General features: G+C 46.1%; 3 protein-coding genes and 1 long non-coding RNA gene across 4 annotated transcripts; 1 reads left to right on the forward strand and 3 right to left on the reverse strand.

Moving 5' to 3' along the window:
• The first annotated feature begins 13,609 nt into the window (after positions 1–13,609).
• LOC123161214 (CASP-like protein 1C1) lies at positions 13,610–14,512 on the forward strand. Its single transcript, XM_044579062.1, has 2 exons — positions 13,610–13,844; positions 13,926–14,512. Exons 1-2 carry the CDS (start codon positions 13,690–13,692, stop codon positions 14,257–14,259), a joined length of 489 nt encoding a protein of 162 aa, XP_044434997.1. The 5' UTR covers positions 13,610–13,689; the 3' UTR covers positions 14,260–14,512.
• A 2,189-nt stretch (positions 14,513–16,701) lies between these two features.
• LOC123156091 (uncharacterized) lies at positions 16,702–17,728 on the reverse strand. Its single transcript, XR_006477829.1, has 3 exons — positions 17,543–17,728; positions 17,091–17,465; positions 16,702–16,964 (listed from the first exon to the last, which is right to left on the reverse strand). It is a non-coding gene; the product is annotated as an uncharacterized lncRNA (long non-coding RNA).
• Positions 17,729–21,333: 3,605 nt separating this feature from the next.
• Positions 21,334–27,266, reverse strand: LOC123160573 (putative disease resistance protein RGA3). Its single transcript, XM_044578377.1, has one exon. The coding sequence runs from the start codon at positions 26,164–26,166 to the stop codon at positions 21,766–21,768; it is 4,401 nt and encodes a 1,466-aa protein (XP_044434312.1). The 5' UTR covers positions 26,167–27,266; the 3' UTR covers positions 21,334–21,765.
• Positions 27,267–35,499: 8,233 nt separating this feature from the next.
• LOC123156757 (ribonucleoside-diphosphate reductase large subunit) lies at positions 35,500–40,282 on the reverse strand. The gene is made up of 17 exons (XM_044574934.1): positions 39,914–40,282; positions 39,750–39,811; positions 39,575–39,662; positions 39,060–39,323; positions 38,739–38,979; positions 38,573–38,649; positions 38,055–38,225; positions 37,888–37,980; positions 37,640–37,789; positions 37,473–37,559; positions 37,235–37,399; positions 37,034–37,153; positions 36,619–36,821; positions 36,391–36,540; positions 36,158–36,305; positions 35,959–36,051; positions 35,500–35,860 (listed from the first exon to the last, which is right to left on the reverse strand). Exons 1-17 carry the CDS (start codon positions 40,139–40,141, stop codon positions 35,750–35,752), a joined length of 2,451 nt encoding a protein of 816 aa, XP_044430869.1. The 5' UTR covers positions 40,142–40,282; the 3' UTR covers positions 35,500–35,749.
• Positions 40,283–72,089: the final 31,807 nt, after the last annotated feature.

Genomic DNA, 72,089 nt, shown 5'->3' on the forward strand with positions numbered 1-72,089 from the left:
TCAATGTGAGTGAGTAGGGATTGCCATGCAACGGATGCACTAGAGCTATAAGTGTATGAAAGCTCAAAAAGAAACTAATTGGGTGTGCATCCAACTTGCTTGCTCACGAAGACCTAGGGAATTTTGGGGAAACCCGTCATTGGAATATACAAGCCAAGTTCTATAATGAAAAATTCCCACTAGTATATGAAAGTGACAACATAGGAGACTCTCTATCATGAAGATCATGGTGCTACTTTGAAGCACAAGCGTGGTAAAAGGATAGTAACATTGCCCGTTCTCTCTTTTTCTCTCATTTTTTAATTTGGGCCTTTCTCATTTTTTGGCCTCTTTTTTTCTCCTGGAGCCTCATCCTGACTTGTGGAGGAATCATAGTCTCCATCATCCTTTCCTCACTGGGACAATGCTCTAATAATGATGATCATCACACTTTTATTTACTTACAACTCGATACTTAGAACAAAATATGACTCTATATGAATGCCTCCGGCGGTGTACCGGGATGTGCAATGAATCAAGAGTAACATGTATGAAGTAATTATTAAAGGTGGCTTTGCCACAAATACGATGTCAACTACATGACCATGCAAAGCAATATGACAATGATGGAGTGTGTCATAATAAATGGAATGGTGGAAAGTTGCATGGCAATATATCTCAGAATGGCTATGGAAATGCCATAATAGGTAGGTATGGTGGCTATTTTGAGGAAGGTAATGGTGGGTGTATGGTACCGGCGAGAGTTGCGCGGTACAAGAGAGGCTAGCAATGGTGGAAGGGTGAGAATGCGTATAATCCATGGACTCAACATTAGTCATAAAGAACTCACGTACTTATTGCAAAAATCTACAAGTCATCAAAACAAAGTACTACACGCATGCTCCTAGGGGAAGGGTTGGTAGGAGTTAACCATCGCGCGATCCCGTCCTCCACTCATAAGGAAGACAATCAATAAATAAGTCATGCTCAACTTCATCACATAATGGTTCACCATATGTGCATGCTACGGGAATCACAAACTTTAACACAAGTATTTCTCAAATTCGCAACTACTCCACTAGCATGACTCTAATATCACCATCCTCATATCTCAAAACAATCATAAGGAATCAAACTTCTCATAGTATTCAATGCACTTTATATGAAAGTTTTTATTATATCCCTCTTGGATGCCTATCATATTGGAACTAAATTCATAACCAAAGCAAATTACCATGTTGTTTAAGACTCTCAAAATAATATAAGTCTAGCATGAGAGTTCATCTATTTCTTCAAAATAAAACCACCGTCGTGCTCTAAAAGATATAAGTGAATCACTCGAGCAAACGACAAACTACTCCAAAAGATATAAGTGAAGATCAATGAGTAGTCTAATAATTATGTAACTAAGTGAAGACTCTCTAACATTGAATACTTTCAGATCTTATTATTTTATTCAAACAGCAAGCAAAACCTAATAAAATAAAATGACGCTCCAAGCAAAACACATATCATGTGGTGAGTAAAAATATAGCTCCAAGTAAAGTTACCGATGAACGAGGACGAAAGAGGGGATGCCATCCGGGGCATACCCAAGCTTAGGCTCTTGGTTGTCCTTTAATATTACCTTGGGGTGCCTTGGTCATCCCCAAGCTTAGGATCTTGCCACTCCTTATTCCATAGTCCATCGAATCTTTACCCAAAACTTGAAAACTTCACAACACAAAACTCAACAGAAAACTCATAAGCTCCGATAGTATAAAAACATAAATCACCACTTTTGGTACTGTTGTGAACTCATTATAAATTCATATTGGTGTAATATCTCATGTATTCCAACTTCTCTATGGTGCATACCCTCTGATACTACTCATAGATTCATCAAAGTAAGCAAACAACACATAGAAAACAGAATCTGTCAAAAATTGAACAGTCTGTAGTAATCTGGAACTCTCGAATACTTCTGTAACTCCAAAAATTCTTAAATAAACTGGTGGACGTGAGTAATTTGTCTATTAATCTTCTACAAAAAGAATCAACTTAAAAGAACTCTTTTGTTAAAAACTACAATTATTCTCGTGAGCGCAAGGTTTCTGTTTTTTACAGCAAGATCGCATTAACTTTCACCCAAGTCTTCCCAAAGGTTCTACTTGGCACAAACACTAATTAAAGCTCAAAACCACATATAACTAGAGGTTAAATGAATTATTTATTACTAAACAGGAGAAAAAAGTAAAGAACAAAAATAAAATTGGGTTGCCTCCCAACAAGCGCTATCGTTTAACGCCCCTAGCTAGGCATGATGATTTCAATGATGCTCACGTAAAAAATAAGAATTGAAACATAATAGGAGCATCATGAAGCATATTACTAGCACATTTAAGTCTAACCCACTTCCTATGCCTAGGGATTTTGTGAGCAAACAACTTATGGGAATAAGAATCAACTAGCATAGGAAGGCAAAGCAAGCATAACTTCAAGATTTTCAACACATAGAGAGGAAACTTGATATTATTGCAACTCCTACAAGCATATATTCCTCCCTCATAATAATTTTCAGTAGCATCATGAATGAACTCAACAATATAACTATCACATAAAGCATTATTTTCATGATCCCCAAGCATATAAGTTTTATTACTCTCCACATAAGCAAAATTCTTCTCATTCGGAATAGTGGGAGTATCATAAGAAACTTGAATACTATAAATTGTTTCCACATTAAAAGATTAATGTTCAGAAAAAGGGTAATATAATCATGACAAGTTTTATAAATATAATCATCACTACTTCTTATAGCATAAGTATCATCACAATAATTATCATAAGTAGCAACTTTGTTCTCATTATAATCAATCGAAACCTCTCCCAAGATAGTGGAATCATTACTAAATAAAGTCATGACCTCTCCAAATCCACTTTAATCAATATAATCATCATAAATAGGAGGCATGCTATCATCATAATAAATTTGCATATCAAAACATGGGAGGTTAAAAATATCATCTTCAATAAGCATAGCATCCCCAAGCTTGGGACAAAAATTAATTGCAGCAAATAAATTCTCAAACATGTCATTCTCATCAAACATAGCATCCCCAAGCTTGGGCCTTTTCATATCATAAGCATAATCACTCTCATCATTAATAGTATGGATAGCACCAATAGTATAGCAACTATTATCATCACAATGAGTAGTAGGAGCAACATCATTTGGGAGGGATGCCTTTTTACCTTTGCTTCTCCGTCTTTTCTTTTTCTTTTTCGCATCATGTGTGGGTTTAATCCTCTTTTTGGAGCTCCTTATTAATGATATTGGTTGAATAGAAGGCTCCTCCTCGTTACCTGATTCATCATAAGAAATAATAGTAGGATATTGGGAAGTCTCTTCCCTTTTATTAGTATTCTCTTCATCTTCTGTTTGTTTTCTTGTCTTTATGTAATTGGCAATATAAGGATTTTCAATGCAATTCACCACACAATACATATAAATTTCCTCTATATCAAAATCAAGAACTATCTCAAGGGAAAATTCTAGAATATTCTTAGTTATACGTTTCATTTCTTCATAACCTAGAAGCAAACTAAGTTCATTATGATGCGCAAGGGAAATAAAGTCCTCACAATTTTTGGACACGATTCGATCATGAAACAATTTGCATTCAATATTTAAATGACCATGTTCATTGCAAAGTTCACAAGGATGTCTAAGAAAATTTAAATTCTCAGCACAAACATCTAGCCTTTCTTGCAACCATTTAGTTTCTAAATACTTATGCCTCTTGCAAAATATATCTTCCCTATTTGGTATGTACTTGCAAACTCTATGCACTCCACAAAAGTTGACATGCTTATAAGAGACATTTTCATCATGACTAGTGCAATCATCATTAGTACTATGGATATTCAAAGAGTTCATACTAACAACATTGCAATCATGCTCATCATTCAAAGATTTAGTGCCAAACATTTTAATGCATTCTTCTTCTAACACTTTGGCACAATTATCGGAATTCTTATTTTCGTGGAAGACATTAAAAAGATGAAGGATATGTGGCAACCTCAATTCCATTTTTTTGTAGTTTTCTTTTATAGACTAAACTAGTGATAAAACAAGAAACTAAAAGATTCAATTGCAAGATCTAAAGATATACCTCTAATCACTAACCTCCCCGGCAATGGCGCCAAAAAAGAGCTTGATGTCTACTACACAACCTTCTTCTTGTAGACGTTGTTGGGCCTCCAAGTGCAAAGGTTTATAGGACAGTAGCAAATTTCCCTCAAGTGGATGACCTAAGGTTTATCAATCCATGGGAGGCGTAGGATGAAGATGGTCTCTGTCAAACAACCCTGCAACCAAATAACAAAGAGTCTCTTGTGTCCCCAACACACCCAATACAATGGTAAATTGTATAGGTGCACTAGTTCGGCGAAGAGATGGCGATACAAGTGCAATATGGATGGTAGATATAGGTTTTTGTAATCTTAAAATATAAAAACAGCAAGGTAGCAAGTGATAAAAGTGAGCGTAAACGGTATTGAAATGCTTCGAAACAAGGCCTAGGGTTCATACTTTCACTAGTGCAAGTTCTCTCAACAATAATAACATAATTGGATCATATAACTATCCCTCAACATGCAACAAAGAGTCACTCCAAAGTCAATAATAGTGTAGAACAAATGAAGAGATTACTGTAGGTTACGAAACCACCTCAAAGTTATTCTTTCCGATCAATCCATTGGGCTATTCCTATAAGTGTCACAAACAGCCCTAGAGTTCGTAGTAAAATAACACCTTAAGACACAAATCAACCAAAACCCTAATGTCACCTAGATACTCCAATGTCACCTCAAGTATCCACGGGCATGATTATACGATATGCATCACACAATCTCAGATTCACTATTCAAACCAACACAAAGAACTTCATAGAGTGCCCCAAAGTTTCTATCGGAGAGTCAAGACGAAAACGTATTCCAACCCCTATGCATAGATTCCCAAGGTCATGGAACCCGCAAGTTGATCCCCAAAGCATACATCAAGTGGATCAATAGAATACCCCATTGTCACCAATGGTATCCCACACAAGACATACATCAAGTGTTCTCAAATCCTTAAAGACTCAATCCGATAAGGTAATTTCAAAGGGAAAACTCAATCCTTTGCAAGAAAATAGAGGGGAGAAACATCATAAGATTCAACTATAATAGCAAAGCTCGCGATACATCAAGATCGTGCCACATCAAGAACACGAGAGAGAGAGAGAGAGAGAGAGAGATCAAACACATAGCTACTGGTACATACCCTCAGCCCCGAGGGTGAACTACTCCCTCCTCGTCATGGACAGCGCCGGGATGATGAAGATGGCCATCGGTGATGGATCCCCCCTCCGGTAAGGTACCGGAACAGGGTCCCGATTGGTTTTTGGTGGCTATAGAGGCTTGCGGCGGCGGAACTCCCGATCTAGGTTATTTTCTGGAGGTTTGGGAATTTATAGGAGAGGTTGGCATCGAGAACAAGTCAGGAGGCCCCACAGGAAGTCCACGATGCACAGGGGTGCGCCCCAGGGGGGTGGGGGTGCCCTCCACCCTCGTGGGCCCCACAGGACTCCCCTTCGATAACTTTTCGTTCCAGTATTTTTTATATTTTCCAAAAAATATCTCCGTTAATTTTCAACGCATTCCGAGAACTTTTATTTCTGCACAAAAACAACACCATGGTAGTTCTGCTGAAAACAGCGTCAATTTGGGTTAGTTCTAACCAAATCATACCAAAATCATGTAGAATATTATAAACATGGCATGAATACATCAAAAATTATAGATACGTTGGAGACGTATCACCCCGTGGCTCACAAAATACTACAAACACAGTTGCATGTACCATTGAGTCTAATGCAGGAGATGCCACAGAGCTCCAGTGGGAGTTTGATGAGGATCTTGGGCGTTTCTACGTTACTTATCCGGACGATTAGTAGTGGTGCCCAGTAGGGTTGATCGGGGTCGGACTCTGTGTTCATCATGAATGATTGTATTACTTGATGATATTTGAGTGACATTGTGGCGATTGTAAGCCAAAGCTCGTATTCTACTTATTCAGTACATGAGATGCACAAAGATACAACCACTCTTGTGACCATACCAATATGCGCTCATACCCCAAGTCGTGTCTCGACACGTATGGAGTATAGTCGCATATTGGGTGTTACAGCACCCCAAGTCCTTGAGTCGGAGGAAGAGGTGTTGGTAACCCGTGAGGCCAACACCGAACAGCCTGAAGAGCCTCACAACCAACAAGATGATCCTCCTCCATAGACTGATGCAACGGCTTTCGAAGCCATGGGTATAGAAGCTAACGCGGCAAATAATCATGACCCGCCAAGTCCTATTCTTTCTTCAACTCCTGTCAAGCCGACTGAAGAAATTCCTTAGAAGAAGAATGATGACATTTCAATCATTGGGGCAGGTCACACAACCCCCAAGGCCTCCATTGTGCTAGCTAAGCACTCAGCCAAAGAAGAGCCGCCCTTGCTGGAAAAGGGCAACACAAAGCTTGATCTGCCGAACTGTGAGGCACTTAGTGCTAAAGAAGTGTATGCAGGCTATTTGAGCCGCTTAAATACAAGGCAGGACATGGAGTCCATCTTGGTACATATAATGAAGAAGAAGTGTGAGGTATGCTTAATTTTTCTCCCATTATGTCCATGTATGTAGCCCCCAGGTCTTAACTATAGGAAAAAAATTGAGTGTGGTGAAGACTTGAGAAAAACATTGTAGACGCCAAATCGTAGCCCCCAAGGGCCGGGTTATCATGCAAATGATAAGTCGGTTCTTTAAACTTGCTAGAATAGAAAAAGCATCATATAGCCCCCAAGGGCCGGCTTATCATCATGTGACGAGTCGGTTCAGTATAAAGAGAAAAGAGTGACTTACATTAGCTCCCGAGTGCCAAGCATATTGCTTGCAATGTGCTTGGGACTTGAATAACCTTGCCCTAACATCTGTGTCAAAGGTTGTATTAACCAAACCAACAAAGTCATAGTGTTTTCTTTGGATGATAACCCTCTGTTTAATTTTTTGCAGGAAGCATTAAGCTTGGGCGAGTCAGATCTCGCCGGCATAAAAAAGAATTTAGAGTTGGAACAAGCAGAATGCGCCAGAGCTGAGTGAAGCTTGAAGTCTTCCTTAGAGGACTTAGAAAAAGTGAAGGACAATTTTGACGCTGAAAAATCTACCTTGGAAACTGAAAAGACCGCCTTATTGAAGTGCGCAGAAGACACTAAGAACCAACTTAAGCCGGTGGCTGTAGAATTGGCCAGCTTAAAACATCATATCTCTCAAATGACTGCAGCCATCTTTGGTAAGTAAAATTTGCAATTAAAAATATTCACATGACTTAAGAAATATGATACTAACTCGCCCGGCGACTCTTGCTTTGAATGCATAATAGGTGCCAGAAGTGCTAGCCATGGGCAAAGTGTGGTGACGAAGTTGAAAGCCATCTATTCCTTAACAGAAAAGTTATACGTGGAAGCCTTCGTACACTTGTAGTTGTATCCAATGGCAAGAAACCACCAACACTTATAAAAGATGTGTTGGATCAACTGTCCACAATGCCGCAGAAGATTGAAGAATTGAAGTTGTCAGCCGCCCGCTCAGGAGCAATCACCACACTAAGCCAGGCTAAGGCTTATCAATCAGAGCTCAGAATAGAGCATCAAGAGAATACAAACATAATGAGCACACATCCGGCCTCTGCATAACTAAGATGCACACAGCCAACATCAACGCGCACACACACACAAAAAAAACACGCCGATAAATAGCAAAGTCAAATAAGACCAAAGCTATACACAGGCGATAAAAAAACACAAAAACGATCAGATCGGTGATCAGCAAACTAAATCGGTGACCGTGTCCGCACCAACCATCCCATGACATCCCACGATCGACGAGATTCTTCAACAGCAACGCCTTCAGGAAGGGATTGGCGCTCAAGCGCTGTCGTCACCGGATCCAACCATCCAAGGTCAGAATCTAGGTTTTCACCCTGAAGAACATGAACGAGCATATCCGAGCAATGCCTTCAAGAAGGTAACGATGTAAAAGCATCGCCATTGCTAGGTATAACCAACTCGGGTCAGACCTAGGCTTTCACCCCGGAGCTCGAGACCAAGTGCTCAAGCAGCACCACCATCGACATCATATGTGTTGTCACCACCACTTTTCCATGATCCCACCAGCTGCATGCGATGTGTTCAGGTGCTGCACAACCATCCCTTTGCGTCAAGGCGCCGTCCATAGTCTTTATCTCCCCGCCGAAGTAAACCACCGGATCTTGAGAGAGCGCCCTCAGAAAGACCTTTCGGTGATCACCATGCTTCACAACAAGTCTGCCGCCGCATGTCGGGGTGGTCGCCACAATGATCGACACCACCACCGTCCCACCTAGCTGAAGAGAGCCCTGCCCATGCCCGTCGGGGTGTCATGGCCTGAACTGAAGCATGAAAGGCATATCACCGTCGCCGCAGGCCTGCGAAGAACCTATGATGGTCACCAAAATCCACAGTTCGACGACGGATCGGCCGACGCCGGCACGGTCAGGCCGGATCCAAGCGAAGGGTTGGCGCGTCCTGGTGCTTGACTCTGCGGCTCTGTGCGTCCTTGTGCGAGGCGCCGGCAGACGTAATAGCCGAGAGCAGGTTGCTGGATCACGTCCACGTACAGCACAAGGAAGCGGTGACCAGTAACCTTATTTGCATCCATCTGAGCACGTTTTGGACATGCAAACATCACGGCTTGGATCCATCCATCTGAGCACGTTTTGGACATGCAAACCGCCCAGGTTGGATCCGTCTGCTATGGCTGCTGTCACCGGGTCTTTTGACCGAGCAAGAGCATGCCACAACCGCCAAAAATGGCTGGTGGGTGTCCTGAATATAATGATCACGGGTCTATTTTCAGTGAAGCATACTTCACCACATGTGTCAAGGAAATTCGGCCATTGGCGTGTCAACTTGCACAAGAGCTGGATCTGAAGAAGTACCAGCCGGCTTATAACAGAAGCAATACTTGAATCAAGGCACCTTCTTTTGACGTTGTCAATTTGACTGCTCAAAGGCGTAAGCATATCTTTGCCCTTGATATTGACCCTTCTCCTGTCATGCATGAGGAAGCAATCTTCGAAGCCTTATAACCGGTATCGACTGGACATCGGACAATTTTCAGATTGCAAGCGACGAAGAGCCGGCACAGGATAACTCGGAAGCTTCTACTGCAAGATGCCAGGATGATCTTAACTCGGCTGGGCATAAACAGCACAACTCCGAGAACGGCTCAAAGGAGTAAATCTAACTCCTTGGAGACTTGTGAAAAAACTTTTGGGCTCAACTTGTAGCCTTGTAATAATCTTAGCTTAAAACAGTTATCTGCCTTGTCATGCCTTCGTGCATGTTTGTGAACTGATGATCAAATAGCTATATGATCAAGCTTCTTTTGTATGCCTAATCGAATTATATATGCAGATTTGCTTAACTTTGCACCGTCTTTAAACTCAGGTGCCTTCTTGATATTTGTCATATAATCTGTAATGGATCTGTCAATTCCTGTGCTGGCGATTATAATCAAATCCAGGGCGGGTTAATAACCCAATGACCCATATGGTCATGAAAAATATTGAATGGATCGCCTTACGGCTCATGGCCATAACAAGCTCAAATTTGAGCAATGCTAATCCGGACCGTCTTTGATCCAGGGACTTGTCTTGCAGCTCATGGCCATAATAAGCTCAATTTTGAGCAATGTTAACCCGGACAGTCTTTGATCCAGATTCTTGTTGTCTACATATGAATAAAAACATGAAAATATCTATAAAAACAAAAAATAGACATTTATATCTCAATATTGATAAGTCGGCTTTTAAGGCTCGACCCAAAAATATTGACCCTTTTAAGGCTCAAATCTTGCTTTCATGAAGCATGGATTAATAGCCTTTCTTCCCGTGAGCCGGCTCTCGCGTGACATAATCTGCCGTTTTAACCTTAACTAGTTCAGGGTCATAGAGATTGACTGTTAAGAGTATGGCGGGTCACATATTGGAGTAGCAACAAGCAGACATGTGAGTTTATCCTCGCTTTTTGTAAGTCGGCTCTCTCGTGACATAAGCCTTTGTTTTAACCTTGACTAGTTCAGGGTCATAAAAGATTGACTGTCAAGAGTACGGCGGGTCACTTGTTGTCGTAGCATCAGGCATACAGGCAGGTTTAACCCATAATATGGTGTTTATTTGCCGATCAAGAGGGTAAAAAATCTAAACTCGGTGAGTTGGAAGCCCCCAAGTGACCTTATGATCAATTATTAAAGACTCATGCACAGAAAATATGAGATGAAACGATAGAAGCCCCGTGGGGATGTCGGCTTTATTACGTTGATCATAAAAAGATATATACATTAATAAATTTATGTACAATGAAAAAAGCAAGTGGCTTAAGTGTAGTAAGGCTGAAGATGAGCAATGTTCCATGGTCTGTTAGTCTCCTCCTCTGCTCACGTACGTCGATGAGATAATAAGACCCATTGTTGAGGTTCTTGCTGACCATAAAAGGTCCTTTCCAAGGGGTGATAACTTATGCATGCTTGTCTGATCTTGAATCAAATGGAGCACTAAGTCGCCCTCTTGAAACATCCAGCTTCGAACTCTGCGGCTATGGTAGCAACACATGTCTTGTTGGTAAATCGATGATCGTGCTGCTGTGAGATCACGTTCTTCATCCAAGGCACCGAGAGCATTCTGACGCGTTGTCTCATTATCTGCTTCCAGTAAGCCGCTACCCTAGGCGAGTCATGGCGAATATCACTTGGGAGATCTGCCTCAGCACCATAAACCACGAAGAAGGGCGTATAGCCTGTTGATCTGTTAGGGGTGGTTCTGATACTCCAAATAACTGAAGGAAGCTCCTCAATCCAACAACCCGGTGTTCGTGCTAGAGGAACCATAAGCCGGGGCTTGATCCCTCGTAATATCTCCTGGTTAGCACATTCTGCCTGGCCATTGGACTGTGGATGAGCCACCGATGACACATCAAGACGAATCTGCTCTCTTTGACAGAAGCCCTTCATAGCACCTTTGGACAAATTTGTCCCATTATCAGTGATGATACTGTGAGGATAACCGAAGCGGAAGATCGGTTTTTTGACAAACTGAATTGCAGTCGCTACTTCACAATTGCTAACTGGCTCTACTTCAACCCACTTGGTAAACTTATCAACTGCCACCAAAAGGTGGGTCTTCTTATCCTTAGGTCGCTTAAATAGCCCGACCGTATCGAGTCCCCAGACCACGAACGGCCAAGTGATAGGTATCATCCGAAACTCCTGAGCTGATACTGTGAGGATAACCGAAGCGGAAGATCAGTTTTTTGACAAACTGAACTGCAGTCGCTACTTCACAATTGCTAACTGGCTCTACTTCAACCCACTTGGTAAACTTATCAACCACCACCAAAAGGTGGGTCTTCTTATCCTTAGATTGCTTAAATAGCCCGACCGTATCGAGTCCCAGACCACGAACGTCCAAGTGATAGGTATCATCCGAAACTCCTGAGCCGGCACATGAGCTTGTCTTGCAAATTTCTGACACCCGGCGACTCCCTCATGATCATAATGAGACCTAGCCACAAACAGCATGTAGGATTATTACCGGATGATATTTCCCAGGGCCCAAAGTTGTCTAAATCCTTGTCTTATGTTGTGTCTCTCGGTTCCGCCCAATCCCTCTCAAGCTACCACATAGATGTGTTGGCCTCGCGACTAAGTCCTCACACTAAGGACATCTGCCGTGACAATTCCACGACAGTGGGCGCCAACTGTCGTTGTTTTGTCACGGCAGATGCCCTAGTGAAAGGACTTAGATGCGAGGCCATCTCTACGGTGATTAGCTTGTCGGGGTTGAGCGGGAGGAGAGACATGGGTTTACCCAGGTTCGGCCCCTCACGGTGGAGGTAAAAGCCTACTCCTTCTCTTGTTGCTTATTGCTTGAGTATCGATTACAAGGGAGCGGATTCGCTTAACCTAGCTCTCGATTGATTGTAACCTGTCTATTCTATGTCGGGGACTCGCCTTTATATACAGGTTGAGGCCTCTGTCTTACAAGAGTCCGGGTTGGGTTACGACCCATGGCCGAGTCATACTCTAGATCACCTTGCCTGGTAAGGCAAATCATCATATGGCGGCTTACACCTTTGGGCCACACGCTGTCTCCTCGTCTTGGGCTTTAAGTCAGCCTATCTTGTGAGTCGCCCCTTCAGTACTTGGGCGTGTCCGAAGCCTTAACTCCGTCAGTCGCCAACGGTCTAACCCGGCCCTTCCTGGGCGGGTTATATCGCGGGGTCATATCCCCAACACCACGAGAGATAGGCCAGCTGCCCGAGGACCCCCTAATCCAGGACTCCCTCACCTACGACATGAATGTTTGGTTCAATGAGCACAAGCACTATGCTCCCTACGACATGAAAGTGATCCATGATCGCGGACTGAGGTCGCTACTCCATCAATTGTACATCATTCAAATGTCGTCAACAAGTATTGTAGTGTGTATGTACAAGTGCGAGCAAGATGGCCAAGGGGGGCATCACTCAAAGAGCTCGTAAGTGTTGCTTCTTGGTGCTCTACGTGTTGGTCATTATGTTCATTTGCTCAATTTGCAACTTGTTGATCAGGTCATTGTCTAGTCTGGACACACACTGCCATAGGACGAAGTGGAAGCTACAATGATGCATTATTGGGTGAAGCTCAATGCCCATGGCAAACTGGATCAATTGCCTGTGAAGTTCAAGCTCTAGAAGAGGAAGCTTGAGACAAGGTCTGCTTTGGGCATCGATGAAATTTAAAAACTTCTTGAACTTTGAATTTAAATGGATGGTTGAGTTGCTGTTGATCTAGATACATTTGTCAAAGTGACGCATCTGTTAAAGTGACCAGAGGCAGTCATTTGTTTGTTTGTTTTTTTAAGGAAGGTGGCAGACATTTGGTGACTCCCGTTAAATGGCCTTCGCCACTATTCCTGACCGCAGACACGTCTAAACATGTCCGCAAGCATTTGGTGATGTTCGTTTTGGTGAACCGTTTTGGAGTTGCCCTAAGTCTGCCAACCAACCTTCAGCGTAGGATTCACAAAACAGACACCATTCATAATCTAAATAAAACTAAATAAAAAAAGGCAACAACCGAATACAAATCTGAAAGGTAAAAGCGACACCTAACTGCGTTTGTTGGCCAAAAGCAAGCCTTCCTCTTGTTGGGATGTTAGCATCTTGGTACCATGATAGTCGGGCAACGTGAGAAAATTGTGCGACATTTCTGCTGTTGTCACTACACTTGAATTCGTTTCATGAGAAGAAAATCTTGGCACTGGGAAATGATCTGACTACTGAATAGTGATCATAGAGACACAGGGCAACATGGAGAGACAAGTTACGCTGAAGTTGCTTACCAACAAACCTGCCCACCTGTGCACATATAGTTATTCCTACTCTTCCAACGTAGCTGAACAACCAAAACTACCCCACGAAACCGGACTACGTGTATCTATTTAAGCGGCATCATCCCCCAGAGTGTCTGGGATCTTGTTCTCCCCTTGATCAGCACTGACACTGGCTAGGCAAGGTAGCGACCATATACACAACACCCGCGTAGTATCAACGACGCACCGCCATGGCCAAGCTGCACCGGCTCATCTCGGTCGTGCTCAGGCTCGTCGCGGCCGTCACCGCGGCCGCAGCGGCGATAATCATGGTGACCAGCCGCGAGACCACCAGCTTGTTCGGCCTGGAAATCGAGGCCAAATTCTCCCACATTCCCTCATTTATGTAAGTAATGTTTTTCAAAAAAAAAAACTTACATGTGGAGGTCGTTGCGCATTTTCATTGTTTAATATGGCATACATGCAGCTTCTTCGTGGTGGCCTACGCCGTGGCATGCGTCTACAGCCTGCTCGTCATCCTCGTGCCGCCCGGGGGCGCCGCCTCGAGATTGGTCGTCATGACCGATGTGGTAATGGGGATGGTGCTCACCGGCGCCGTGGCGGCCACGGGCGCGATAGCGGAGGTCGGGAGGAACGGCAACGAGCACGCCGGGTGGCTGGCGATCTGCGAGCAGGTGCACGGCTACTGCAACCAGGTCATGGGGGCCCTCATCGCCGGCTTCGTCGCGCTCGTCGTCTACTTCCTCATCATCATGCACTCCCTCCACGCGGTCACCGATACCATGTGCCCGTGCCATTAGCTAGCATTCTAGTGCTATATATACCGTTGATGATCTATGTACCGGGTGGTCTCGCAAATTTCAGTAGTAGTATAATTTTTTGTGTTGTTCGGTGATTTCTTTTGGTCATGATCGATCATCTTCTTCATTTAGTCTCACGGACGGACCGAGGGCGAAATGTGGCGAGTTGTTCGAGAAGAAAATATTTTGTTCGTTATGCCGATCATGTCCTTATTGGTGTTGAAGATTTGAAATGATAGTAGTCTTGAACTCATATTTTTGAGCAAGGTCAAGAGGTGTCAGTCCATGGAATTTCGCATTTAGCTCTTGTATGGAACTTGTCTTGCGTACTGGTTTTCAAAGACGTCACCCTCAAAAGAAAAAGGAAAATCAACGATGTTGTCCGACAGAATCTCTTTCTCGAAGAAACTAACCTGTGAGAGAAAAAAATTAAGGTCAGTTGGACAGATAAAAGGGACTTCACGCCATTGTGCATAAGACAAGGCAGTTTGGTGACCTATTCGCACCTACTAGGTTATGGGCTTTAAGGGCATCTCCAATTTGGTTATATTTCTTTCTTTAAAGTACTTCCTCTGTTTCTAAATATAAATTTTTTTTAGAGATTTTAAATGGACTACAACATGCGGATGTATATAGACATATTTTAGAGTGTAGATTCACTCTTTTTCTTTTTGTGAACATAGATTCACTCATTTTGCTTCGTTGTGGTCCTTTGTTGGAATCTCTAAAAAGACCTATATTTGGAAACAGAGAGAGTAGATTGTAATTATTTTCTTAAAAAAATACTAACATGTTATGTACTCCCTCCGTTCAGAAATACTTGTCCTAGAAATGGTTGAAAATGGATGTATCCATAACTAAAATAAGTCTAGATATAGTCATTTCTAGGACAAGCATTTCCGGACGGAGGGAGTACATTTTGAAAACAGAAGGTGACCCGTGAAGGTTATGCGAACATTGGTAGTAAAGAACCAACACCGATAAATCAGAATGGAGGCAACGTCTGACATGGACAAGCTAGTGTGCACTTGCGAAGCGGATCCAATGGCACAGTGGCGGAGCTAGCTTGGGGTGATTGGGGGAGCCGATGGAAAAATATGAACTCTTGGAGGGGTAAAAGTCTGATTTTTCTTCGATCCATGCAGCTACAGAAAAAAACTCTTCAAAGAATATCCGAAGGCTGGGGGGCAGTGCCCCCCCCCCCCCCCCCCCCCCCCCGCCTCAACATAGCTCAGCTGCTGCAATTGCAATAACAAATGAGTGGGTACTGTACTGTTGGGTGGTAACGCCGACTATAGAGGCACCAATTATGCAAATGATTCATGTGCTGGTTAGAGTTGGGGATGATCTGACTAACATAGCCTCCGGACAGGATGAAAGAGGGTGTCCACTTAGGAGGCACTGACATTGCTCGATATAAAAAAGACACAACATGCTCAACTATGACGTTGAGCATTAAAACGACGGAGATTGAATTTCTAACCAAAAAATCTAGCTAATCATGAATTAAATGGTTCAAATTCCAAAATAATATTTGTGATGACTAGTGAATGTAAGACAAGATAGAAACAGCAACAGCTATTCATCACAGATCGGGACTAAAGTATGGTGTCAAATGTATCACCAAAATAGACCGTGCTTGTAAGTGGGAGAAAATCTTGCCGTTCTGAAAACATAGGAAAAGGAAGAAAGAAAAAACACATACTAATAGGAACCACAACATGTAACAAAAGATTCTGAAAACAAAGTTTTTTTATGTAAAAATAAAGGATTCTGAAAACACCAGAATGTTTGCTTTGCGGGAAAAGAAAAGAAAATGGACTCTGTTTTTGCGGCTGAACAAAAAAGAACTTTGAAAAGGCATAGTAGTCAAGTTAAGGTTAAATAGAGCTACAAATGACTTGAAAACACAAATTCACAACTCATTTGTGTACTGTGGAAAAATAAAAAGCAGAAACACTTCTTACATGTGAGGTGATGATATTTTAGTTCTATACTTATATTTTCTTCACCCAGATCATATAGATTTTCTTTTTCACAAGATTTCAGTGTCACATGACTCCCTACAGTAGTACACATCAGAATGTTTCTGGAATTTTCAAAGTTTCCGGCTCAATATTTAAAAATTCTGAAATAAAGGAACCATCTGCTCCTGAGAACAGAAAATCCACTCTCCACATTAGACTTAATAAGTATCTCTTAGATTCATAGAAAAAGCAAGGGAAAACATACTAACATAAATAAAATAAATTGTCACACTATTCATCCATTTGGAAGAATAGAGGAATTTATTTACAAATGAAACAACTAAGTCACATTATTAGTGCATATCTCTCCCAGCATACAAGGGCTAATACTCATTTATTAACAAGCAGCGCCAGTTCTAGTTTGAACCCAAAGACAAATTGACAGGAAAAATCAAAAACATAAAAAACAATTGCAGATTGATGCATATACAACTATAACAGCAACGACAGAACAAATCGATAACACGAACAATGATACATATATATACAGCTGCAGCAACCCATGTTTTTAGATAGTACAAATACAACACAAGCCAACGTTGGCAACTCAGCCATCAAGGGCTGCCCACCAAAGGAACTCCTCTGATCTTAAACCCAACAACACCTACATAAAGTCATAAACTTGATTGCATCAGCGGCTGCCCTAGTTCTTAAATAGTACATCCCAGTTTTCAGGCCCTAACAACAACCAAGGATTAAGCAGACCATTGCTTGTCAGTTTAAAGATTTGTTTGACCAGGAATGGATATGAAATGCTGAAGGTTAAATTAAAATGATTCAGAACTCCAATGATGGGTTGGTTACCTTGGACCAAGCATGGAAATGCAACGAAGTTAGCTCTGCAAAGTTTGGTTGATCCATGTGGACATTAAGGCTCTGGCTCTGATCGATGTAGCATCCACGATCAACAGCCATGTCAACCAGAGTTTTCTAGTTGATCTCCCAAACAGTGTTGATACAATAATTGGGTATGCTTTCAGATCAACTGCATCGAGTAGAATGTAACGAGAGGAAGGTGAACCACATACTTGTAAATTGCTTTAAGATCATCAGGGTTTTCTCCCATCTTCTGAACAGAACCATCTTCATAAATTATCTTATTTTTCAGAGCAGGTGTCCAGATACCCATCTCAGTCAAATCATGGAGAAGATGCTTGTTAACCACTTGCAGACTCCCCACTGGAAAAAATGATAAAGAAAATCCATGATATGCATATAGAATTGAGAATGTGAACACTAAGACTGTTTTTACAAACCTTAGAACCCACCGACTGTATATGTTAGACGTGTATGGTTCAAAGTACTCATTGTTGCCAAGAATCTGACTAGTGGAAGCAGTGGGCATTGGAGCCACCAGACGAGAGTTTCGTACTCCAACTTTAGGAATAGTTTCCCTTAAAGTTGGCCAGTTCCATCTGCTTGATGGCACTACATTCCACATGTCCGGTTGGATAATGCCCTACAAGGATGTTAGTAGCGAACAAAAATCAGGAACAACATAACTTGTTACTATCCAACCAGTGATTTGGTCACTAAGGTCTGTGCATACAAATTTGTGCAAAAAAAATTGGATAGAAAACTACACTGAGAAAGCCAACATTAGATTGTATTCTGTTTTGAAATTGGACTCCATCACTAATTAAAAAGAGATATTTGTAGATGGAGAGGAAATACTTGTGCCAAAGAATGATAAAACCCCAAATTTAAAGAAAAATATGCAAAGTTTTGATCCTGACAAACATGAACGAAGACCTGCACAGAGATCCAAATAAATGGTGATGACATCACAGATTTTTCCTGATTTTCGTCAAGAAAGTAAAAACTACAAACTCACAGGGCATTAGCTGATAATTGTGTCGGTTTTCTCGAATTATGAGAAGAAAAGGGGCATTGAGAAATAAATGTTAAATAACGCTTCAGTAGCTATGCTATTTAGAGAAAATAAATATCTGATATGGTAGGAATAAAAATGGAAGTTCTTTTTCGTGATAGTCGATATTATGATATAATTGATATGGTATGGCTAGAGTAAAATTCCAGTCTACTTACCAGATTTATGTACATGGAAGATCTTTCCAGTAATTATCCATGATGATCTTTTGACCCTCAAACCTGAACTTTCTAGGTACACCACCAAGTCTTATATTAGAGAAAAGTCTGTGTCCCAGCTTTTCCATTCAAAGCTTATAACCATTTGGTACAAAAAAAGAAAAGAGCACCAGAGAATATCCGGGTATCCATCCATACAGCCCAACACACGAGCAACAAAGCTTCATGAGTGGCAAACCAAAATGTACACACAATGAATATCCAACCCTACCAGAAAAAACATGAACACCTGCACAACAAGCCGAGAGAAATGGTGAATGCAAGAACACCTGGTATTGATAGTGATGTAGCATGTGGAAACAAATCATTAGTAATTGTTGTAGAACTATTTTCACAAAAAAGAGAGGGTGTTCTCGTACAGCAAGAGCATAAGTTGTAGAACTATTTTCACAAACGTTTAGGGGGGGGGGGGGGGGGGGGTATTCTGACATAGCAGGAGGATAAGTAGATGTTATATAATTGATAAGGTACATGAGTAAGGTTCCAATTTATATGTACTTACCAGATGTATGTGTAGTAAGGAAGATGGTGACCCCGAGACCCCATGTCATGCATGTGGCAAGCAAGTGGTGGTAGGGCTAGGGTTCCTACCGGCTCTACTCCGTAGGTTATACGGGCAGAATAGCGAGGGTTGGGGGCGAGGGCGGCGGCTCCGGCGTGTTGGCACCGTCGCGAGGAAGAAGAAGGGCGGCGGCGGCTAGGGTTTGGTGCGGCTAGGGTTTCCGGCTCCTCTGGAGCCGGGCAATATGATAGAACTATCTTTATTGCTTAATCTCAAAAGGTATCTTACAACTAATATTTATAACCTCAAAACGACTAGCCTAAGATAACTTGCGTAAGAATTAACCTAAGATAACTTGTGGGCTAAGATTGCCCGGTGGGCCTCTACGGCCGTAACACTTCTCCCCGCCTGCACAAACAGCTCGTCCTCGAGCTGTAAGGTGGGGAAGCGCTGGCGGAACTCCTCGAGGCGATCAACCAGCGTCAAACACCTTCTCGACAGCTGGGGCGGCCAGGTCGGCGGCGACGGCATCCTCCGGAATATAGTCTGCAACCTCCAGGTAGAAGAGTCGCGGGCAGGCATGGCCGGGCGTGTAGGGCTCGTCGCAGTTGAAGCACAATCCTTGGCGGCGACGCTCGAGGAGCTCGGCTGAGGTGAGCCGGCGGAACGGGCGTCCCGCGGTCGCGGCGAGGGGTGCCGCAGAAGCCTGCGTAGGCCGACCCTGCGAGGAATCCAGCCCTGGTAGCGACCCAACGGTTCGGGACGGTGATTCCTGCTGGATGGCCACCGCGCGGCGCTCGAATGCGCGGGCGTAGTACATGGCCGACTGGAGATCCTGGGGTCCGCGAAGCTGCACGTCGACGCGAATGTGATCCGGAAGGCCGCCGACGAAGAGCTCAGCCCGCTGCAGGGCCGTCACACCTGGCGCGTGACACGCCAGGGCCTGGAAGCGGTCGGCGAAATCCTGCACCGTGGAGGTGAAAGGTAGGCGGCCCAACTCGGCCAATCGGCTCCCGCGTAATTGCGGTCCAAAGCGAAGAAGGCACAGCTCGCGGAAGCGCTCCCACGGGGGCATGCCGCCCTCGTCCTACTCGAGGGCGTAGTACCATGTCTGGGCGGCCCCGCGGAGATGGTAGGAAGCCAGCCAAGTGTGCTCCGACGTGGGTGTGCGCTGCCCGCGGAAGAACTGGTCACACTGGTTGAGCCAGTTAAGTGGGTCATCTGAGCCGTCATAAGTGGCGAAGTCGAGCTTGGCGAACCAGGGCGGCTGCTGGTTTGGCGCGCCATGGCCCACTGCCTCGGCGGGGCGGAGAGCTGATGACGGTGCTTGGTCCATGGTGGGAAGGCCGGCGTAGGCCCCCGTGGCCCCCGACGCCCCGGGCTACAACTGGGACCCCGACGGCTCCCGGGTCTCCGTGTAAACCGGCGGAGGCGATGTCCCGTGGAGCCAGCCCAGAAGCGGAGATGGTGACGATGGGAACCGGACCTCCTGGATCGAAAGACCGCCTGGCGCGGACCAGCCCAGACTAGGGCGGGGCGGTGGCGGCGGCGGAACCTGCACTGTGGCCGCCGGGAGGGACGGCGAGGCGGTGGGTGGCGCGGCCCAGGCTGGCCACTGCAGGCCCTGGGCGGCTGCTGGTGGCGCGGGTGGCGCCGCGAGCGCTGGCGTCGGCCATTGGGGCCAGGGCGGCGTGGAAGCGGCCGGCGATGGTAGAGCCGGGTAGCCCCCGACGATGGCCGCGGGGACGGAGTAGGCCGGCCACTGCAGGCCCTGGGCGGCTGCTGGCGGTGTGGGTGGCGTCGCGAGCGCTGGCGTCGGCCACTGTGGCCAAGGCGGCGTCGGAGCCGCCGGTGAGGGCAGCGTCGGATAACCCCCGGTGATGACCGTGGGGATGGAGTACCATGGCAGCGCCGGCTGTCCCGCGGTCACGGCCGGATGAAGCTGCGGGGGCGGCCCGTACGGGCTAGCCAAGTAGAGGCGGATGCCCTGGACCTCGGCGACGAGGTCGGTGAGGACGCCGGCCATTGCCTCCGGTGTGAACTGCTGCGTCTGCGCGGGAGGTGATGGCGGCGGCGTAGGTTGGACGGGAGCTGGTGGCCGCCCGTGGCCCGGCGCGGTGCCGGGTGCCTGGAGGGGCGGCGCCGAGAGCGACGCCGTGACGTCCGCCAGGAGCGAGGCCGTGGCGCCCGGCGCGGAGGCGGCGGCAGTGGAGGAGTTGGCGGCAGCGGCGGTGGTGGAGTTGACGGGCAGCGGCGGTGGTGGCGGCGGTGGATTTGGAGGTAGAGAAGACATGGTCGAAACCCGGGTACCTGATACCAAATTGGTAGGGCTAGGGTTCCTACCGGCTCTACTCCGTAGGTTATACGGGCAGAATAGCGAGGGTTGGGGGCGAGGGCGGCGGCTCCGGCGTGTTGGCGCCGTCGCGAGGAAGAAGAAGGGCGGCGGCGGCTAGGGTTTGGTGCGGCTAGGGTTTCCGGCTCCTCTGGAGCCGGGCAATATGATAGAACTATCTTTATTGCTTAATCTCAAAAGGTATCTTACAACTAATATTTATAACCTCAAAACGACTAGCCTAAGATAACTTGCGTAAGAATTAACCTAAGATAACTTATGGGCTAAGATTGCCCGGTGGGCCTCTACGGCCGTAACAAGTGGCATGTATGGAAAGAAAAATAGTTGTATAGGGGGACTCGGTAGAGGCCTGCATGGTTGAAAGAAACACACGTTGGTCAGATTATTATGCAGGAAAAAAAGAAAGGGTAATTGTGGGACCTGGGAAGTAATGTGGGGAAACTAGTTGCCATTACCTTGGATCAGTCCAAAGGTTGTAGTTTGATTTTTGAGATGGTTCCCACTAACCCGCTGCACTATTGTTTTAGCTCTTCGTTGCCGCAGTAGCTGACATCCAATTCTTGAAGTGATTTGGGGAGGCCATCCTTGGGTAGTGACCGGACGACCGGACATGACCAGACCACTAACTTATTGAGGTTGGTAAGCTTGTGCAGCCCTTCAGGGAGTTGCTGAAGCTTGCCGAATGCATCAAACATGAGTTGCTGTAGGGAGGCAAGGAGGTGAAGGGTATCCTCTTGCCCCTTGGTGAAGCGCTCAGTCTTTTCGTCCCCTCGAAGGCACATGTGGGTGAGGGACAGGAAACTGTGGATGGGCGCAGCAAGGAGTCCCACAGGGTCATCTGTCCAAAGCTTATGCAGTTTGGATGAACTCGGGGTGGAAACAAGTTGTTGCAGCTCCTGCTCTTCTCCTCCTTCATCCTGCAGCACCCGCCTGGGATTGTGATCCCATCCAGCAAAGAATCTAGCACTGCCAAGGACGGTCAATTCTCTGAGTTGTCCCCCAGCGGTAAGGAGAGGCCCCAGGCCCTTGCATCTTAGATCCTCTCCGCAATACCACAATTCTAACTGGATGAGAGAGGTGAGGTTTGAGAGCTGCTCCAGCGTCTCCATGCCTTCCGCACCGGAAATCTCAAGGACTTGCAAGGAAGGAGATGAAAACAAGCCAACGGATAAGAGGAACTTGGGGCTGAACCGAATTTGTAACCTCTGGAGGGATCGCAGGGCTTGGAGCCCACCTCCACCTCGGGCAGGAACAGAAGTTGAAGGGGTGTCCACCAGGACCAGCTCTGGGCATTCCTCGATAACCAACTGCCGTAGTGAGTCAGAGAGATGGGCTGGGAAGAGCAGCAGCCCATCGTCTTCTTTCTCCTGCTCCACCTCTGATGTTGTTACTGACGTTGTGTGTTGCAGATCCACCCCCACTGCCAGTTGTGTTATTTCACACTTTATGATCCTCAATTGGGAGAGCCTTGGGAGGTGGGAGAGGAGCTCTGTCAAGTCCTTCCCACTAGCACTGCGTGATTCCTGGACAACAAGATGCTCAACAGGATGCTGCCATTCCACATCACCCTCACCTCCTAGCCCAACCACACCATTCAAACCCTCTGCAACCAATGTCTTCAGTGAGGTTAGCATCAGAAGGTGCTTCGACTCCAGAGGTGGGCACTTTTTGAGAGTTAGCTCCTCGAGCCCTGTCAGTTTACTGAATGATATCACCTGATCTAAGCTCTGTAGATCATCCTTCCCAGTAATAGACAAATAGGATGATTCTGAATTGTACCCAAGCATCACTAGTAGCTTTACATCATTTATATTGACACGACATAGAGTTTCAGTCCAGGGGATGTGAGCCACTAACATCAATTCTGGACAATTTTGTATCTTCAGGTCTTGCAATTTGGGAAACCAATCAATGTTCCAGTCTTCATCTGGTGGGTAACCAATGTGGTTTGAAAATGGCAAATCCAAGAGTTTAGGGCAGTGTCTGATAATCAGTACTTGCAGAAGAGGAAACATATGAGAGTCATGTGATGGTACCCATTTTTCAAAACATCCCAAGCCAACAAGTTCAAGCCTTATGAGCCTACAAAAGCTTTGTTCCGTAACAAACTCCTTCATTGTGTCAATATGCTTCAATATTAATTTACCAAGATCCCACATCTTCCCCAAATGAGGAAGATGTTCCCAAGAAACACCAGAGAGATTAAGTGATTGAAGAGCTTCAAATACGAGCTTATCACCCAACCATGTTGGACAACAAGGGCCTCTGTGCCCTCTAATGCACAACTCTTGAAGATATCTGTGTGGTTGAAGGCTCTCAATGACAGCTGCTTCCACACCAGGCTCGGTATGAGACCGCTTACTGTCCCAATCCAATGTTAACCTTTCCAAGTATTTTTTCTCTATCAGTTTTGCTTTGGCTGCTTCTTCTTTCATGTGTATAGTCTCAAGGTTATACATGCCAAGCTCTCTTAGTTCTGTCAAATGCTCTAGTTGCTTTGGTTCGAATCCTTCACTTTCTTTATTGACTTTAAATACCTTCAACTCTTCTAAGAGTACAAGTCTTCCAACATTAAAAATACCAGAATGCAACTCATCACTTGGGGTATAAAAATGGTGCAATTTTGCAAGGTTGCTCAAGTCTTTGGGCAAATCACGACAGCAGTACCATGATTCTAGATCCAAAATCCTTAAATGATAAAATCTAGAAATTGTAAGTGGTAAATGCATCTCCCTCTTATACTTTGTCCCCAAACACAGGTATCTTAGGTGGAGAAGTGCTGAAAAGTTATGTACCATGGACTCCACTGAAGACGGCATGTTAACCAAATGGAGAACGCGAAGAGCATTTGCTTCACTAAACAAATCACCCAAAATGTTTGTAAAGCTTTCATCCATTTCTCCAAATAACATCAAAGTGTGCAATTGTTTAACCTTCAATTTTTTCTTCAGCTTTTTGAGTTCACTCTTAAAGTTTTCATGAGACATTGTATCATCATCATCTATGATTAGAGACAAGTGACGGATGGATGGCTGAATTCCCAATGACCCTATGTTGGAGCAATGTAAACTAATGCAATCATGAGATGCAACTTGCAATGCTAAATCATGTAGCAGATCATGCATTACATATTGCGGACGCCCATTAGATTTCTCTTCTCTGAAAAACCCATGTGTTACCAAATCATTTAAATTGCTCAAACCTATGTATTCAAATGTTTGGTTTAGAACATCGGGTTGTAATATATCTAGTCCTATCCACAAGTTGATCAGTTGGCTGCTGTTGAAATGGAAATCTTCAGGAAACAGTGCAGAATAGCAAAAACATTGTTGCAAATGGAAAGGGAGATAGTCATAGCTGAGCTTCAAGGCAGGCATAATATCATTGACACCGGTCTGCCTCTCCCATTCTTTACTTTCTAGGACCCTTTTCCAGTGACGCAAACTAAGGTCTTTCCTCAGTAATCTACCAACAGTTTTTGCTGCAAGTGGGGATCCCTTCAGTTTTATCATTATCTTATCTCCGGTCTCAAGCAAAAAACTATGATCCCTTCTAGACTGGTCATCACCAAAGATAAATGCATGGACCAACTCCCTAAAGTATTTAGGTTCCAAACCTTCTAATTCTATTGAATGGTCAGTTGTTCCAACCATCTTTGCTATTGATGGAAACCGAGTTGTGACTAGAATCATGCTACCATTTTCTTGTGATATTTTAAGTGGCAACAATAACCTTTCCCAGTCATCCTCATTACTACACTCCCATATATCATCCAATACAAGCAAAAACTTTCTAGATTTTAATCTTTGTGCAATCAGCTCTTCTGGTCTATCCCCCCTTTCCCCTTCAACCGGAGGGATATCTTTTTTAATATCTTCAAGCAGCTTATTCAAATTGAAATTGAGGGATACACATACCCAAATCATTACTTGAAAATGATTTTGCACTTCTTTATTGTGATATATGTGTTGTATGAGAGTTGTCTTCCCTATCCCCCCTGGACCAACAATTGGAAGCACAATTAGATCCTTGCTATGGCATTTACCCTTGGTCATATCATGTATGATGTTAATCATGATGTCATCCCTCCCATACAATTTTGGCTCTATACTTTGACTGGTGGTGATGGGATGACTCTGGCCAATATTTGGGACAGTAATGGGGTCACAACTTTGCATAATCTTGGTAACCTCTCTGCGCACAGGTTGCAGTTGCTCTACAATGTGCTTCATTCTTTCAGAGACAACAACCCTATTAAACCCCACCGTTGGTGTTTCTCTCTCTGGTGCACCACACAGAGCTAGCTGGCTGGAATGATCACCATGAACATGTGGAAGAGATGAGCAAGGGATGAGTTTACCGAGCTTGGGCATGCATCCGCTGACCTCCTGATTGGCATTTGGCATTGTCGAGGAGTTTCCATTTGACTTCTGCCTGGCACGTGGCCAAGCACAACAGCCGGCCTGGTGTCTTGCATCTTGTACTTCTTCAGGATCACCTACAGGGCTGGCAGCAAACGAGCTTGCGGATATACCAACCAGTTTGCCAATGGCTTTGGCAGCATGACGAGCATTGAGGGCAAGGTTGTGGACGCCGCCCTTGGGATGATGTGCAGCAGCGTCATACATGCCATGGAGGTCATCATGGATGCGGAAGTAGTCCAGCTCGTCCAACAAGTCCTCGGCACAGTGCGCTGAGTGCCTCAGCTTTCCCAGCAGCTCCTCCATCGCCTGGCCGTCAATATTCTTGCAGCCAGCGGTTTCAAGCGTGGCCTTCACGAGCAACAGTTCCATCCTTAGGGCCTCAATGTTGAGACCGAAGTTGTTGCTGGCATCCCAAGCCTCCAGGACGCCATCAGCTACGGGGGCCAGCGCCTTGCGCACTACCCATTGCGCTGCATTGAGGGCCACAAGCATCCTCTCCTTGGGAGTGCCAATGTATTATGTATCTGCGATGTGAGGACCTACATCCATCCAAGAATCAAGAGAAATTTGTTTGTTAATGCACAACAATTACGTAGTGGTCAGAGGTCGAGTTTGAGTGTACGGAGCTCCAGAGAAAGAACTAATAAAAAATTAAGTCCAGAAAATAGCAAATATCATCCATGCCAAAATAGTTTATTCGTTCATGCAAAAGACAATATCTCGCAACTCATTATTCCTTCAGAAACCATGTTCAAGTAGTAGTTTAGGAAGTCAGCCTTTAAACATAATTTAGATCTTTCTTACTTCTAAAGATTTGAGTTGGTGGTGCCCATCCATCCTCCTCCTCCCCATGGGACCACTGAATTGAAATAAAAAGCGAAGCGTGGAACTTAAACTCGGGATGTTTCATGTCTCCACCTAGCCACCGCTGCTCTTCCCCAATAAAACACCATCCTCCGGCCTACTCTTCTGTTCAATCGCCGTTCTCTGACGTTTCAAATTTGAAACTCGCATGGCCCCCTCAGTTTCTCTAGCATCGTCTCGTGGATGGGTTGTTGCTACACCGTATCACGACAGCAGCGACGGCTGCTCCCCGACAACAATTTCACAGGTCAGGTTGGACACGAACCAGACCGAGCCAGCCAAAAGCTCGCCGGCGACGCCAAGCCGGGTGTCAGCTCGGTGCCCGGCGAGCCCCACTACGAGGCTCGGACCGACCAGCCCTCTGGCCCAGGCCAGCTCGCCGGCCCCGCCGACGATGGTCACTGCCAGGTGAGACCATGATGCGATGGCGTCGGTGTTGGGGGCGTGGTCGTGGAGGCGGAGCACCGGAGCGTCGTGGGAGGCGTGCTCGTGGTGTGGTCAAGGTCGTGGAAGAGGAGAAGCACCACCGCGGCGTCCCCAGCCGCCGGCACGGACACGCTGAGCACGAGCAACTCTGACCCTGGCGACCGTGCGTGCGTGGCCTCGGAGACAACGGCGTGGCGGGATGGCCGGGTGTACAGTGGCGGCGCAGGGCGACGACGGGACGACGACGGCATGGCGGAGTGGCAGAGTCCAGCGGCGCGGCGGATGGATCCGTGCGTGCGCTAGCGGCGGCGGCACGGTGGAGGGCGTGTACGCTTTTGGGCTGCTTTTATATTTTTTAGGTCAAGCTTCGTACGCAATTGGGCTGCTTTTCCTTGGGCAACGTAATTGGTCTTCTCATTTAGATGGGCTGGGCACAGACGAGCATGATGCTTCCTTTGGTTTGCAGGGTAGAATTAATCATAGGAATGGTAAATCCTAAAAAAAATATAGAAATAGGAATCTCTATAAAGACTTATATTTAGGAATGGAGGGAGTAGGAAATAAAATACATGTATCTCAAATTCTATGAATAGGAATAAAAAAAAGATATCATTTGGTTTTACGGGGTGAAGAGGCCTCATCCATCTGAAAATCAGGGGTGGACAGAATTAAAGAATGGCCCGTAATACTTCGTAATGAGCCTATTAGTTTAGTATTTTCGCTCGGTGGAGGGCAAGCACTTTTCTAGCGCTCCCGCCGCCATGTGAGCGGCGTCAAGCATGTTGAGCGCTTCTCCATTGAAAAGTTTTCCTTCAGGTTTTTTGATTGGTTTTTGTTTCATTCCTGAATTTTGTTTTTTGTTTTTTGGGTTATAGTTTTTTATCCCTGGTTTTTCGGATTTTTGTTTCCCTTTTTCCCTTGGTTTCTAGTTTTTTTTTGTTTTACACCTGGCAAGTATGTACACTTTTGTATGCTTCAACAAAAATGAAACATAAATGGAGCAGATCTAGGTTCCCAACTCCCAAACTTTTCCCAACCCTCCCTGCACGCCACTGCCTCGGTCTCCCTCCTCCTCCCCATCCGATGGCCTTGTCGGTGGCAAGAGTAGTGGTTTTTTGTCCTAGTATTTTTTTTTCTCAGGCTACATCGATGAGGTGGTGGCGGCGATGACGTGTTGGAATAAGGTCTCTTCCTACCTCGAAGACGTTTGATTCGGCGGCGGCGAAGGGCATGTGAGAGTTTATGTTAGAGGGTGTTTGTTTCCAGGGACTTATTGGCTTAGGGACTTAAAAAAGTCCCTATAAGTCCCATCTAAACCAAACAGGAGGGACTTATAGGGACTTAAAGTGGGCATTTGGGACTTATGACATAAGACTCTCAAGGAGGGACTTATAGGGACTTATAGTTGTAATATGGTCTTATAGGGACTTATAAGTCCCAGGAACCAAACAGGTAGGGACTTTTTAGGGACTTGGGAATTATAAGTTAGGACTAAAAAAAGTCCTAGGACTTATGAACCAAACAGGGCCTTAGTTTCCTTCGAATCTTGGCAGCTCATGTGTTTTTAAAGCAGAGCTATTGGATGGCTATTGGCATGGCAAGTTCGACATCTTCTGTTGTTTTGTGACTTGACCTAGTTTCTCTAACCCTCTTAACTGGTGGTGATGGATTGCAAACCTATTCTGCGCGGGTTGATGCTCCAGCCGTTGTTGCTTCAATGATTTATAGATCTCATCTTGAGGAGCGAGTGGTTATTGCGGTCTTTAAAGCCTGGTATGGGAAGGGTGTTTGCATGTGTCGCCTTCCTTTACTATTGGTTTGGTGCAATTTCCATCTCCTGCAGGCGGCGTACAATCACAAGAAGAAGAAGAAGACTAGTAGGCTTTTCAATGTACTTTTATGTTTTAGTGGTTGTTCTACATCAAGCTGTCTATCCATTCTCCTGGCTTTCATTTTCCTTGATACTAATCAGATATAAGATGCTCTTTGAGTGACTTTATCCAAACGAATAAAGTGAAACACAGATGTGCTTTGCATGCAGCACAGTTGTGTTTTCTCATGAAGTACAGATTGTGCTTTTATGCTTCCCCGCATAGTTGTGCTTTTGCGTGAAGTATAAGTTATGCTTTGTACTTCCTTGTACAGTTGTGCTTCTGGGTGAAGCACACAGAAGCACAGTTGTGCTTTTGTGCTGCCAAAAAGTGAAGCACAGTTGTGTTTTACCCCACGGTACGGTATCAAAACTTAGTTCACTTGGATTTTAGATAGATGCAAATGGGCCCTTCCAAAACAGATAATATTTGCAATCATCAAAATTTTGCTTCTTGGACGCTTCTTGCTGGCATATTGAATATATATCATTAACCCTTGATAAAATCTTTCTTGTGTCGACTAATAATATTTGCTTATCATCTGATGCCTTGTATTGACATGATCTATGATTTATTTTTTCTTGTTGCATACTTTATCTATCTTCCTGTGCAGCCTAGGGTGGCAAATGATGTGAACTATCATGGTAGACACTGAATCTTTGATATGTTTACAGAACTCCGCTTATTTACCGCATGATACCCATCCTCAAGTTCTTAGTTGGATTTTACTTATTTCTGAATAACTGAACAAGGATAAACTATTTTTGGCTCTACTTTCATATGGTTCCGGTTCTACGGGCAGCTTACTATTTCTACGAGACTCAATCGCTCGAACTCTCCCGATCGATTGGATTTGCAGCTCAAACTGGCAGTCGGGTGGGTAAAAAGTGTCGGGCCAGCTGCTTAGTTAATGATTCTTTGCCTGAAAGAGGCTGCGCTGGAGCGGGGCGCAACGGTGCAGCGGCGGGTGCTCTGGGCGTGGGCGGCGGCGCGCGTGGTTGCGGCGTGGCGCGCGGAGCTTCCTCTTGCAGCGCGGCGGCTGTGGTCTCTGGTGGTGCCGCACCCGTCAGATCCGGGCAGATCTGGCACCGGCAGCCCGGCGGGTGGTGGGGGCTGCGTGCGGCCTGGACCACGGGCGACCTTCCCTGCCGTGGGGAGACATCTCCCACCTTCCCCCCCCCCCACCGCCGCTGCTCCCGCGAGCTACGCGGGGGAAACCCTAGCCGCCGGCTCTCCACGCCCTCCCTCCCTCCTCCTTCCCTCGCCGCCGCTGGCAAGGGCCAACGGGCGAAGCCCGGCTGGCTTCGGCGGCGGGGGGGCCTCATTCCCCTCCCCTCGCCCTCCCCCGGCTGGCGCAGGGATAGCCCGGGTGCGTGGAGGCGCTGCGCTGGAGCAGGGCGCAGGGGTGCGGCGACAGGTGCTCTGGGCGGCGGCTCACGTGGTTGGGGGCGTGGCGTGCGGAGCTTCCTCTTGCGGTGCGGCGGCTGCGGTCTCTGGTGGTGCCGCACCTGTCGGATCCAGGCAGATCTGGCATCGGCGGCCTGGACCACGGGCGACCTTCCCTGCCGTGGCCGGTGACTGGCGGGCAGGTGGCGTGGCGGTGGGGCCTCCAGTTTGGGTGGCGTAGGTGCGGTGGCGGCGGCCTCCTCAGGCGAGGGCGCCCCTCCCTGACGACGGGAGGAGGTGGTGCTGATGGTTCCGGGTGCTGGACTTGGCCGTGCGGCGGCGAGTCGGCGGTGAGCATGGATCTGGATTTGAAGACGGCGACCTCCGCGTTCTTTGGTCGCCCATGCTGACTCGGTTGTCGGCGACCTCGTGTGGCTGATTTGGTGGTTGGTCGGAGTGGACTACGGATGGGGGAAACCCTCGGCGGGCTGTGAAGCCACGATGCCAGCGGCGCTCCGTCGCCGTTCTACTTCCTGGAGTCGACATCGAGTCCCAGCCCATGCTCCCCCCTCCTTGTCCCGGGTGAAAACCCAAATCCCCTTGGATTAGGCGGCGACGGCGTCTTGGCGTCGCTTTCTTCCTAAAGACGCCGCCTTTGGGACGGGTGAGTGGTGGTCGCGGCTTTGGCGTGGTCGGTTTGCCGGTGTGCTTCAGTTAGTCCTGCTCGATAATGTTCAGTGTTCTTTCTGGTGTGGCCTGAGGCGGTAGCGTTGATCAGAGTAGCTTTGCCGGCGTGGTAGCATGTTGCCATCCTCTCCCAGTCCATCGGGAATCAAGCGAGCTCTCGGATGGCCGGGCAACGGTATGGGAGTTGACGGCTATGCTCCTCCTCCGGCGGCGGGCCTCTTCATTAGCGTGAGCGTATCATGGGCATGTCCTGGAGTTGTTGGGGTCCTTGATGTCCTAGCTTCTAGGGTTGTCAGGAATGTTGTTGTCCGGTTGCATCTTGTATCCTCTGCCGCCTTCTTTTTTCTTCTTCTTCTTTCTTTTTGTGGTATCGGTGGTTGTATGCTCGGTTGTTGCTTTATAATATAAAGCGAGGGGAAACCCTTTATCGTCAAAGAGGTGGGGAGAAGGAGGTGGCCTGCTGGACTGTACGCATAGCTGGCTGAACGAGGCCAATACGCTTCCGAATTATTTCCAACACTACAACACACTTATACGCTATATGGTATGGGAAACACTTAGGGCTTGTTTGGTTTCCTTCCAAAGAAAGCTGCCTGACTCAGGCAGGAATCTCAGGCGTTGGATTTCCTAAGCCTGAGGCTGAGATCGCTGCCTGAGAAAAAACATGCATGTATGGCCTCCATCCAAACAGGCCCTTATACCCGGTCGACCGGCTGAGTTTCCACCGGTCGCACCGTTCACTCACGCGCACGCTGGTCTACACGTGGGTCCACACGCCAAACGACTGCCTCTCCATTACCTTATCTCTCCAGAAACGACCAGATCCACTCCTTTTTCTCCTCGCCCATGAACGCATCTCCTCTGCGAGCTCCGCTTTTCCCCTCTTCCTCTCTACTTCCATCTATAGGTGCGTGCCCTCCCTCACCGGCAACAGGTTGTGCGGGCCGGCCATGCCAGCTCATCGGCCCAGCACCGCACACAACACCCCCTCTCTGTTTCTGCCCTCGGGGGTTCATCGAGCTCCTGCTCCTCCGTCAATCACCCTGTGCTGCATCGGTGCCGACGACCCCCCGCTGCTGCTACCACGACGTAGTGCAAGCTCCAGGCCAGGCAGTGTTGGAATCGACAGGGGTTGTGCTGCAACCTTTGTCATCTAAAGCTGTAATCAAGAGGTGTGGTTGCTGCAAGTAGGGGTGGGCATTCAGTAGAAACCTAAAGTTCGGTTTATACCATTCGGTTTTTTTAGAAATTCGGTTAGCAAAACTAAAAACCGAAATTAGCAACACAAAACAGCTAACCGAAAAATCGGTTCGGTTTTCGGTTTTATGCCGAACAGTTGCCTTGCTGCTGACAAGTTACAGCGCTACTTTGAGGCCCTGAGACTTTTTATATAGCCAAGGACCTTAGCCGCTTGAGAAAAGCTGGTCGATGTGGGACTAAACAAATAAGATAGTTCACTGCTGCTACAGACTCCACTAGCACGACTGGGCGATTCAATTTATACGGACAGCCCAGGCCCATGAGGCCATGACACAGAAAACTGGTTTAGCTTGCACGTGGGCCTGCGCACAAAAAAAGTAGCTCGCACATGGGCTAGCTGGACACGAGCGCGTGGCCGCGAGTGGCTGCTGCCTGCTGGCTTCGCGAGATGTGTGGCCAGCCTGACGCTTGATGTGAGGGAGCCTCGTACTTGCCTGGAGTACTGGGATCGCTCGAGTCTTCGGTTTTTCTTTCGGTTATCGGTTTCATACCGAACCTACCGATTCGAGTTCGGTTATTAAAAGTAAAAACCGAAATTTTCTGTAGTAGCAGCAAAAACCGAAAATTCGGTTTTTTCGGTTTCGGTATCGGTTCGGCATTCGGTTGGTCGGTTTTTATGGCCACCCCTAGCTGCAAGCCCAGGCCGATGTGCTTGAACGGCGACTACGTGGTGCTACGACAGGCAGACGAGATGCTGGAACCAGCCTTGGCAGGAGCTACAACTAGAGGCCTTTTTTGCTACAAATGTTCTTTTGTTTTGCTGGAATTAGCGGGTTTTTTTGCTAGGATCTGTAATTTGAGATGTTTTTTGCTGGAAGCAGCTCTAATTTTTGCTACCACCGTCTATGATTTTTGCTACCACTGTCCTTTTGATTTTTGCTACCGCTCGTCTATGATATTTTTTGCTGAAACCCAGTTCTAATTTTTTGCTACCACCGTCCCTGTTTTTTGCTGCCACCGTCTTTGATTTTTGTCACCATCCAATCCTTTGATTTTTTTTTTGCCGGATCCATGTTATTGCTGGAATCAGAGATTTGCTTTGCTGGAACCAGCGATTTATTATATTGCAACCAGCTTCTTCCAAAGCGCAACTGCCACTGGAACAGCTGGGCATATTGTTTTGACCGGGCCTCCGTTGTGTATCCGGCGAGCCGGCGAGCGGCCAAGGCGAGGCGGTGAGTGGCGATGGGAGCGATTAGTCGGTGCTGCTACGGCAAGCTAGGCGTCGCGTGCAACACGGGTCATGTGTTGGTTTTTTTTTTTTTGCGGGGAGGGTCATGTGTTGGTTTTGTGGAGAAAGACGATGCGTATCAGGGGCAGGGGATAAATTTTGGACGGTTGACAATAGGCTAATCCTACGGCACAGAGCGGACCGGCCTAAAGTTTCAGTCGGTGCGCCGGCGCCCAGTACTCGCCATATGGTATATACCTACATACACGAATTTTTTGGCAAAAATCATGGGTGTACTGCTGAAATTTGAGATGGGCCTTAAGCCCCTATAGCAATTTCAGAAAAATCTCTAAGGGCCCATGTGGGTTATTGGCACTAGGTAGAGGTGGGAAGTTTAGTCCCACCCCAGAAGTGGAAGAGAAGTTGGACCTCCTTATAAGGGTGGCTCTTCTACATGCCATTGGAGATTGAGAAGAGAAGAGGCCCTCGCGCGCTCCTCCTCCGCCGCCCGCCGCGCCGCGGGTTGCGGGAATGAGCCAAGCCGAGCTCACACCTAACGGAGAGTTTCTGACAGCTGGTCACGATCTGAGACGTTGGATCATGGGTTGTCACGGACTCGGACGTGGGTCGAGCCCACGTCTCTCCACGTGGCTGCGCCTATATAACCGTGCGGTGTCTCCTAACCCTAGCCGCCACGATCAGATCACATCTGCTCCACGCGAACCGCCCACCGTCTGCCGCCGGTGACTCCATCCCGTCCGCTGCGTACACGGTCGACGGGGGAGCAAGTCTCTGAAACCCCGTCTCTCCGCTTCCTGTATGGGAGAGAGGCGAATAGGTTTTTGGGAAGCGACTACGCGACTGCTCGCTGTTCGTCTACTTCCTCTACGTCCGCGCATCTTCATCATCACCTTGTCGCAGTCCGACGCCGACCGTCTCGCTGCCGAGAAATTTGAAGCTGACAAGAAGGCCGCCGAGAACGCTGCTGCCGCCACCACCGCCGCGGCCTCTGCATGGCCTACTGGAGGGTATAACTCGTTTATCCCGCTCCTACTTTTTTCTGTTTTAGCCCTGCTAGCATTATATGTAGATCTTTCTGCAATTAGCGTAGTATGTGCTTGCTTGACTGAATACCAGTATGCGTTTATTTGTGTCAATACCATGCTAGTTATATACTCGTGGATTAAATTAATCGAAAAATTGTCTATTTACTTAGCATGTACTCCCTTCGTTCTTAAATATTTGTCTTTTTAGAGATTTTAACAAGTGACTACATACGGAGCAAAATGAGTGAATCTACACTTTAAAATATGTCTACATACATCCATATGTGATAGTCCATTTGAAATGTCTAGAAAGACAAATATTTAGGAACGGAGAAAGTACTACTTGTGTTGTCTGTACACCCGTGTACTCATCTAGCTGAGCTCATGCCTCATGGTGCGGCCAATAATACTACAGAGAACATCAGTTATACTTGCAAGTGGTCGCTAGCTAGTAAGAGGAGTTAATTCGTACGTACGTAGACGCGGGAGGGGCAGCCGGCGGCGTGGAGGCAGTCGCTGCTCGCTGGTGAGGGACGTCGCCTGCCTGCCTGCCTGAAAGTTGTGTTGCTCAGCTCAGGACGAGAGGATAGAGAGATGGTGCGTTGGAGAAGGGAAGCGCTATATAGAGAGAGGACATGTATTTTTCTGCAGTTTGGAGTCTCCACCAGCAGACACAAGCTGCTTACTTTGGCTTCTCTCTCATCAGCACACAGCGATGAACACCAACAACCTTGGGTTCAGCAATGTTGTACTAGTTGCGAATTAAATTCAATTTGCAAGCCAAAGTCAATGGCCCAAAGTGGGCCTGTAAGGTAGCCAGTCCATCGCTGCTGGCGGCGAATGTAATAAAAGACGCCGGACTGCTTACTTAACTGTTTCTCGCTCTCTCTTCCCACTAATGTACTTGTCAGCAAAGCATCGCATGTATAGGACAAAACTCAGATTCGGATGTCGCGCTGGTGGGCGTCGCGGTATCAAAGGCCCATGTACTACTCTCCCTCATGGCTGGTTCGTGCGGGCGGAAGGAGTTGACTTGCCTCCATGAGAAGACAGAAGGAACAAGCACAGCCAGATACACTACTATAAGTATAACAGCAACAACGGGACAAATCAATAACACGAACAACGATACATATATATACAGCTGCAGCAACCCATGTTTTTAGATAGTACAAATACAACACAAGCCAACGTTGGCAACTCCAGCCATCAAGGGCTGCCCACCAAAGGAACTCAATCAGATCTTGAACCCAACCACACCTACATAAACGACTCACTTATCAATTATTCAACGCCAGTGATCAGACCGTTTGGTTGTGTAATGGCTGCCTTGGTTAAGAGAAAAATAGATGCAACGGATGCATCTAACTCCCGCATGCCAGGCATTCTTCCCGGTTGTTCAAGGAGCAGACGACCTGCGCCATTTTGGCTTCGTCGTCTTCCTCTGCTAGTTTGCCATTAGTGCCATTAGCATCCTGCAAAAAACATGTGTATTCATTATGAGTGGTGATGTTTTGAGCAGCTGGGTTGGAAAGAGAGCTAAATAGATGGAGCAGAGGCCTAGAACACGTACCCCATTGACCTTCAGAAAGCCAGTATCCACAGTGAACTTGATTGCATCAGCAGCTGCCCTTGTTCTCAAATAGTACATCCCAGTTTTCAGGCCCTGACACCAACCAAAGATTAAGCACACCATTGCTTGTCAGTTTGAAGATTTGATACGAAATGTTGAGGGTTAAAGAAAAAGGTTCAGAATCCCCATGATGAGTTACCTTGGACCAAGCATGGAAATGCAACGAAGTAAGCTTTGCAAAGTTTGGTTGATCCATGTGGACATTAAGGCTCTGGCTCTGGTCGATGTAGCATCCACGACCAACAGCCATGTCAACCAGAGTTTTCTGCTTAATCTCCCAAACAGTCCTGATACAATAATTGAGTAAACATTCAGATACATATAATTGACTGCATCCAGTAGAATGAAATGAGAGGAGGGTGAACCACGTACTTGTAAATTGCTTTAAGATCATCTGGGATTTCTTCCATCTTCTGAATAGAACCATCTTCATAAATTATCTTGTTTTTCAGAGCAGGTGTCCAGATACCCATCTCAGTCAAGTCATGGAGAAGATGCTTGTTAACCACAACAAACTCCCCACTGGAAAAAAATGACAAGAAAATCAATGATATGCACATGGGAGTTCAGAATGTGAGCAGTAAGACTGTATTTACAAACCTTAGAACCCGCCGACTGTATATGTTAGATGTGTAGGGTTCAAAGCACTCATTGTTGCCAAGAATCTGACTAGTGGAAGCAGTGGGCATTGGAGCCACCAGAAGAGAGTTTCTTACTCCAACTTTAGAAATAGTTTCCCTTAAAGTTGGCCAGTTCCATCTGGTCGATGGCACTACATTCCACATGTCAGGTTGGATAATGCCCTGCAAGGAAGTTGGTAGAGAACAAAATTTAGGAAGAAGATAACTTGTTACTTCCCAACCAGTGATTCAGTCACTAAGGTGAGTGGATGCAAATTTAGGGGGGAAATTGGACAGAAAACTACAAGGAAAGGCAACATTAGACTCATTTCTGTTTTGAAAATTGGACTCTTTTCACTAACTAAAAAGAGAGATTTGTAGAGGGAGAGGAAAACCTTGCTGACAGGGCTCCCTTCATATGTTTCATAAGGGCCTTCTTTAGCCGCCAGTTCAGCGGAAGCTTTCAGAGCATGGTAGTAAATAGTTTCAAAAATATCCCTATTCAATTGCTGAGCCTGAAAAGGAGAATGCATTTGTTACATATTGGCTAAGCCAGAAAGGAACAGATGCCAGAGTTTATTAACTGGGAAAGGTACCTCAGGTGAATCAAATGCCATGCCAAGTAACATGAATGTGTCTGCCAAGCCCTGAACTCCTATGCCAATTGGCCTGTGTCGCATATTAGACCTCCTTGCGGTTTCAACCGGATAATAGTTCATATCAATTATTTTGTTTAGATTGAAAGTAACAGTTGAAGTAACCTGGCAAAAACAGTATGTTAGGACATTATTTGACAGGCCAGAAATGAGGATCTACAGTGGGATCTGAGCAAACCTCGCCTAGCTTGTCAAAGTCAAAGTATCTATTTTTTGATCCATTGCTACCAGCAAGCTTGGATGGATGGGACTCTATTGGGACACCCTGCAACAGAAGTTTATTGTAAGGCATAAGAATACAACCTCCATGACAATGATAGAATCCAGGGCACTGAGAATGTATACCTTTTCCCTTACAAAACGTGGTAAAGCAATAGATGCTAGGTTGCAGACAGCAGTTTCCTCAGGACTTGTGAACTCAATTATCTCAGTGCACAAGTTTGAAGATTTAATTGTGCCCAGATTCTGCTGGTTACTTTTCCTATTGCATGAATCCTGCAGATAAATTAAGAGCATTAATAAATCATTGGGACCAGATCATTGACAGCATCAAAACTTGGAATACAATCTAATGTTTTGACATTGAATTGTACCTTATAGAGCATATAAGGTGTGCCAGTTTCTATCTGTGCCTTCAAAATGTCAAACCAGAGGGTCTGTGCCGGAATAACCTTTTTCGCCTTGCCCTGAAACCAGAAAGTGGATTAGTGAAGAGTTTTCCTTTTTAACTCAATACATATGGATAAAGCTGTGAACTTACTGCTTTTTCATATTTCTTGTACAATTCCTCAAACTTCTCACCCCAGCAATCAGCCAACCCCGGAGCTTCATTGGGACAAAAAAGGGACCAGTCCTCGTTATTTTGTACTCTTTGCATGAATAGATCAGGAACCCAGAGAGCAAAGAAAAGATCCCTTGCACGGTTCTCCTCCTGTTAAATTGGCATTCATCAGAACGCCTTCCAGAGATAGTATATGACAGAAACACAGATCACAAACAAAGCACATAGGTTTGGGTTACAGTAAGCAGTTAATTATATAAAAGCCTCCATATTATGCACAAATGTACTACATCGATATTATGTTGATATGCACTATTTTCTTGCATGGGCATAAATTGCAGCAAACTAAGACTTGCAAAGGCATCTGTACAATGGAATACTCTTTAAAGGTAACAGGTAAATTCGAATGTTATAGATAGTACAGAAGATTTGAATGGTTATGGACTTGAGTTTCAAAACAACAACTGTAATTAGATAGTGCAAGGTTAACATTTTACCTTGCCATGGTTCTTTCTCAGATCAAGGAACTCAAAAATATCAGCATGCCAGGGCTCCAGGTATACAGCAAAGGCACCTGATTTTTGAAACAATGAATTTATTTTTCAAAAGACCATGGAATTAGAATGAGTCATAAGGAACTGTTAACAGAAGAGTAATACGCACCCTTTCTCTTGCCTCCACCTTGATCTACATAACGAGCAGTATCATTGAAGACACGTAACATAGGAACAATCCCATTGGATGTTCCATTTGTTCCTCGAATATAGCTCCCAATAGCACGAATATTGTGAACAGAAACACCAATTCCTCCAGCAGATTTACTTATGACAGCACATTCCTTCAGAGTATCATAGATTCCCTCAATGCTGTCATCTTTCATGCAGATAAGGAAACAGCTGCTCAACTGCATCATGGAGAATGAAACTGTAATTATGAAAATTCAAGATCCACGTCCAGGCTTTCTGATGGCAGATCACAGGGTACCTGTGGCCTCGGGGTGCCAGCATTGAAAAGGGTTGGCGAAGCATGAGTAAACCAGCGTTGGGACATGAGATGGTAAGTTCTGATGGCAGAATCAATGTCATCCTTGTGTATCCCTACTGAAACCCTCATTAACATGTGCTGCGGCCTTTCCACGACAACCCCACCAAGCTTCAGGAGGTAGGACCTCTCCAGAGTCTTGAAACCGAAGTAGTCATAATCAAAGTCCCTGTCATAGATTATCTCGCTGTCCAAGCGAGCGGCGTTCTGAAATAAAATGTCACAACATCAGAAGCAGCACAGCAGATGTTAAAACAAAGTGCATCGTGGAACAAACAGAGCAGAGCAGAGCAGGGCATACTAGAATACATCACATCATCCTATTCCTATGGAGATTAAATAATTGTGAAGGAACAGTAAATTCAGGGTAAAAATATGATTTCCGACCGTCCCCCGCCTATTGATCTACAGTACAAGACAGTTATCTTGAGAGATTTTCTGTCAGAAATGGGCCTCACCTTCATGATGACTTCATAGATATCCTCGGCAATCAGCGGAGACAGCAGCCCAGATCTCTCGTTGTAGTGCAGGTACATGTCCTTAATCCTGCACCCACAGTCCAGAATTTGTCAGTAGCCAAATCCACGAAATCCAACCGAACGAATCATGGCAGAAACAGGGGTCATGACTTACGTCTCGGAGAAGGACTTCTTGGTGTTCTTGTGCAGGTTGGACACAGCAATCCTCGCCGCGAGCTTCACAAGAGCGATAAACAAACGTCAGCCCAGGAGAGGCAGGCGCCGAGAGGGGGGGAACGGGAGGGAAGGGAAGAGATAGATCGAGAGGGGGGAACGTACGGAGGCATAGTCGGGGTGGGAGGCGGTGAGCGCGGCGGCGGTCTCGGCGGCGAGCTCGTCGAGCTGGCTGGTGGTGACGCCCTTGTAGACGCCCGCGCAGACCTTCTGCGCGACGAGCACCGGGTCGCAGTGCTCCTGGCTGAGCCCGTAGCTGAGCTTCTTGAGCCGCGCCGTGATCTTGTCGAAGTGCACCGTCTCCGTCCGCCCGTCCCGCTTCACGACGTACATCTCGGCGCCCTCCTCTCCGCCGCCGCCGCCTAAGGGGCCTTCTGTCGAGCAGGTGGTGTGCGCGCCGCCGCCGGGGTGAGGTGTGGATTGGGGTGAGGGGAGGGGGGTTGGTTGGTGGTGCCGTCGTAGGGTTTGGGGCCTCGCGCGGGCCGGTTTAAATGCCTTCCTGGCGCGCCCAGGCCGCCTACAGAAGCAAAAAAAAGTCCGCGAAAATGTTTGGGTTTGGCGCGCGGGCGGGGAGCTGTTTCCCGCGCGGGTTTTGGCGCTGCGTCGCTGGAGGCGTCCCGGGCCCTACCAGGCCACGCGCGGCACTGAGGTGTGGGCTGGCGGCCATTCAGGCCCACCCGTCGGTGGGTTAATGAAGGGCGCTGGGTGGCGTGTGGTGTGTATCTCTGCGTGGGGGCTGACAGGTGGTCCGCGGGTGTCAGTGGTGCGCGTGGGAGAGGGCGGGAAACCGAGGCGGAGGGGGGAGCGTGCTGGGGAAGGATGATTTTGCTTTTTGGGCACGGCCCGTCAGCCGCTGATTTTGAGCACGGCGGCGTGGACTTTGGGCAACCGTCGGTATGATTTTCGGCTTTGTTTTTGCGGTCGAGCCGCTGTTTCTTCCCGGAGAAGGTGGCGCGGCGACCGTTGAGATCTGGAGGAGTGCTCGATCCAGAGCGGTACTACCGGCTGTGTTTGTTTGGGCTTCAGTTTCGACATATTCAGCTCTCGACTTGCTGTGCTGTCAAAACTGTTGTGCTGAGGAAACAGCTGTGACGAAGGTTAGCTGTTTTGCAATGCAGTTGTGGAAATGACTGTGGGCTAATGAAAAGCCTGAAATGCCCTTAGAGTACTGAGATCAGTGTAACTTGTTGATTCTGTGTTAATATATTGTTTAAATGGTATTTTGACTGACAAGAGATGATTTATTCTATGGTAATGCATAAAGTATTTCATAATAATAATTCTCTCACTTTCTTGCTCATATATACATAGAATAATATTGAGCAAAAGAATTATGTTGTCACGCAAGTCCATGCAAGTCACAATTGTTCGCACATGTAATTACAGGTCCATACAAATACTATCCCTGCTGCGTTGCGTGTGGTGAACTAGTGAGAGACGAGAGAGAGATGAGTCAGCTCGGATGGATCGGGAGAGGGATGCCATTCTCGTTGTAAATTGAACGAAACGGCTAGGTTAGCGGTGGGATTATCACGAAGCGCAAGCCGTTTCGTAGCCAAAGCACGCCCCCGGTCGCTTCGGCCTATAACACGTAAAACATCACGAAGCTGCTTTGGGCTGTCGCCACGAAGCTGTCCATTTTTAGGTGTTTGCTCCCGTTTCAATTTTTTCCCACGAGAAACTGGCTCCGAAAGCTGTAACAAACACAGCCTACGAGCTGCGAATCAAATTTGGTTGCAAGTGTGCGAGGGAAGGAACCAGTGCCGACGTACGCAGATGTTGATGATGCGCACCGTACCCAGTGCTGTAAAAATGCATTTGTTCTGCTCTGGCTTTTGCAGAAAAAAGTTGAGGCTGCATTGCCAAACGGAATGCTGGCGCCTTTTCCCCTTTTTTTTGAGCGAGCGTTGGATGAGCACACCCTTTACGAAAGTTCAGATTCACGCGACAGATCATTTCAAAAAAAAAAGATTCACACAAAAGATCTACTGCCATAGTCTCCTGGGACAAAGAATTTTAACGAGCAAATCTTAGAAACATCTCCACCTTATCGTTAACCATCGTCGCCAGAATCAAATTCAGGAGCCGCAATCTGTACCCTACCGATGGCTAGGAACAACTCTAGCATGGTCAGCAGCTTCAAGAATGCTTTCCAAGTGAACTGGTACGTGGTTTCTTTTTTTGGCTGCAGAAACTTGTGCCTTTGTGCAAACATAGAGGGTGTGTTTGGTTGCCCCCATGCAGCCCAACCTGACCCGTGCGGGATGTGCGCGGTCTGTTTAGTTGCCTGGGCTACATGCGATTTATGACCAGCACGGACCTTAAAGCAGATCGCAGCCTGGCCTAGCGGCAGTTTCTGGCTCGGCGCGGCCACGCGTGCGAGGCAGTTGCACGCCTCGGGCAGCGCGGGAGATGGAGGGGACGTCTCATAACTCGCCTCCGCTCTCCTGTCACCGCCCAGTCGCATTGTTCCCACCGCTCCCTCTCTCCCTCACCGCCCCTCCCTCTTCTCTCCTTCGATGGCTCCGCCTCGCCCACCGCCGCGCCGTCCTCTGACCCCCGTCAACCAGCGCATCGCCAACATCCAGGAGCGCTGGCTGGCCTGGCTCCAGAACTCGGGCTGGGACCTGGCGTCGGCGCTGCGAGCGTCGTCCCCCATCTGCTGCCGGCCACCACGAGCGCCGGCCAATGCAGTGCGGGTCGTTCCTGCTCCGCCGCCGATTCCGGACCTCGTGGTCCTGGGCTCGGCGCCGGCGCCGTCCACAAAGCCGCCGCTTCTTGGGACCCCATTGGGCAGGGGGGTTCTTGACCCCCGTCCAAGGCTTTCCTACTGTCGGCGGGCCGTCCTCCTCGACCTCCGGCGTGGCGATGAGCACGGGGCCGATGCTGCAGGCCGCCGGCTCCTCCTCTGCTCCGCCACCTCTGTCCTTCCCGCCGGGGTTTTCACCCCGACCTCGGTTCACTGCGACTGCGCGTGCTCCGGTGAATCAAGCCCCCTCAATGCTTGCTCGTAGATGTAGATTATGCTGAATAAATAGGCAATTTTTTGACTAATTTAATCCATAAATAGATGACTAGCATGGCATTGACAGAATTAGCAACATACTGGTACTGATCTAAACGAGCACGTACTACGCAAACAGTAGACAGATCTACACATAATGCTAATACTGCTAATACGGAAATAATCAGGAGAGGGATATACGTGCTATACCCTCCAGTAGGCAATGCAGAAGCCGTTGCGACGGTGGCGGCAGCAGCGGTGTCCTCGGCGGCCTTCTTGTCAGCCTCGAGCTTCTCGGCGGCGGCACGTTCGGCGTCGGTGGACATGGTGATGATGAGGGCGACGCGGTCGTAGATGAAGTAGACAAACAGCAAGCAGTCGCATAGTCGCTTCCCAAAAACCTATTCGCCCCTCTCCCGTACAGGAACCGGAGGGCCGGGTTTCGAAGACCTGCTCTCCCGTCGACCGTGTACACGACGGGCGGGATGGAGTCACCGGCGGCGGCAGCAGCAAAGGAACGACGGTGGGCAGTGCGCGTGAGCAGATGTGATATGTTCGTGACGGCTAGGGTTAGGAGACACCGCACACTTATATAGGCGCAACCGCGTGGAGAGACGTGGGCTCGACCCACGTCTGAGTTCGTGACAGCCCACAATATGACGTCTAAGATCGTGGCCTAGCTGTCAGAAACTCTCCGTTAGTGAATGGCAAAAATAAGCGCGTAGGTGTGAGCTCGGCTCGGCTCAATCCCGCAACCCGCGGCGCGTCGTGACGAGGCGTGGCGGGTGGCGGAGGAGGAGTGCACGAGGGCCTCTTCTATTCTCAAGCTCCAATAGCATGTGGAAGAGAAACCTTTATAAATAGGTCCAACTCCTTCTCCACTACCGGGGTGGGACTAAACTTCCCACTACACCTAGTGCCAAATAACCCACATGGGCCCTTGGAGATTTTTCAGAAATTGCTATATGGGCCTAAAGCCCATCCCAAATTTCAGCAATTCCCCACCAGATCTCAAGGGCCCATTGTGTCCTCTGTTCCAATTGCTGTTTCGATATACCAGTGTTTATGTGAAGACCTGGTAAGGTTGAGCTTCACCTAGAGCAAGTAGCTACACTCCTTCACAACTGAACAATGGACTATGCCTTGAATTGCCAGTTTGGCGTAAAGAAGCTTCACCACATTTCTTACTGGTACTAGGCTGCCGAAGGCTGACCCCTCGGGTGGAGCATATAAGTCACACTCCTGGGCTATTCATGAGCTTACTAGAGATCACCCCAATCTCATAGACTGTGACCAGCAGTCGGGCTCACATAGGTGTGTTCCTCCAAAGATCGCTCTATAGGAATAGCATCTTGCTTACATAAGCTTTGGAACACATTAAGACAATAGTCATCCCACCATACAGTATTGAGAGTATTGCATTTCCAACGGAGTGGGTTAGTATAGTTACTCTCCTCAGTTTACCACTGGCTTGTTTTCCCAGTTCCTGCTTCACGGGATCTCCGATCACATAGGTTGGGTTACCACCATGGCAACTCATGTGGGTCTCATACCCATCTCCCTCGATGCATTATCTATCACAACACGTGATAGCCCTTTTGTAAAGGGATCTGCCAGATTCTTAGTCGTATGGACATACTCCAACGCTATCACTCCGGAGTTTCTTAATTTTATGACAGCTTTTAATCTCATTCTTATGTGTTTGTTGGACTTCATGTTGTCCTTTGAACTCTTCACCTTGGTGATGACAGTCTGATTGTCACAGTTCATAAGGATAGCCGGAACAGGTTTATCAACCAATGGCAAGTCCATCAATAGATCTCGAAGCCATCCTGGTTCGACACCAGATGTGTCTAGTGTTGTTAATTCTGCTTCCATTGTCGATCTCGTTAAGATCATTTGCTTGCAAGACTTTCAGGAAACAGCGCCACCTCCAAGAGTAAACATATACCCGGTTGTGGCCTTCATCTCATCAGCATTAGAGATCCAATTCGCATCACTATACCCTTCAAGTACCGAGGGGTATCCTGTATAGTGAAGTCCGCAGTTCATAGTACCCTTCAGATAGTGCATAATTCTCTCACTAGCACGCCAATGTACATCACCCGGTTTAGAAACAAACCGGCTCAGTTTGCTCACAGCAAACGCAATGTCAGGCCTCGTTGCGCTCGCTAGGTACATCAGTGAACCAATAATTTGAGAGTATCTCAGTTGATCTTTAGTCGTGCCTTCGAACTTTCGAATCAACATGCTAGGATCATATGGTGTTTGGGATGGTGTGCAGTCCGAATATCCAAAACGACTCAACACCTTCTCAACATAATGGGATTGCAGAAGTGTAATCCCACCCTCATTATCTCTCAGTAGCTTGATGTTCAAGATAACATCAGCCACACCAAGGTCCTTCATCTCAAAGTTCTGAGATAGAAACGACTTGACCTCCTCAATGACTTTGAGGTTTGTTCCAAATGTCAGTATGTCATCAACATACAAGCACAGTATAACTCCTTCGCCTCCACCATGGCGATAGTATACACATTTGTCAGCTTCATTAACAACGAAGCCAGCAGATGTCAGAGTTGTATTGAACTTATCATGCCATTGCTTAGGTGCTTGCTTCATACCATATAAATATTTCAGCAACCTACACACCTTTCTTTCCTGACCATCTATCACAAAGCCATCTGGCTGTTGCATGTAGATTTCCTTGTTTAGCTCTCCATTCAAAAAAGTCATCTTAACATCCATCTGGTGGACAAGAAGACAATGCGAGGCCGCCAACGAGAGTAATACTCGAATGGTGGTCAGTCTAGCCACAGGTGAATAAGAATCGAAGAAATCTTCCTCTTCTTTCTGGTCATAGCCCTTGGCCACAAGCCTAGCCTTGTACTTCTCAATCGTACCATCGGGCCTAAGCTTCTTCTTGAACACCCACTTACATCCCAATGGTTTGCAACCATAGGGACGCTCAGTGATCTCCCATGTCCCGTTAGCCATGATGGAATCCATCTCGCTACGGACCGCATCCTTCCAGTAATCAGCTTCTGGAGAGGCATACACTTCTTAAATAGAAGTGGGAGTATCATCCACGAGGTACACGAAGAAATCATCACCAAAGGTCTTTGTGTTGGGTTCTACGGTAGGGTGCGTCGAATGCAAATTAAAATTTTCCTACGCGCAGAACAACCAGGAACATGCTACGGGAGATGGATCACAGTTTGTTACCACAAGACGCGCAGTGCCGTCCAGCAGAAGAAGAATTGGGGCTGCGCGTCCGCGTGGTTCGTCTCCTCCTTGTTCGATCTCCCTCAAACAGCCGGTCGTCGGTTCCCACGTACAGGTTCGCCGGAGCGGCGCAAGCGCAGCGCCTCTAACGGTATCCACGCGTGCAGGAGGAACGTCGTGCGGCGTACTGCTAGGTCCGATCACACAACCGGCGGCGAGTGGAGGTGTCTATTCGCAACACATGCAAACCCTAGTGACAGCGCCGAAGCGATCAATCACATGAGTGTGTGGCACCTCCACTTTATATAGGCGTGCATCGCGGGCTCAACACTTGGGCCTCGCACGGACCCTAAAGCCCATAAGTCTACTCGGCCACAATCCGAATACAAGTCGGATCACACCCGACTAGTGTCCTCGGATCCGACCTCGTAGGTTCCTTCCCTTAAGCGTGCGACCCCTTAGGTTCAAGCCGGCTTGGTCGCAGTTCAGATCACCTCCGAACTGCACTGTTGGTAGCGGCCCCTAGCAAGGCATGCCGAACACCAAGCGGACTATGAAGCTGGTTAGGCGAACCTGTACATCATACTTCTGTTCCCTTTGCCACAAGATATATGTTGTCGGGCTCAAGGCGAGTCTGTCATCCTTGTGCTAGCCCGACCTCTTTCTCGTTCCAGTGATGCCGACCACAAACCGGATTATCTCATAATCCATGTCGCATGGACATGCTTATCTTGGTCGGATCACACGAGGGGCCCAGAGTATATCTCTCCTGATCGGAGGGGAAAATCCCATCTTGCTCGGCCACGTCTCGCAGCATAGGTCTAGACAAACCCGAAACCTACCTTTGTAACTACCCAGTCACGGAGTAGCATTTGGTTGGCCCAAAGCAAGTCTGTCACCATCCCCAGTACATGTGTCAGCTCAGGTCTTAGGACATAGAACGTATGTTGTACTAGAGACTCACAGATGACATACCGTTGCGTCTCATAGTTGGGTCTGTCCGACTCGGACCTTATCTCGACTCGGATCCGACTACGTCGAATCCGAGCAGACCTTTCCAAGTCCATATTATCCGTTTAGCATCCAATGCTCCATGGCTAGTGAGACCAAGCCATCGACCGTGTCATATGCTAGTCTAGTCGGCTGCGCGTCCACACAACCCTTTCGACTAGGGACCTTTTAGGACAGTCATCATACAATGCATAGTCCCACAAACAAGTCACGTACTTGCTGATACACATCATTGATAATGTCCAAGGACTATCTTTATTCACAAACACATAAGAAATATCATCATACATGATTGCCTCTAGGGCATATCTCCAATAGTCCCCCACTTGCACTAGAGTCAATCAAATAGACATCGAATGCCCATAGCTCTAACATGCCCCTCATGCTTGGGTTGTGGAAGCGGCTTAGTCAACGGATCTGCAATATTTGCATCCGTGTGAATTTTGCATAACTCTACATCACCATTCTTTACGATCTTTCGTATCAGGTGATATTTCCGATCTATGTGTCTTACCTTGTGGTGATTCCTCGGCTCCTTGGCTTGTGCGATGGCACCAGAATTATCACAATAAAGGTCCAACGGTTTTACCGAGGCTGGGAAAATACCAGGATCATCCAGAAAGTTCCGGATCCAAACACCGCCCTTCGCAGCTTCACAAGTCGCAATGTATTTGGCTTCTGTGGTAGAATCGGCCATCGTATCTTGCTTGGAACTCATCCAGCTCACTGCTCCTCCATTCATGACGTACACGAATCCGGACAGTGATCGACAATCATCTCTGTCGGTTTGGAAACTAGCATCGACGTAACCCCTTACGACGAGCTATTCCTCACCTCCATAAACTAGGAACATCTCTTTAGTCCTTCTCAAGTACTTCAAAATAGTCTTTACCGCTGCCCAGTGACTCTCACCTGGGTTGGCCTAGTATCTACTTGTTGGGCTTATTGCAAAAGCAACATCGGGTCGCGTACATATCATGGCATACATGATGGACCCGATTGTCGAGGCATATGGAATCCTACTCATCCTGCTTCGCTCATCAGATGTCGAAGGACTCCGAGTCTCGCTTAGCCTTATACCATGTGAGAGTAGCAAGAACCCTTTCTTCGCCTCACTCATGTTGAACCGCTTCAACACTTTATCTATGTACGTGCTCTGGCTTAAGCCGAGCAGCCTCCTTGATCTATCTCTATAGATCTTAATGCCTAAAATGTACATTGCGTCACCAAGGTCCTTCATCGAAAACTTGCCATTCAATGACTCCTTGGCCGAGTTCAGCATCGAAACATCATTTCCGATCAGTAGTATGTCATCCACATACAAGATCAAAAACACTATTGAGCTCCCACTTAACTTCTTGTATAAACAAGAGTCCTCTTCGCTTTTGATGAAGCCGAAACCAGTGACGACCTCATCAAAACGAATGTTCCAGCTCCGAGATGCTTGCCTCAACCCATAAATGGATCTCTTGAGCTTGCATACTTTACTAGTGCTAGTCGGATCGACAAAACCCTCGGGCTGTATCATATACACGTCCTTGGTTAAATTTCCAGGAAGGAAAGCCGTCTTGACATCCATCTGCCATATCTTGTAATCGAAATATGCAGCTATAGCTAGTATGATCCTTACCAATTTCAGCATCGCTACGGGCGAGTAAGTCTCGTTGTAGTCAATTCCTTGAACTTGTCCATAACCCTTAGTGACAAGCTGAGCTTTGTGGATCTGAACATTTCCATCCACATTGGTTTTCTTATTAAAGACCCATTTGCAACCAATGGCTGTTACGCCAGGCGGCGGATCAACAAAGTCCCAGACTTGATTCTCATCCATGGACTTTAACTCGGATCTCATGGCCTCCATCCATGCCTCGGAATCTGGGCTCACCATCGCTTCTGCATACATGGCCGGCTCGTCACTTTCTAGCAACAATACATCACGCACTCTGCGCAATCTTTCTGACCTCCGTGGTTCCGGTGCCGCTTCCACTACGAGTTCCCTGACTGACTCCGGTATGATCTCATCACCAGCCGAGATGTCCCCGAGTGGTCCTTGAATTTCTTGGAGTCGGACCCGTCCTCCCACTAGCCTCCTGAGTGAGAAACTCTTTCTCAAGAAAAACCCCGTTCCAAGCAACAAACACTGTGTTCTCTTCCCGGTTGTAGAAGTTGTACCCTAAGGTTTCCCTCGGATATCCCATGAATATGCATTTATCCGACTTGGGTGTAAGCTTGTCTGACATAAATCGCTTGACAAATGCTTCACAACCCCAAATCTTTAGAAAAGACAAACTGGGACTCTTCCCGGTCCACATCTCATGTGGTGTCTTGTCTACGGATTTTGATGGTACCCTGTTAAGTGTGAAAGCTGCAGTTTCTAGAGCGTATCCCCAAAATGACAAGGGTAAATCCGATTTGCTCATCATAGACCGGACCATGTCCAACAAGGTCCTATTCCTCCGTTCCGACACGCCGTTTCTCTGTGGCGTACCCGGAGGTGTGAGCTGAGGTACTATACCTCGGCTTTTCAGATGATCATCAAACTCCTGGCTTATGTACTCACCTCCACGATCAGATCGTAGAAGCTTTATTGTCTTGCCGAGCTGATTCTCAACCTCGTTCTGAAACTCTTTGAACTTTTCAAAAGTTTCCGACTTGTGCCTCATCAAATAGATATATCCATATCTACTCAAGTCGTCGGTAAAAGTCACGAAGTACTGATAGCCACCTCTGGCAGTTGTGCTCTTGGACCACACACATCACTATGCATAAGATCCAATAGCTCGGACGCCCTCTCGCAACTCTTTGCAAAAGGAGATTTATTCATCTTGCCGAGCAAGCATGATTCACATGTCTCAAACGTCTCGAAGTCAGACGAAGTTAGGAGCCCATCATCATGGAGCTTCTTCATGCGTTTCAGACTAATGTGTCCAAGCCGGCAATGCCAGAAGTATGTCGGATTTATCTCATTTGGCTTATGCTACTTGACATTCACATTATAGACCGATTCCTGTTCTAGATTCAATATAAATAGCCCATCAACAATGGGTGCATAGCCATGGAACATACCATTCAAATAAAATGAACAAGCATTGTCCTTTAAATTGAATTCATAACCTTGACTCATCAAACATGAGGTAGAAATAATGTTCCGACTAAGTGCAGGAATGTAATAACAATTATTCAATTCGAAAATAAATCTAGAAGGAAGCTGGAGCTGCATCGTGCCGACCTCCAACACGGCAACTCTTGCTTTGTTGCCGACCCTGATGTCAATCTCCCCTTGTGCCACACGCCTAGTTCTTACCAAGCCCTGCATCGAGTTGCAAATATGAACAACTGATCCGGTATCAAATACACAAGAGCTACTAGGTATGTCAGCAAGGTAAAAATATCCTCGAAGAATGTAGCATCCTTAGACTCCATAATTATATCGACCTTCTGGTCAGGTACCTCACATTTCACTACTAGAAATCTATAGCCAACGTTGTTCTTAGCATAGCCCAAATTAACGCAGTCCACAGTCTTTGGTCCGAGCTTACGCTTTTTTGGGGATCGGCACATTAACTTTCGCCAAACAACCCCAAGTGCGCAAGTACGAGAGTGTTGTCCTTCTCTTTGCCCATTTCTCATAGGGAGTGATCTCATTATCCTTTGTTGGAACTTTATTCAGGACATGACATGCCGTCAATATAGCCTCCCCCACCATGCCTTGGATAAACCCGATGTATCTAACATGGCGTTAACCAAATCAGTTAGAGTACGGTTTTTCCGCTCAGCAACCCCGTTTGACTGGGGTGAATAGGGAGACGTCCTCTCATGAATAATGGCGTGTTCCGCACAAAAGGAATCAAACTCACTCGAGAAGTACTCTCCACCATGATCTGACCAGACTCGTTTAATTTTCTTTTCAAGTTGATTCTCAACTTCTGCCTTATAGATCTTAAAGTAGTGTAGATCCTCATCTTTAGTATTTAACAGATACACATAGCAATATCTAGTGGAATCATCTATCAATGTCATGAAGTGTTTCTTTTCACCTTTAGTCAACACACGATTCATCTCACAAAGATCAGAATGTATGAGTTCTGATGGTGCCAGGTGTCTCTCCTCCGTAGCCTTGTGAGGTTTGCGAGGTTGCTTAGCTTGCACACATGAAAGGCACTTAGAACCTTTGGCTAAAGTGAAACTCGGGATTAAACCCAATTTAGCTAGCTGCGTCATAACACCAAAACTAATGTGACAAAGACGTGAATGCCAAACTTCAGATTCATTAACATTCGAATGAATATGGTTCATGACTTTATTACAAAAATCTGTGAGGGAAAGGCGGAACATCCCTCCGCTCTCATAAACTTTTCCAACAAATAGTCCATACTTAGTAACAACTAATTTATTAGACTCGAATACCAACTTAAACCCTTCTCTACATAGAAGGGAGCAACTAACGAGGTTCTTCTTGATGGCAGGGACATGCTGCACGTTCTTCAGCTGCACGATCCTTCCCGAAGTAAACTTCAGATCGATTGTGCCAACTCCATGAACAGAAGCACTCGCGCCATTCCCCATCAGTACGGACCCGTGGCCTGTGACCTGGTAAGAAGTGAACAATGAAATGTCAGCACACACATGAACACATGCACCTGTGTCCACCCACCAATCGGTGGGCTGAAACACTGAAAAATAGTAAATAAATTACCGTACCCGGATGCACCATTCTCATTGTTGCCCATAATCATGTTGATAGACTTGGAGTCCTGTCCTGACTTCTTAAACTTGTTTGGGCACTTGTTGGCCCAATGTTCAACCGAACCACAAGTAAAGCAACCCTCATCCTTCATGTTTTTCTTGAAGGTCTTCTTAACCTTCTTCCTAAAGTCGGTATTGTGTTGGACACCGTTCTTTCCCTTGGGCTTGTGGGAGTTATGGTTCCTCTGGTTAACCATGTTGGTAACAGAAGTTCCTTCGACCCCTTTTCCGTGTGAGTACTTTGCCCTCGAATTCTGCTCAACACTCAGATGGCCGATGACGTCCTCTACTGCGAACTCACGCCTCTAATGTTTCAGAGTGGTAGCAAAGTTTCTCCACAAATTAGGGAGCTTAGCGATTATACATCCCGCGACAAACTTGCCCGGTAAGTCGCACTTCAGAAGCTCAAGCTCCTTCATGATGCATATTATCTTATGAGCCTGCTCCAGTACAGGATGGTTTTCAACCATCTTGTAATCGTGGAACTGCTCTATAACATACATTTTGCTCCAGCGTCGGTGGCCCCGAACTTAGATTCAAGCGCCTCCCGCAAGTCCTTGGCGACATGCACATGTAAATATGCGTCGACCAATTTATCTCCGATCACGCTAAGAACTGCTCCGATAAACACAACGGTGGCCACCCTGAACACCTTCTCCTATTCAGGAGCAATCGTTCCCATGGAGACACCGGTGACCCAGAACACGTTCATAGCCATGAGCCATAAAGTGGTCTTAGTCTGCCAATGCTTAAAGTACGTACCGGTAAACTTATCCAGTTTCAGTGCAGCGGCAAAGCCACTTGTCGAAAAATTCCTACACATAATAGGTTTTGGATTGCTGAATAAATAGGAATTTTTTTGACTAATTTAATCCATAAATAGATGACTAGCATGGCATTGACAGAATTAGCAACATACTGATACTGATCTAAACGAGCACGTACTAAGCAAACAGTAGACAGATCTACACATAATGCTAGTACTGCTAATACGAATATAATCAGGAGAGGGATATACGCGTTATACTCTCCAGTAGGCCATGCAGAAGCCGCCGTGGCGGTGACGCCAGCAGCGGTGGCGGCAGCAGCGGTGTCCTCGTCGGCCTTGAGCTTCTCGGTGGTGGCACGTTCGGCGTCGGTGGACATGGTGATGATGAGGGCGGTGCGGTCGTAGATGAAGTAGACGAACAGCGAGCAGTCGCGTAGTCGCTTCCCAAAAACCTATTCGCCCTAATACGTCCATTTTGCATCATGTTTCCTTACTGTTATTTACAATGCTTTTATCCATAGTAATGCTTTTTGGAGTAATTATAATGCATTTTCTCTCATAATTTGCAAGGTACACGCCAAGAGGGAGAATTCCGACAGCTCGAAATCTGGACCTGAAAAAGCTACGTCAGGCCACCTATTCTGCACAACTCCAAACAAGCTAAAACTTTACGGAGAATTTTTATGGATTATTTAAGAAATATTGGAGCCAATAACTACCAGAGGGGGGGCCACCAGGTGGGCACAACCCACCTGGGCGCGCCAGGCCCCCCAGGCGCGCCCTGGTGGGTTGTGGCCTCCTCGGCCCACCTCCGGTGCCCATCTTCTGGTATATAAGTCATTTTTACCTAGAAAAAATAAGGAGAGGACTTTTGGGGTGGAGCGCCGCCGTCTCGAGGCGGAACTTCGGCAGGAGCACTTTTGCCCTCTGGTGGAGCGATTCTGCCGGGGGAACTTCCCTCCCGGAGGGGGAAATCATCGTCATCATCATCACCAATAACTCTCCCATCTTGGGGAGGGAAATCTCCATCAACATCTTCACCAGCACCATCTCATCTCAAACCCTAGTTCATCTCTTGTATTCAATCTTGTTACCCGAACTATAGATTGGAGCTAGGGGGTGACTAGTAGTGTTGATTACATCTTGTAGTTGCGTGCTATATGGTTTATTTGGTGGAATATTATATGTTCAGATCCATGATGCTATTTAATAGTCCTCTGATCAGGATCATGTTTATTATTTGTGAGTAGTTACTTTTGTTCTTGAGGTCACAAGAGAAATCATGTTGCAAGTAATCATGTGAACTTGATATGTGTTCGATATTTTGATAGTATGTATGTTGTGATTCCCTTAGTAGTGTCATGTGAACGTCGACTACATGACACTTCACCATATTTGGGCCTAAGGGAGTGCATTATGGAGTAGTAAATAGATGGTGGGTTGCGAGAGTGACAGAAACTTAAACCCAAGTTTATGCGCTATTCTGTAAGGGACCGATTGGATCCTAGAGTTTAATGCTATGGTTAGAATTTATTCTTAATACTTTTCTCGTAGTTGCGGATGCTTGTGGGAGGGTTAACCATAAGTAGGAGGTTTGTTCAAGTAAGAACATCGCCTAAGCACCGGTCCACCCACATATCAAATTATCAAAGTAGCGAACGCGAATTAAACCAACATGATGAAGGTGACTAGATGAAATTCCCGTGTACCCTCAAGAATGCTTTGCTTATTATAAGAGACTGTTTTGGCCTGTACTTTGCCTCAAAATGATTGGGCTACCTTGCTGCATACTTATTGTTACTATCATTACTTGCTCGTTACAAATTATCTTGATATCAAACTACTCGCTACTTACAGTTTCAGCACTTGCAGACATTACCTTACTGAAAACTACTTGTCATTTCCTTCTGCTACTCGTTGGGTTCGACACTCTTACTTATCGTAAAGAGGTACAATTGATCCCCTATACTTGTGGGTCATCAAGGCTATTTTCTGGCGCCGTTGCCGGGGAGTGAAGCGCGTTTGGTAAGTGGAGTTCGGTAAGGAAACATTTATATAGTGTGCTGAAATTTATTGACACTTGCTACTATGGAAAACAATCCTTTGAGGGGTTTGTTCAGGGTATCTTCACCTCGTCCGGAACCACAATTAATTGCCCCTCAACCTACTGCACCTACTGAAAATATTGAATATGAAATTCCTTCGGGTGATAGAACAACTGCTAGCTAATCCTTATGCAGGAGATGGAACCGAACATCCTGATATGCACTTGATATATGTAGAACAAATTTGTGGATTGTTCGAGCTCGCAGGTTTACCCGGAGATGAGGTGATGAAAAAGGTTTTCCCTTTATCTTTGAAGGGAAAAGCATTGGCATGGTATAGGCTATGCGATGATATTGGATCATGGAATTGGAATTGTTTAAAATTGGAGTTCCACCCAAAAATTATCCTATGCATCTAGTTCATCGTGATCGGAATTATGTATATAATTTTTGGCCTCGTGAAGGTGAAAGTATCGCTCTAGCTTGGGGGAGGCTTAAGTCAACGTTATATTCATGCCCCAACCATGGGCTCTCAAGAGAAATTATTATTCAGAACTTTTATGCTCGGCTTTCTCGTAATGATCAAACCATGCTGGACACTTCTTGTGCTGGTTCTTTTATGAAGAAAACTATTGAATTCCGGTGGGATCTTTTGGAAAAAATTAAACACAACTCTGAAGATTGGGAACTCGACGAAGGTAAAGAGTCAGGTATCTATACCTACTAATAAAAGAAATAGGTATTCTTAGTCCGTCATGCTATTTTATAGAAAACCTCTCAATGTTTCTGACATTAAACCCGCAGTACATATGAAATGTTTTTTAAAATACTCATATCTTCTAAACCGTAACTCCAAATTTAACATGTTATATATGAAATTTTATTAGAAAAATATGTAGAATCTGAATATGATGTTATTTTACCTGTTAACAATTTAAAATATAATATCTAGGCTGCAATGTTCATTGCCACACCAACACTTCCTCACCTTTGGCCATCAACCTGTCGCGTCGTTTACCATCTCCGGCGGCGGTACGATCCTCTACCTTTTCTCATAGGTGCGGTGCCAACATCAGCAAATGACCAAGTAGCCTACCGGCGCGCCACCATCGGCCTGTTAGACGACGCGCACCACAACCTTTGTTGAGCCGCTCCTCCCTGTAGGTTGCGAGTTCTGGCCACATCAAGACGAGCCGCAATGCCGCATCGTCCTTCACCGCCTGAAAGTGGGGTCGGCCTGTTGGACGATGCGCACCACAAGATCGTTTGTTTTTGTCGTTTTCTTTACTCCCCATAAAGACACCTCATCCCGAACATGACATGAATAAATGCATGATCACTTGCTCGTTTCTTTGTACGGATTAAATCTACATGCAAGCCGTGTTGAAATAGAACACCTATAGAATCTTAAACTACGCTTTTATAGGTTAATACCATCTTTGTTTGGGCCATAGCTACAAATTCTCAGATTATAGACCGTCTTTTATAAATTAAGAGCGTGTGGTGTTTTTTTCTCCAGTTGCAATGCACGGGCCTTTTTGCTAGTAAAGCTTAAGTATGATTGTGTTAAACCGCGATGCTTTTCAAAAGTTTAGCACTAAATATGGACTTGACTCTGAGATAGTAGCCTCCTTTTGTGAATCATTTGCTACTCATGTTGAACTCCCTAAAGAGAAGTGGTTTAAATATCACCCACCTATTAAAGATGAAATTAAAGAACCGATACCAGTTAAAGAAGAAACTATACTTTATAATGTTGATCCAGTTGTTCCTACTGCTTATCTTGAGAAACCACCTTTTCCTGTTAGGATAAAGGAACATGCTAAAGTTTCAACTGTGGTTAACAAAAGCTATGTTAGAACACCTAAACCAGATGAAAAAATTAGAGTTGAACCTAATGTTGCTATGGTTAAAGATCTCTTAGAAGAAGATGTGGATGGGCATGTTATTTACTTCTGTGCAGAAGCTGCTAGAATTGCTAAACCCGATGAAAGGGATAAACATAGACCAGTTGTTGGCATGCCTGTCATTTCACTTAAAATAAGAGATCACTATTATCATGGTTTATGTGACATGGGTGCTAGTGTGAGTGTTATTCCTTACACTTTATATCAAGAAATTAAGAAGGACATAGCACTTGTATAGATAGAAGACATAGATGTCACTATTAAAATTGCTAATAGAGACACCATATCACCTCACTACAAAAAAAAGACACTTCTGTGATGATACGTGTTTGTCATAGTAGTCACGTTTTCTGTCATGCATGTACATCCATGACAAATTTATGACAGAATCAAGATAGTCATACCTGTGCTGTCGTAGAAGTGTTCCATGACATTACCAAAATTATCATCACGGAAGTGTCCACTTGCATGATGATAAATCGCGCGTCACAGAAGCGCTTTCGTCAAGGGTGACCGACACATGGCATCCACCGTAACGGAACGCCGTTAAGCTATCGGGTCAGTTTTTGGATCCGATAACCCGTTAACAGCCAGGACCAATGGGGATTTTCCATGTGTAAAATTCTGATTGGCTGACAAAAACACGTGTCAGCTCCGCGTTGGCACATGTGTCACTCATCCAATGGGCGAGATGCACCTATGATATGCTGACATGTGGACCGGCCCAAAAGTGGCCCATAAAGTTTAAATGGGTCGGCGCAACTAAAGGCCCACAAGATTTTGTGGTCCATAATGGGCCAGCCCAGCAAAAGGTCCACGAGATTTTTCGTATCATAATGGGCCAGCCCAGCTAATGGCCCACGAGATTTTGCAGGCCATAATGGGCCGGCCCAGCTAAAGGCCCGCGAGATTTTGCGGACCATAATGGGCCGGCCTAGATAAAGGCCCAACATTCTCAGTTAAGGCCCGTACGGCTAGTGTCAAATCGGCTCGTCAACGGCCTGTCCTAAACTTGTCATCATCGCGGCCCATGATCACTTCTGGCCCGTTAACAGTCTGCAAAGTATATGGGCCAAATTACGCCCCGGTGTATTTCCGGCCTGTTAAAGGTCCTGCTTCATTTGGGCCCATTTACAGGCCATTGAAACTTTCGGCCCATAAACGACCGTGAAGGATTTGGGTCATATTCGGCCATGTCTGACATTCGGCCTGTTAGCGGCCCGTCATCGATTTGGGCCACTTTCGGCCTGTTGTGATTTTCGGCCTGTTAATGTCGGACGAAATCCATGGGCCATATGTGGCCCAACGTCACATCGGGCCCATTAATGGGCCATATAAAAATGACGATAATCTAGCCCGACCGAACTTCCAGCCTGTTAAAGGCCTGTGTATTAGGTCGGCGCATTTACGACCCGTCCGAATTTCGGCCTGTGAAAGATCCGCATTGTAAATAGGCCCAATCTCACTTTTGGTCTTTTAAAGGCCCATGTTTTTTATGGGCTCGAGATATTTACACATGTAAATAGCCTATTGTTACTGAGGGCCCAAATTATGTTTAGGCCTGTTATGTTGGGGAACGTAGTAATTTCAAAAAATTTCCTACGCACACACAAGATCATGGTGATGCATAGCAACAAGAGGGGAGAGTGTTGTTCACGTACCGTCGTAGACCGTAAGCGGAAGCGTTATGACAACGCGGTTGATGTAGTCGTACGTCTTCACGATCCGACCGATCCAAGTACCGAACGTACGGCACCTCCGAGTTCAGCACACGTTCAGCTCGATGACGATCCCCAGACTCCGATCCAGCAGGGTGTCGGGGATGAGTTCCGTCAGCACGACGGAATGGTGACGATGATGATGTTCTACCGACGTAGGGCTTCGCCTAAGCACCGCTACGATATGACCGAGGTGGAATATGGTGGAGGGGGGCACCGCACACGGCTAAGGAACGATCACGAAGATCAACTTGTGTGTCCTAGGGTGCCCCCCTGCCCCCGTATATAAAGGAGCAAGGGAGGAGGAGGCCGGCCCTAGGAGGGGGCGCGCCAAGTGTGGAGTCCTACTAGGACTCCCTAGTCCTAGTAGGATTCCACCTCCCATATGGAATAAGAAAAGAGGAACGGAAAAGGAGAAGGAAGGAAGGGGGCGCCCCCTTCCCTAGTCCAATTCGGACCAGACCAAGGGGAGGGGTGCGGCCACCCTTGAGGCCCTTTTCCTTCTTTCCCGTATGGCCCAATAAGGCCCAATACGTATTCCCGAAACTCTTCGGTACTCCGAAAAATACCCGAATCTCTCGGAACCTTTCCGATGTCCGAATATAGCCGTCCAATATATCAATCTTTACATCTCGACCATTTCGAGACTCCTCGTCATGTCCCCGATCTCATACGGGACTCCGAACTCCTTCGATACATCAAAACTCATAAACTCATAATATAACTGTCATCAAAACCTTAAGCGTGCGGACCCTACGGGTTCAAGAACTATGTAGACATGACCGAAACACGTTTCCGGTTAATAACCAATAGCGGAACCTGGATGCTCATATTGGCTCCTACATATTCTACGAAGATCTTTATCGGTCAAACCGCATAACAATATACGTTGTTCCCTTTATCATCGGTATGTTACTTGCCCGAGATTCGATCGTCGGTATCTCAATACCTAGTTCAATCTCGTTACCAGCAAGTCTCTTTACTCGTTCTGTAATACATCATCCCGCAACTAACTCATTAGTTGCAATACTTGCAAGGCTTAAGTGATGTGCATTACCGAGAGGGCCCGGAGATACCTCTCCGACAATCGGAGTGACAGATCCTAATCTCAAAATACGCCAACCCAACAAGTACCTTTGGAGACACCTGTAGAGCACATTTATAATCACCCAGTTACATTGTGACGTTTGGTAGCACACAAAGTGTTCCTTCGGTAAACGGGAGTTGCATAATCTCATAGTCATAGGAACATGTATAAGTCATGAAAAAAGCAATAGCAACATACTAAACGATCAAGTGCTAAGCTAACGGAATGGGTCAAGTCAATCACATCATTCTCCTAATGATGCGATCCCGTTAATCAAATGACAACTCATGTCTATGGTTAGGAAACATAACCATCTTCGATTAACGAGCTAGTCAAGTAGAGGCATACTAGTGACACTTTGTTTGTCTATGTATTCACACATGTATTATGTTTTCGGTTAATACAATTCTAGCATGAATAATAAACATTTATCATGATATAAGGAAATAAATAATAACTTTATTATTGCCTCTAGGGCATATTTCCTTCATGTTAAAGGCCCACTATGGGCACAACCCTACCAGAAAAATATGAAATCTTATGCTGATTTAGGCCCAGATATTTTTAGTGGGCTACATGCAAATTTCAGCCCATAATCGTTTTTAGCCCAATTGGAATGGGCCCGACGAATGTTGGCATGTTGGGCTCCTACGAAGCTTTCGACCGAATACATTACTAAGATAAACCTACACTATACAAAAATAGCGTCATAATTATTGCAGCCTTTGGTAGCAGCATAAATGTTGTATCTCAACAAAAGGCCTATTGGCATAAAGTTTACAGTCCTTGCAGATAAAAGCACCATCAGATGTATAGAAGCACAGATCATTTAACCCGAGTGCTAATGTTTCAGGTTGTAGAATCTGATGGGGCAACACAATCTTCACCTTTTTTCCGCCATTGCTCTTGAACAACGAAGCGAATGTTTGATAGTCTGGTTTCAAAACCATTCATATCTTGACGACATTTGTCAACCATTATTCTTGTTTCCAAAACAACATCCATTAGGGATTTGACTTGTGTCTGGAGCACAGATATATCACTCTGTCTAGCAGGAAGATTTTGTTCAGTAGGCAATTTGGACGAGGTTACCTTGACAACCAACCCAGAATTACGCAGGAAGGTGCCTTTTGCACTGTTAGTGAAGACATACTGACGCACTGCAGCAAGAGGTGACATTGTGCCTGTGGTAGCCTCGTCACCTTCAGGTGGTTGTGGCTGTTCAATCATTTTTTCCATAGCTTCCTGAAAGTTTGGACTTGTAGATTAGTGTACCAGATAAGTTACTAATGAGACAAAAACAAACAAAGTAGGTTACACGTTTATACATAACTTATTTTGGTGAACTAATGTAATACATTAGCATGTATTGTAGTGCCAACTACATAATAAAATCACTTTCGGAACATATGTCCGTGTAGCATGCCTATTGTATTGTCTATTTCCTCACATTCGTTGACATCTAAGGATAAAGAGACATGGTTTAAAGTAGGATGAACATAGTATGACATCATTCATATCATGGGCAAACAGATATAAAACAAATAGGCTATGTTATCATTGTGTGCGCACGTGAACATAACAACTAGAATACAGATCAAGACCAAAATAACATCCTTCATCTCTTTTAAACCATGTAAGGTGAAATGATACGTTAAGACAACTGTGTATAAAAGTGAACAGAGTAACTGACATTGGCTGAAAACCAAGTAGTTAAATGAACACATCACAGTACCAATCAATTCAAAGGTAGGAGGAGTAAGGACTTACAACAGCGGCTTGAACTGGTGTGCTCATGCCCTTCATCTTGCTGGTGTGGCAATCCTTGAAGATTTGCACTGCATTCGGTTCAGGTTCTTTTTGGTCCGCACAGGCTTTCCTCTGTATTTGGAACAAGTCAATATAGATACGATAATATGGCACAGAAAAAAGAAGGAAGTAGCAGCTATTTACAAGAGCCTCGCATTGTGCAATATAGCTACGAGATTCTGTTGTCTGTTGGAATTTCACTTTAGAACGGTTGGTCTTGTTCTTCAAACAGTTAGCCTAGAAGAAGATATACTTGTAAGGCACATACATAAATACAAGTTCAATATGTGGTCTGATCAAATACATATAGCCTACCTAATACTTTGGATCAGACCAGTGTTTAACGAGGGCTGTCCAGTCTTCATCTGTAATATATTCCACTGGAGATGTTTGGTCAATTTCATTGTTAGCCTTGCCTTCAAAGTGAGATTTTCTAAGGTGGTGCCGATACTGTCGCAGAGCAGACTGAAAAACATGAGTGCATGCTTGTTTAGTTGCATCATCTTTCAGATCCAACTTGAACCTCATCTGTTGAAAAAAGAATGTGAGTCTTATTAGGAGGAAGCAAGAAAGTATGGGACAGAGCAAGACAATATTACTAATTGCGATGAATAACATTACTTACGGATAAATGGTCAAGGAAGGTGTTAAACTGGGTATTGTCTTTCTCATTCCTATACTGGATCCACGTTGGGAGGATACGTGCATGACACCTAACGGCAACAGCTGCCTCTAATACTAACTTGGCTGACTCTGTAGCATCACGTGGCCTTTTTAAACCTGCCTCAAAATGGATCTCCATTCTTCCTCCTTTGGATTTTGTTAATCTGTCAAGCATTATCCTTGATGTCTGTTTCCGCTTGCGTCATGGTGCTAGTTCAACAACGAATATGGAAAGTGTTAGTGTACATCAAACTATGAGAATACATATAAAGGAGCATGCAACTGCAACTTGACTCGGTCAGGTACCGTCTTAGTGTTGATGCTCATGAGGTTCATCTGATCTTGCCAAGTCCTATTGTGTCAGCAGTGCTTCAAAAGTAGTGTTAGGTGTGAAGGCAGCTTGGGAACTGGCCAGTTCCAGAGCAAACGAACGAGTAACTCGTTGAGATGCTGGTACAGTTGAAGCGGATGCTGCAGCTGGTGGAGCAGGTGATACTGTGTTTGTAGATTTAGTCGGTGGACTTGGACCTTCTACTGCACTATAAGTACCAGCAGAATCTGGACGGCCGATCCTTTTTCGTTTCACCCGACGAGTAACACCCCACTCCCTACTATATTATTTTCCTTGCTCTTTTTTGTTGCCATGTCAAGCCGTACCCACAACACAAAAGAATAAAATCGCTCTTCAGAACTCATTGATGCATGATACAGACAAGCAATACTTTGATGTAAGACAACAATATGAGGATGGAATATGTAAGGAAAATAGGACGGCATGACATATTCACAGCTAAGATGTGTAAACTAAGCAGAAGGATTTTCAAGAAAATAGAAGTGATGCAAGCTAGACACCGTATGAAAGATGCAACCAATATTACTCTGCCAAGTTAAAAGTGTCTTGTCATAAGTGGCAATTCGAAAAATTAGAAGTAGTATAACATAAAAATCAATGCAAGATGCAACCACTATCAAACTGACATGTTAAAAGTGTCCAATCATGAGTGATTGATGCGGGATACACAACAGCAGTACTTTGATGTAAGAACATGGTATGATAAATAGATGCAGTGTATTCTAGACACAGAACGCCATGTCATATGCACATGTATAACGTATGAACTCAGCAGGTGCAATTTAATCAAAATAGAAGAAATACAGGCTAGACAACATATGCAACATGAAACCAATTATCACACTATCAACTTAGAGCAAGCACCTGCGATGGAATACAGGAGATGAGCTCATCATGTAGACTTGGGACTTCAACTTCATTAGAAGTAGCAGTGGAAAATCTAGAGAGTCTCTGTTTGCGTCGGTGCGGAGGACCACCAACATCCCCTAACTTACTCTTTTCCTTCCTATTTTCGGATATTGCCTTATGAAGTCAAAACCACAAGAAGATGAATAAAATTAGCTCTGCATAACTGGTTGATGCATGATACATACGAACACTACTTTGATGTAAGGCAAGCGCATGATAGGAGGGTGGAATATATACAAAAAAGACAGCGTTTCTTATTCACACGTACAATAGGAGGATGGAATATGTATGAAAAAACAGCAAGCGGAAGGCATTTCAACAAAATTAGAAGAAATGAAAGCTAGGCACCATATGAACATGCAACCAATATCACTCTATCAGGTAAAAAGTGTCTCGTTGTAAGTGCCATTTCAAGAAATTAGAAGCAGTACAAGCTAGAAGACAATGCAAGATGCAACCTACATCACAGTCCCAAGTTAAATGTGTCTTATGGGTAAGTGATCGTTGCAGGTATAAGTTGTAAGCTACGCAGATGCAATTCAACATAATCAGAAGCAATACAAACTAGACATCATACGGAAAACGCAACCACATATAACAGTTCCAAGTTAGAGCAAGCACCTGTGATGGTGGAGTAGGGGAGATGTGCTCATCATGTACACGAATGTTCTAGAAACAGGAACACGTGTCATATTCACATGCATTATGTGTAAAGTAAGCAGATGCAATTCAACAAAGTTAGAAGCAATACAAGCTAGACATCATACGCAACATGCAACCACATATAATAGTGCCAAGTTAGAGCAAGCACCTGTGATGGTGGAGTAGGGGAGATGTGCTCATCATCTACACAGCTACGTTGACTGTCTAGCCTTGCGTTGTCTTGCGAATCTTGTTGGGAGGATGGCGGAGTAGAATCTGTAGAGAACCTCCATTTCAGTTGCTCGGAAGGACCACCATCATCCAATGCCTTGCCAATTTCCTTCAGCTTTATTGATTTTGCATTGTGAGGTCAAACCGACAAGAAAAAGGAATATAATTCGCTCTTCAGAACTCATTCATGCATGATACTGACGAACACTACTCTGATGAAAGGCAAAGTCATGATACGAGGATGGAATATGTACGAAAAAATGGACGGCTTGACATATTCACACCTATGATGTGGTAACTAAGCAGAAGGCACTTCAACAAATTAGAAGCACTGCAAACTAGACACCATATGAAAGGTGCAATCAATATCACTCTGCCAAGTTAAAACTGTCTCGTCATAGGTGGCGTTCATCAAACTAGAAGCAATACATGCTAGAAATCATATTCAAGACGCAAACCAATATCACACTGCCAACTTAAAGGTGTTCCATCATAAGTGACTGATGCAGGATACACAAGAAGAGTAGTTTCATGTAAGAACATGGTGTGATAGACAGATATAGTATGTACCAAAAACAGGAAAGCGTGTCATATTCACACGTATCATGTGTAAGCTAAGCAGATGCAGTTTACACTAATTAGGAGCAATACAAGCTAGACACCATATGCAACATGCAACCAGATATCACACTGCCAAGTTAGAGCAAGCACCTTGGATGGTGGAGTAGGGGAGCGGAGACTTGGACCTTGTAATGCACTATCAGTACAAGGAGAATCGGTACAGATGCTCCGTTTACGTTGCTGCAGAGGACCACCATCATCGCCTTCCTTACTCTTTTCCTTCCTCTCTTGATTTTGCCTTGTCAAGTCAAACCCACAAGAAAAAGGAATAAAATTTGCTCTTCAGAACTCATTGATGCATGATACTAACGAACACTACTTTCATGTAAGGCAGCCGCATGATAGGAGGATGGAATATGTATGAAAAACAGGACGACGTGACATATTGACATGTATGATGTATAAAGTGTAAACTAAGCACAAGGTGCTTGAACTTGTTAGAATCAATGCAAGCTAGAAACCATAGGAAAGATGAAACCAATATCACTCTGCCAAATTAAAAGGGTGCCCTAACAAATGTATTTGACCAAATTAGAAGCAATACATGGCAAAAAGGCTAGAAATAATATGCAATATGCAATGAATAAAGGTGACTCGTTGTAAGTGATTGATGCAGGATACAGAAGAGAGGTAGTTTCATGTAAGAACAAGGTTAACACATAGATATAGTGTGTACCAAAAATAGGAAGACATGTCATATTCACAGGTATAATGTGTAAACTAAGCAGATGCAATTTACCCTAATTAGAAGCATTACAAGCTAGACACCGTATGCAACATGCAACCACATATCACACTGCGAAGTTAGAGCAAGCACTTGTGATGCTGGTGTGGGGGAATTGCGGTCATCAACTAGAGAGCTACGTTGACTATCTTCATTTAGCCTTGCTGTTTCTTTAGAATCATGTGGGGAGGATGACACTGCACTCTTTAAACGAGTATGGCGTCTCACAGTAACCCACCCGGGTGACTGTCTCATCATAAGTGATTGACGAGGGATACAAAAGAGCATTAGTTTGATGTACGAACATGGTTAATGGACATATGTAGTACTCCCTCTGTTCGGAATTACTTGTCACAAAAATGGATGTATCTACAACTAAAATACATCTAGATACATTCATTTCTTGGACGAGTAATTTCGAATGGAGGGAGTATGCATCAAAATCAGGAAGGCATGTCATTATCAAAGGTATAATGTGTAAAGTAAGCAGATGCAATTTAACCAAATTAGAAGCAATACAAGCTAGACACCATATGCAACATGCAACCACATTTGATAGCGCGAAGTTAAAGCAAGCACCTGGGATGGCTGTGTGTGCCAATTGAGATCATCAACTGCAGAGCTACATTTACTGTCTCCAACTGCTGACACTGCATCCTTTAGAGCGCTGAAATGCTTAGTGCTTATCTTCGAATTACACTGGAGCGACTTCTGTCTTTTCTTTTCAGCATTCATCAACACTGCGTTAGAGTCTGAAATACCCATGCATAAAAAACCAATAGTGTGAGTATGGGTGAAGTGTGTGCACAATTAGTACAGTGTAAAGGTAGCAGATAGCAGGTCGGTGAGAAATAAATGACGGGAGACATATGATAGCTCTGCAACATGCATGGCGCACTAAATTACTACATGATTCTACGAAAATAAGATTTGACTGAAAACAAATAGGTCAGTCCATTTTTTCTGCACCGTCCGATGTACAAAGAACGGGCAGATCGCCTTCATCTACCTCTAGCCAGTCAGTGTTGACGATCTTCCTCGAAACGGTAGCGACCACCGGCCCAGTCCCCTGCCTGCGCCCTCCCCTCGACCTCACCACACCGACGTGCTTGGCACCGCCCCCCAGCAATCCATTCAAGCCCCGCCGACCTCCAGATTAGGCGCAAGCAGCTCCTGCGCCCCACACCCCTATGATAGACACCGATGCGCCACTTCCCCGACGAACAGGCGGACTAGGTGCTCCGCGCACCTAAGCATGTGCTGCTTCTTTTAATTGCGGTTCTACTGACCCTGAATTGAAATCCAGGCGGGCTACTGACCTCTAGTAAAGGTGAAATAGTAAAGGGAGGAAACCTTGTGCATTTAGTATCACAAAGAAGATGCAGTAAGAAGCGCTCAACTAGTTTCTTTCGTGGGATGAATACGGTGTGAGTAGAGACGTAAGGTTTGCACGAATAAGGGAAGAGGAGTACCTCTTTCTGCTGGCAGTGCTGTGTCCTCCTTCTGTTGTTCCAACGATCTTCTTGTGGTTCGCCGGATACGAGAAGTTGTGCAGGACGGTGTAGCCTTGGACGAACCCATGGCCAAGTTGTTGAGTGTGGCGCGGTGGCCGTCTGTCGGCAGCGGGGAAGCATATCCGAGGCGGCGAACGACGGCGTAGCGGGAACAGCTCCGGTGCGGTGGACGGTTGCGACAGTGGAGCGGCAGCAGTGAGGCGCAGGACGGCGTGGTCGGAGTGGTTCTGGTATGATGCACGTCGGCGTCGGCGTCGTGGAGGCAGCTCTACCTCAGCTTCAACTGCTAAGTCCTTGAGGGCGTTACGGTTGCGCTTGTGGTTGCGTTGGACGACGATGTCGGGGTACCGGCTTCGATGTGATGGAGGAGGGCGGCGGTGGATTGGGCGCTATGGGGTGGAGGACGGAGGAGGCTGGGGTTTCGCGGCTGGTGGAGAGGGCGTTTTGGCGCCCACGGAGTATGAATGGGGAAACAGAGGGAGGCGGGGAACTAAGGGGGGACAATGTTTCGGTTTGGGACGCGCTTGTTTGAAATTTGGGGAAAGTTACAAACTTTGCCCCCATCTAAAATTTCGGACATATTGCGGGTTGGGGGTAGGACAATAATCTCAGGTGTCCCAAATGTGGGCGGGATAGATTTCAGCTGAGCGCATGGGTGTTTAGGCGCCCATGGCGTATGAATGCTTCTCAGAGGTAGTTGAGACTGACGTCTTGGTGAAGTTACAAACCTACCCCGGTTTAGACCTTTGGACATCGGGCCGATAGGCTACACAGGCCAGAGTCAGGACAATAATTTCCTACCACCAAACATTAGTTTCGCGCGGTTTCGGGTGACCAGAGGCCTATTTGGCGCTTCGCTCAATATTTGGGAGCAGAAGCATTAACGTTTTCGGTTCTCTTGAATTGAACATTCAGGATTTGTCAAACTTCACAAATCTTTACTCTTGAATATCCTAAAGCTATGATTATTTTGGAATGGAGGTGGTACATTTAAATATACATTGTACACGAGTATATATTAAAAAATATGCATCTTACCTCAGTTCATGCATGGTTCCAGATATAATCTCCTTGGTTGCAAAAAAAATATTTAGACATGCATATGAATATATATAGCATGTTCAAACGCACAACAAAGATTGTTGCCCCCTTTTACATCTGATTTACAAATGCCATTATCTCGGGTTCAAATAGATGAATGCACTTCCTATGAATTCGAATCTTCGAAACCCCCTTTATGTTGAATTCGACATGTATTCTATTTCGTAGCTAGCAATTTGGAATGTATCCATGCAAGTGACAAATGTATAAAGTGCTTCACACTAACAACATGGAGTGCACTAATTAATGTTTATATATGAATTGCAAAAGCATACATTGCATGTATTTCAAACCGCTCTCACTCTATGGATCGATAATATGAAATAAACACATGCACATGCTAGAATTCAATAGAGTATGGGTGTCTGATAGACCGATTTTCGTCCATACACAATTTGCAAAATTCATGGTCTCATCCAAAAATAATAATGCCATTTATATTTTAATTTAATGCGTAGAACCGCCTTTTATACGTAGATGCACTATGCCTCGGCCTATTCCCACAAACGCGCTATATATCTCTCTATCTACCGCATAAGTGCACACACTTTATATGCATCGGCATTTCTCTTTCACACATGCTCACAATCTCTCTCGGGGTGTCGGGGAGTCTCACGCACATGCTCTCTCTGTATCTCTTTCTCTCTCTCTCTCTCTTTCTGACTACTATGTACCACTCTTTTCACTAATCTCAGTTGGAAAACACTATTTCTCTCACATGCATATATACACACACACGGTGTCTACTAGCCCTCTATACGCACATATATGTGCCTACGTGTCTCCCACACGCACATTATCTTTAGGCCTCTCTCGCACACATTGCCCCCACAGACACACCTCTCTCTTAGTAGTTGGCAGATATGATTCCATCATATTATTCGGCAGGATATCCCTGACTGTTAGGCTGGATGGTAATATGAGGCAAAGTTTTACCCTAGTTCGGACCCTTGCAGTTGAGGAAAAAGCCTACTCCTGCTACTGTGTATTAGTGATAGGGGTGTGTACAATATACACGTGAATACCAGGCATTGTGCGTGTGTGTATACTATCGACGAACTACCCCCCAAGCTTCTATAACATACTGGGGGCCTAGGGTTACAAATCATATATAGTCGGCTTATCATCAGTGGGGATAGAGTCCTCCGTGACTCTGGTAGCTAGCTTCGTGTTGTACGCCGAGTTCTCCACATGGGTCTTCGCATAACGCGTCTCGACCCAACCTATGTGGCGCAGGATGGAACCGACCCATGAGTCCTCATGTTGACCCACCACAACTAGAAATGATGTGCCCACCACACCACACACGCAATCGGCCACTAAGAAAATAAGCATATACAATAGTACAATGTTATACATGAAAGTTAATTGCATGGTGCATCCAAAAATATTTGTTCTGCATTGTGAATGTTTATATATTCTACTAAATTATTAGTCACGGGAAAGAGAAATGAAGGGCATATCTCTCCTTGTCTCCACCGGACATCCCCTCTTTCTACACCACTTTCACGTACGCACACAAATTATCTCTCGGCCCTCTAAAAGTATGCATGCCCATGACACTTTCATGCATGACGGTCACTGTATTTCAAGCTAAAGCACTATACGGTCACTAGAGTTCAGAATATGCTCATTACGGTCACCGTATACATTCTTGTGGTGATCATACGGTATCTAGCTCACAATACGTCTCCGTATTTTCTTGATGACACTGACGGACTTTGCATTTGATGCGTGCACCGTATTTTTTTGACGACACTTATGGTCATTGTATTTGAAGCAAAAGCACGATATGGTCACTGGACTTCAGAATAAGCTCATCACGGTCACCACATACATTTTGTCGTGCTAACCAACATGTGGTTGGATGGTTAGGAGGATAGTGGTTTCTCGAGCCCACCAGGGTTAAAGTCCCGGTGCTCACATTTATCCTGGGTTAATTTCAGTATTTTCCGGCGATGTGCGTTCGGTGGGAGGAGACGTTCCACTCGACTATGAGGCACCTATGGTGACTTTGTAAAATCTCAAGATCATATGCTGGCCCACTCTCTCAAAGGTGCTCATAGGGGTAGGGTCTGCGTGTGTGCACTTATAGCGGTGAGTGCTTGCGCGTATATATGAGCCCTTGCATCTGTACCGTGTTAAAAAAATACATGTCATGATTATACGGTCACTGGCTCACCCGTACAACTCCATATTTTGTTGATGACACAATCAATTGACCAGTCAAATGTTCCACGTGGCGCAACTAGTATTGCACCATCGGGGCGCCTAACCGTGGGGCCCACCTGTCAGCCCGTATATGAAAGAAAGAAATGGTAATTTGAGTCTATATTGTGTTAATAAAATACATTTTAGGGTGATCATATGGTCACTGGCTCACCATACAGCTCCGTAATTTGTTGATGACACGATCAATTGACCAGTCAAACGGTCCACATTCAGCAGTGCACATTACCATAGGGCCCACCCGTCAGTGCGTATATGAAGGACAGAAATGGTAATAAATTAGTGGTCGGTGGGTACTCGAAGTCGTGAGACCTCTGGTTGGCAGCCGCCGGCGGTGGGGGGGCATTGATTGGGCGGTGGGGTGGGGATCGCCGAAGAAAAAGCTCGGCGTGGGGGGGGGGGCTAGAGGGATGGCCGGTGCGGCGGCGGACCGGCGGTGAGGAGTGGTTTCGGGGCGGGCGGGGCGGCGTGGCTGCGCGTGCCGGCCGCGGGCAGCAGGGGCCGGTGGTTCGGTCGGTGGTGGCTGGCGGCTCAGGGGGTGGAGTTTGATGATAAACTGCAGGCCCTTGATTTCGTATCCAACGGCTGGAAAATCTAATGACCAGAGATGAAAAAGTCAGTCGACTGACGTGTAGCCTCACCCCGCACGTACACATGCACACACGCAAGACACGCACGCATGCAGGCGTGCAACACTAAAACATACACATAACAAACACACGCACGCATGCAGGCGTGCAACACTGACGCGTACACATGCACTCATGAACACACGCACGTACGCACACATGCATGCAACACTGAAACGTACCCTTGCATGAACGCAACACTCGCACGCCTGCATGCACACAACACACGACGCAAGACACATGCTCAACCTATACGTGCATGCACCCTTTGTTAAGGACATGGATTGTTACGAGTATTAATCAATCTTATCTGTGATAAGCAGAACATTGATGTTTGTAGCGGTCTTTATGAATCACAACGTATCGAACGGGCTATCAACATAGTAGGCTTATCTACATGAAAAGGATGACGTCACACTCAATGAACAATCATCGGTTTTTGAAATGCCCGCTTCTGACCGCCCTGGCCCACCAAAGGTTCCTCTGCTGTGCGCTGCCTGCGTTGGGTCACTGACATGCAGGCCATGTACCCAAAGAGCCCACACGTCAGTGGAAGAACGGCGCGTTGTCCTACGTCAGAGTCGAGGGCGCCACTCGCTGCACGCCCGACTGAACACGCCTCCTTGCCGCATTCAAACGCCTCCATGAAACCCGCCCGTGTGGAAGCCGAGAAACCCACTCGACGCACGTCCGTTCATGACTGGGCCAGCATTAAATGCAACGCCGTACGATCTCCTCCTGTTCGCCATCTATTTAATCTCCTATTTAAACGAGGCCAACCGCCGGCCAAGAATCGCACACCTCCGCCGCTCCCCTATCTCCTCCTTCACCATTTTGTCCACTCTTACAATGGCTTACGAAGAGTAGTTATTCCGCATCCAAGCCAGCTGGGTGGCCCGCCGAGCCCACCGGATACGAGCTATGCAGCTCGCTGATCCACCTCCCTTCCCTCGCCCGACGGAGCCAGTTGCCGCCCCAAGCCGGTGGGCAGTTCAGCAACTCGCCGCTCCAGGCCAGCTCGATGAGGAGCGACGCACGAGCGTCGTTGCTGCCGTCCACGCCGCCGCCTCGTACCGCGTCTCCTATTTTTGTGGTCGAGACTCCCATGCCGGCGGCCGCGCCATGCAAGCAGCGACAGAAGCCGGGTGCGCGGAGAGCGACGAGTCGGTGGCGAGTGCCTCCGCGTCCGCCGCTGATACATCCATTTTGCATCATGCTTCTATATCGATATTTATTGCATTATGGGCTGTTATTACATGTTATATCACAATACTTATGCCTATTCTCTCTTATTCTACAAGGTTTACATAAGAAGGGAGAATGTCGGCAGCTGGAATTCTGGGCT

The sequence above is a fragment of the Triticum aestivum genome, chromosome 7B (genome assembly GCF_018294505.1).
Source record: "Triticum aestivum cultivar Chinese Spring chromosome 7B, IWGSC CS RefSeq v2.1, whole genome shotgun sequence".
Classification (NCBI taxonomy): Eukaryota; Viridiplantae; Streptophyta; class Magnoliopsida; order Poales; family Poaceae; genus Triticum; species Triticum aestivum.

Coding starts and splice junctions, on each gene's coding strand:
- LOC123161214 (XM_044579062.1), top strand. CDS start 13,690: ATGGCCAAGCTGCACCGGCTCATCTCGGTCGTGCTCAGGCTCGTCGCG. Junction 13,845..13,925: donor TCCCACATTCCCTCATTTAT/GTAAGTAATGTT, acceptor GCATACATGCAG/CTTCTTCGTGGTGGCCTACG.
- LOC123160573 (XM_044578377.1), bottom strand. CDS start 26,166: ATGCTTGTGGCCCTCAATGCAGCGCAATGGGTAGTGCGCAAGGCGCTG.
- LOC123156757 (XM_044574934.1), bottom strand. CDS start 40,141: ATGTACGTCGTGAAGCGGGACGGGCGGACGGAGACGGTGCACTTCGAC. Junction 37,154..37,234: donor TGGCATTTGATTCACCTGAG/GTACCTTTCCCA, acceptor TCTCCTTTTCAG/GCTCAGCAATTGAATAGGGA. Junction 36,541..36,618: donor TACAGTCGGCGGGTTCTAAG/GTTTGTAAATAC, acceptor ATTTTTTTCCAG/TGGGGAGTTTGTTGTGGTTA.